The sequence below is a fragment of the Rutidosis leptorrhynchoides genome, chromosome 4 (assembly GCF_046630445.1).
Source record: "Rutidosis leptorrhynchoides isolate AG116_Rl617_1_P2 chromosome 4, CSIRO_AGI_Rlap_v1, whole genome shotgun sequence".
Lineage (NCBI taxonomy): Eukaryota > Viridiplantae > Streptophyta > Magnoliopsida > Asterales > Asteraceae > Rutidosis > Rutidosis leptorrhynchoides.
The window spans coordinates 36,931,639-37,003,727 of NC_092336.1; the positions used below are offsets into that span (position 1 = coordinate 36,931,639).

Sequence of the window (72,089 nt, forward strand, 5' to 3'; positions counted from 1 at the left end):
TGTTGGGCCGTTTGTTGTAGTTGCGATTGATGTTGCGATTGTTGGGATAATTGTTGCGATTATTGTTGTAATTGCTGTTGTTGTTGTATTGGTGATTCTTATCACCGTTTTCCTCCCACTTTCTTTTGACTTGCTTCACATTGGCCTCTTCAGCAGTCTGTTCTTTAATTCTTTCTTCAATCTGGTTCACTAGTTTGTGAGCCATTCTACATGCCTGTTGTATGGAGGCGGGCTCGTGTGAACTTATATCTTCTTGGATTCTTTCCGGTAATCCTTTCACAAACGCGTCGATCTTCTCTTCCTCATCTTCGAATGCTCCCGGACACAATAGGCACAATTCTGTGAATCGTCTTTCATACGTGGTAATATCAAATCCTTGGGTTCGTAACCCTCTAAGTTCTGTCTTGAGCTTATTGACCTCGGTTCTGGGACGGTACTTCTCGTTCATCAAGTGCTTGAATGCTGACCACGGTAGTGCGTACGCATCATCTTGTCCCACTTGCTCTAGATAGGTATTCCACCATGTTAACGCAGAACCTGTGAAGGTATGCGTAGCGTACTTCACTTTGTCCTCTTCAGTACACTTACTTATGGCAAACACCGATTCAACCTTCTCGGTCCACCGTTTCAATCCGATCGGTCCTTCGGTTCCATCAAATTCCAAAGGTTTGCAGGCAGTGAATTCTTTGTAGGTGCATCCTACACGATTTCCTGTACTGCTAGATCCAAGGTTATTGTTGGTATGTAGCGCAGCCTGTACTGCGGCTATGTTTGAAGCTAGAAAAGTACGGAATTCCTCTTCATTCATATTCACGGTGTGTCGAGTAGTCGGTGCCATTTCCTTCAAAATAGTTAAATGGAACAAGTTAATCATACAGAATATTAAGAGTAGTTAATAGTATTTCGTAGCATAATATGAACTCATTTATAAAAGCTTTTTCTTCATATTAGCATTTTATAAGTTTAAATTCGGGTAGTACCTACCCGTTAAGTTCATACTTAGTAGCTAATATACAATTCAACTACTACAATTCTATATGAAAAACTGATTATAATAATATTTCGCGTTCAAACTTTTATACAATATTTTACAAACTTACAATACCGCTTATTTTACATAAAGCATGAAATATAGCACACAATAACTTTGATACAAGATAGTTGTGAAGACAATTCTAGCTAGTACACAAGTCGTTCAGCAAAGGCAATAAAGACACGTAATTCATACGTCCAGAAACAAGTCATGCATTCTGGTTTTACTAGGACTACTTCCCATCCTTGGTCTTGTGCAACATAACCGTTATGGCCGTTGATAAGACAGCGTGTTGTAACGTCATCAAAGGGACGAGGGTTACGTAATGTCCAACAGTCCCGTAATAATCTAAAAACCTCATTTCTTACCCCAATTACCGACTCCGTCACTTGTGGAAACGTTTTGTTTAATAGTTGTAGCCCGATGTTCTTGTTCTCACTTTGGTGAGAAGCGAACATTACTAATCCGTAAGCATAACATGCTTCTTTATGTTGCATGTTAGCCGCTTTTTCTAAATCACGAAGTCCAATATTCGGATATATTGAGTCAAAATAATTTCTTAACCCGTTGCGTAAAATAGCATTTGGGTTCCCCGCAATATATGCGTCAAAGTAAACACATCGTAACTTATGGGTTTCCCAATGTGATATCCCCCATCTTTCAAACGAAAGTCTCTTATAAACCAAGACATTCTTGGAACGTTCTTCGAATGTCTTACAAACTGATCTCGCCTTAAATAGTTGTGCCGAAGAATTCTGGCCGACTCTAGACAAGATTTCATCAATCATGTCTCCGGGTAGGTCTCTTAAAATATTGGGTTGTCTATCCATTTTGTGTTTTTAAACTGTAAAATAGACAAGAGTTAGATTCATAAAAAAAATACTTATTAATACAAGCAATTTTTACATATATCATAAAGCATAAGAACACTATATTCCATATATTACACCACACGAATACAACTATCTTATTCTGACTCGCTCGTTTCTTCTTCTTCTTCGGTTTTGGTTCGTTTTGCCAAGTTTCTAGGGATATATGATGTTCCCCTAATACGAGCCGTCGTTGTCCACATTGGTTTAGAAAAACCTGGTGGTTTAGAGGTTCCCGGGTCATTGTTACAACTTAAGGACTTCGGGGGTTGACGATACATATAAAGTTCATCGGGGTTGGAATTAGATTTCTCTATTTTTATGCCCTTTCCCTTATTATTTTCTTTTGCCTTTTTAAATTCAGTTGGGGTAATTTCTATAACATCATCGGAATTCTCGTCGGAATCCGATTCATCGGAGAATTGGTAATCCTCCCAATATTTTGCTTCCTTGGCGGAAACACCATTGACCATAATTAACTTTGGTCGGTTGGTTGAGGATTTTCTTTTACTTAACCGTTTTATTATTTCCCCCACCGGTTCTATTTCTTCATCCGGTTCCGATTCTTCTTCCGGTTCCGATTCTTCTTCCGGTTCCGACTCTTCTTCCGGTTCCTCTTCGGGAACTTGTGAATCAGTCCACAAATCATTCCAATTTACATTTGACTCTTCATTATTATTAGGTGAGTCAATGGGACTTGTTCTAGAGGTAGACATCTATCACATAATATCAAACACGTTAAGAGATTAATATATCACATAATATTCATATGTTAAAAATATATAGTTTCCAACAAAAATGTTAAGCAATCATTTTTAAAGAAAACACGGTCGAAGTCCAGACTCACTAATGCATCCTAACAAACTCGATAAGACACACTAATGTAAATTTTCTGGTTCTCTAAGACCAACGCTCTGATACCAACTGAAATGTCCCGTTCTTATTGATTAAAAACGTTCCATATTAATTGATTTCGTTGCGAGGTTTTGACCTCTATATGAGACGTTTTTCAAAGACTGCATTCATTTTTAAAACAAACCATAACCTTTATTTCATAAATAAAGGTTTAAAAAGCTTTACGTAGATTATCAAATAATGATAATCTAAAATATCCTGTTTACACACGACCATTACATAATGGTTTACAATACAAATATGTTACATCGAAATCACTTTCTTGAATGCAGTTTTTACACAATATCATACAAACATGGACTCCAAATCTTGTCCTTATTTTAGTATGCAACAGCGGAAGCTCTTAATATTCACCTGAGAATAAACATGCTTTAAACGTCAACAAAAATGTTGGTGAGTTATAGGTTTAACCTATATATATCAAATCGTAACAATAGACCACAAGATTTCATATTTCAATACACATCCCATACATAGAGATAAAAATCATTCATATGGTGAACACCTGGTAACCGACAATAACAAGATGCATATATAAGAATATCCCCATCATTCCGGGACACCCTTCGGATATGATATAAATTTCGAAGTACTAAAGCATCCGGTACTTTGGATGGGGTTTGTTAGGCCCAATAGATCTATCTTTAGGATTCGCGTCAATTAGGGTGTCTGTTCCCTAATTCTTAGATTACCAGACTTAATAAAAAGGGGCATATTCGATTTCGATAATTCAACCATAGAATGTAGTTTCACGTACTTGTGTCTATTTTGTAAATCATTTATAAAACCTGCATGTATTCTCATCCCAAAAATATTAGATTTTAAAAGTGGGACTATAACTCACTTTCACAGATTTTTACTTCGTCGGGAAGTAAGACTTGGCCACTGTTGATTCACGAACCTATAACAATATATACATATATATTAAAGTATGTTCAAAATATATTTACAACACTTTTAATATATTTTGATGTTTTAAGTTTATTAAGTCAGCTGTCCTCGTTAGTAACCTATAACTAGTTGTCCACAGTTAGATGTACAGAAATAAATCGATAAATATTATCTTGAATCAATCCACGACCCAGTGTATACGTATCTCAGTATTGATCACAACTCAAACTATATATATTTTGGAATCAACCTCAACCCTGTATAGCTAACTCCAACATTCACATATAGAGTGTCTATGGTTGTTCCGAAATATATATAGATGTGTCGACATGATAGGTCGAAACATTGTATACGTGTCTATGGTATCTCAAGATTACATAATATACAATACAAGTTGATTAAGTTATGGTTGGAATAGATTTGTTACCAATTTTCACGTAGCTAAAATGAGAAAAATTATCCAATCTTGTTTTACCCATAACTTCTTCATTTTAAATCCGTTTTGAGTGAATCAAATTGCTATGATTTCATATTGAACTCTATTTTATGAATCTAAACAGAAAAAGTATAGGTTTATAGTCGGAAAAATAAGTTACAAGTCGTTTTTGTAAAGGTAGTCATTTCAGTCGAAAGAACGACGTCTAGATGACCATTTTAGAAAACATACTTCCACTTTGAGTTTAACCATAATTTTTGGATATAGTTTCATGTTCATAATAAAAATCATTTTCTCAGAATAACAACTTTTAAATCAAAGTTTATCATAGTTTTTAATTAACTAACCCAAAACAGCCCGCGGTGTTACTACGACGGCGTAAATCCGGTTTTACGGCGTTTTTCGTGTTTCCAGGTTTTAAATCATTAAGTTAGCATATCATATAGATATAGAACATGTGTTTAGTTGATTTTAAAAGTCAAGTTAGAAGGATTAACTTTTGTTTGCGAACAAGTTTAGAATTAACTAAACTATGTTCTAGTGATTACAAGTTTAAACCTTCGAATAAGATAGCTTTATATGTATGAATCGAATGATGTTATGAACATCATTACTACCTTAATTTCCTTGGATAAACCTACTGGAAAAGAGAAAAATGGATCTAGCTTTAATGGATCCTTGGATGGCTCGAAGTTCTTGAAGCAGAATCATGACACGAAAACAAGTTCAAGTAAGATCATCACTTGAAATAAGATTGTTATAGTTATAGAAATTGAACCAAAGTTTGAATATGATTATTACCTTGTATTATAATGATAACCTACTGTAAGAAACAAAGATTTCTTGAGGTTGGATGATCACCTTACAAGATTGGAAGTGAGCTAGCAAACTTGAAAGTATTCTTGATTTTATGAAACTAGAACTTTTGGAATTTATGAAGAACACTTAGAACTTGAAGATAGAACTTGAGAGAGATCAATTAGATGAAGAAAATTGAAGAATGAAAGTGTTTGTAGGTGTTTTTGGTCGTTGGTGTATGGATTAGATATAAAGGATATGTAATTTTGTTTTCATGTAAATAAGTCATGAATGATTACTCATATTTTTGTAATTTTATGAGATATTTCATGCTAGTTGCCAAATGATGGTTCTCACATGTGTTAGGTGACTCACATGGGCTGCTAAGAGCTGATCATTGGAGTGTATATACCAATAGTACATACATCTAAAAGCTGTGTATTGTACGAGTACGAATACGGGTGCATACGAGTAGAATTGTTGATGAAACTGAACGAGGATGTAATTGTAAGCATTTTTGTTAAGTAGAAGTATTTTGATAAGTGTATTGAAGTCTTTCAAAAGTGTATAAATACATATTAAAACAATACATGTATATACATTTTAACTGAGTCGTTAAGTCATCGTTAGTCGTTACATGTAAGTGTTGTTTTGAAACCTTTAGGTTAACGATCTTGTTAAATGTTGTTAACCCAATGTTTATAATATCAAATGAGATTTTAAATTATTATATTATCATGATATTATCATGTATGAATATCTCTTAATATGATATATATACATTAAATGTCTTTACAACGATAATCGTTACATATATGTCTCGTTTAAAAATCATTAAGTTAGTAGTCTTGTTTTTACATATGTAGTTCATTGTTAATATACTTTATGATATGTTTTCTTATCATAGTATCATGTTAACTATATATATATATATATATCCATATATATGTCATCATATAATTTTTACAAGTTTTAACGTTCATGAATCACCGATCAACTTGGGTGGTCAATTGTCTATATGAAACATATTTCAATTAATCAAGTCTTAACAAGTTTGATTGCTTAACATGTTGGAAACATTTAATCATGTAAATATCAATCTCAATTAATATATATAAACATGGAAAAGTTCGGGTCACTACACATCAAGTGCTTGAATGCTGACCACGGTAGTGCGTACGCATCGTCTTGTCCCACTTGCTCTAGATAGGTATTCCACCATGTTAACGCAGAACCTGTGAAGGTATGCGTAGCGTACTTCACTTTGTCCTCTTCAGTACACTTACTTATGGCAAACACCGATTCGACCTTCTCGGTCCACCGTTTCAATCCGATCGGTCCTTCGGTTCCATCAAATTCCAAAGGTTTGCAGGCAGTGAATTCTTTGTAGGTGCATCCTACACGACTTCCTGTACTGCTAGATCCAAGGTTACTGTTGGTATGTAGCGCAGCCTGTACTGCGGCTATGTTTGAAGCTAGAAAAGTACGGAATTCCTCTTCATTCATATTCACGGTGTGTCGAGTAGTCGGTGCCATTTCCTTCAAAATAGTCAAATGGAACAAGTTATTCATACAGAATATTAAGAGTAGTTAATAGTATTTCGTAGCATAATATGAACTCATTTATAAAAGCTTTTTCTTCATATTAGCGTTTTATAAGTTTAAATTCGGGTAGTACCTACCCGTTAAGTTCATACTTAGTAGCTAATATACAATTCAACTACTACAATTCTATATGAAAAACTGATTATAATAATATTTCGCGTTCAAACTTTTATACAATATTTTACAAACTTACAATACCGCTTATTTTACATAAATCATGAAATATAGCACACAATAACTTTGATACAAGATAGTTGTGAAGATAATTCTAGCTAGTACACAAGTCGTTCAGCAAAGGCAATAAAGACACGTAATTCATACGTCCAGAAACAAGTCATGCATTCTGGTTTTACTAGGACTACTTCCCATCCTTGGTCTTGTGCAACATAACCGTTATGGCCGTTGATAAGACAGCGTGTTGTAACGTCGTCAAAGGGACGAGGGTTACGTAATGTCCAACAGTCCCGTAATAATCTAAAAACCTCATTTCTTACCCCAATTACCGACTCCGTCACTTGTGGAAACGTTTTGTTTAATAGTTGTAGCCCGATGTTCTTGTTCTCACTTTGGTGAGAAGCGAACATTACTAATCCGTAAGCATAACATGCTTCTTTATGTTGCATGTTAGCCGCTTTTTCTAAATCACGAAGTCCAATATTCGGATATATTGAGTCAAAATAATTTCTTAACCCGTTGCGTAAAATAGCATTTGGGTTCCCCGCAATATATGCGTCAAAGTAAACACATCGTAACTTATGGGTTTCCCAATGTGATATCCCCCATCTTTCAAACGAAAGTCTCTTATAAACCAAGACATTCTTGGAACGTTCTTCGAATGTCTTACAAACTGATCTCGCCTTAAATAGTTGTGCCGAGGAATTCTGGCCGACTCTAGACAAGATTTCATCAATCATGTCTCCGGGTAGGTCTATTAAAATATTGGGTTGTCTATCCATTTTGTGTTTTTAACTGTAAAATAGACAAGAGTTAGATTCATAAAAAAATACTTATTAATACAAGCAATTTTTACATATATCATAAAGCATAAGAACACTATATTACATATATTACACCACACGAATACAACTATCTTATTCCGACTCGCTCGTTTCTTCTTCTTCGGTTTTGGTTCGTTTTGCCAAGTTTCTAGGGATATATGATGTTCCCCTAATACGAGCCGTCGTTGTCCACATTGGTTTAGAAAAACCTGGTGGTTTAGAGGTTCCCGGGTCATTGTTACAACTTAAGAACTTCGGGGGTTGTCGATACATATAAAGTTCATCGGGGTTGGAATTAGATTTCTCTATTTTTATGCCCTTTCCCTTATTATTTTCTTTTGCCTTTTTAAATTCAGTTGGGGTAATTTCTATAACATCATTGGAATTCTCGTCGGAATCCGATTCATCGGAGAATTGGTAATCCTCCCAATATTTTGCTTCCTTGGCGGAAACACCATTGACCATAATTAACCTTGGTCGGTTGGTTGAGGATTCTCTTTTACTTAATCGTTTTATTATTTCCCCCACCGGTTCCGATTCTTCTTCCGGTTCCGATTCTTCGTCCGGTTCCGATTCTTCTTCCGGTTCCTCTTCGGGAACTTGTGAATCAGTCCACGAATCATTCCAATTTACATTTGACTCTTCATTATTATTAGGTGAGTCAATGGGACTTGTTCTAGAGGTAGACATCTATCACATAATATCAAACACGTTAAGAGATTAATATATCACATAATATTCATATGTTAAAAATATATAGTTTCCAACAAAAATGTTAAGCAATCATTTTTAAAGAAAACACGGTCGAAGTCCAGAATCACTAATGCATCCTAACAAACTCGATAAGACACACTAATGCAAATTTTCTGGTTCTCTAAGACCAACGCTCGAATACCAACTGAAATGTCCCGTTCTTATTGATTAAAAACGTTCCATATTAATTGATTTCGTTGCGAGGTTTTGACCTCTATATGAGACGTTTTTCAAAGACTGCATTCATTTTTAAAACAAACCATAACCTTTATTTCATAAATAAAGGTTTAAAAAGCTTTACGTAGATTATCAAATAATGATAATCTAAAATATCCTGTTTACACACGACCATTACATAATGGTTTACAATACAAATATGTTACATCGAAATCAGTTTCTTGAATGCAGTTTTTACATAATATCATACAAATATGGACTCCAAATCTTGTCCTTATTTTAGTATGCAACAGCGGAAGCTCTTAATATTCACCTGAGAATAAACATGCTTTAAACGTCAACAAAAATGTTGGTGAGTTATAGGTTTAACCTATATATATCAAATCGTAACAATAGACCACAAGATTTCATATTTCAATACACATCCCATACATAGAGATAAAAATCATTCATATGGTGAACACCTGATAACCGACATTAACAAGATGCATATATAAGAATATCCCCATCATTCCGGGACACCCTTCGGATATGATATAAATTTCGAAGTACTAAAGAATCCGGTACTTTGGATGGGGTTTGTTAGGCCCAATAGATCTATCTTTAGGATTCGCGTCAATTAGGGTGTCTGTTCCCTAATTCTTAGATTACCAGACTTAATAAAAAGGGGCATATTCGATTTCGATAATTCAACCATAGAATGTAGTTTCACGCACTTGTGTCTATTTTGTAAATCATTTATAAAACCTGCATGTATTCTCATCCCAAAAATATTAGATTTTAAAAGTGGGACTATAACTCACTTTCACAGATTTTTACTTCGTCGGGAAGTAAGACTTGGCCACTGGTTGATTCACGAACCTATAACAATATATACATATATATCAAAGTATGTTCAAAATATATTTACAACACTTTTAATATATTTTGATGTTTTAAGTTTATTAAGTCAGCTGTCCTCGTTAGTAACCTACAACTAGTTGTCCACAGTTAGATGTACAGAAATAAATCGATAACTATTATCTTGAATCAATCCACGACCCAGTGTATACGTATCTCAGTATTGATCACAACTCAAACTATATATATTTTGGAATCAACCTCAACCCTGTATAGCTAACTCCAACATTCACATATAGAGTGTCTATGGTTGTTCCGAAATATATATAGATGTGTCGACATGATAGGTCGAAACATTGTATACGTGTCTATGGTATCTCAAGATTACATAATATACAATACAAGTTGATTAAGTTATGGTTGGAATAGATTTGTTACCAATTTTCACGTAGCTAAAATGAGAAAAATTATCCAATCTTGTTTTACCCATAACTTCTTCATTTTAAATCCGTTTTGAGTGAATCAAATTGCTATGGTTTCATATTGAACTCTATTTTATGAATCTAAACAGAAAAGTATAGGTTTATAGTCGGAAAAATAAGTTACAAGTCGTTTTTGTAAAGGTAGTCTTTTCAGTCGAAAGAACGACGTCTAGATGACCATTTTAGAAAACATACTTCCACTTTGAGTTTAATCATAATTTTTGGATATAGTTTCATGTTCATAATAAAAATCATTTTCTCAGAATAACAACTTTTAAATCAAAGTTTATCATAGTTTTTAATTAACTAACCCAAAACAGCCCGCGGTGTTACTACGACGGCGTAAATCCGGTTTTACGGTGTTTTTCGTGTTTCCAGGTTTTAAATCATTAAGTTAGCATATAATATAGATATAGAACATGTGTTTAGTTGATTTTAAAAGTCAAGTTAGAAGGATTAACTTTTGTTTGCGAACAAGTTTAGAATTAACTAAACTATGTTCTAGTGATTACAAGTTTAAACCTTCGAATAAGATAGCTTTATATGTATGAATCGAATGATGTTATGAACATCATTACTACCTTAAGTTCCTTGGATAAACCTACTGGAAAAGAGAAAAATGGATCTAGCTTCAACGGATCCTTGGATGGCTCGAAGTTCTTGAAGCAGAATCATGACACGAAAACAAGTTCAAGTAAGATCATCACTTGAAATAAGATTGTTATAGTTATAGAAATTGAACCAAAGTTTGAATATGATTATTACCTTGTATTAGAATGATAACCTACTGTAAGAAACAAAGATTTCTTGAGGTTGGATGATCACCTTACAAGATTGGAAGTGAGCTAGCAAACTTGAAAGTATTCTTGATTTTATGTAACTAGAACTTGTAAAATATATGAAGAACACTTAGAACTTGAAGATAGAACTTGAGAGAGATCAATTAGATGAAGAAAATTGAAGAATGAAAGTGTTTGTAGGTGTTTTTGGTCGTTGGTGTATGGATTAGATATAAAGGATATGTAATTTTGTTTTCATGTAAATAAGTCATGAATGATTACTCATATTTTTGTAATTTTATGAGATATTTCATGCTAGTTGCCAAATGATGGTTCCCACATGTGTTAGGTGACTCACATGGGCTGCTAAGAGCTGATCATTGGAGTGTATATACCAATAGTACATACATCTAAAAGCTGTGTATTGTACGAGTACGAATACGGGTGCATACGAGTAGAATTGTTGATGAAACTGAACGAGGATGTAATTGTAAGCATTTTTGTTAAGTAGAAGTATTTTTATAAGTGTCTTGAAGTCTTTCAAAAGTGTATGAATACATATTAAAACACTACATGTATATTCATTTTAACTGAGTCGTTAAGTCATCGTTAGTCGTTACATGTAAATGTTGTTTTGAAACCTTTAGGTTAACGATCTTGTTGAATGTTGTTAACCCATTGTTTATTATAACAAATGAGATGTTAAATTGTTATATTATCATGATATTATGATATATAATATATCTCAGTATGATGTATATACAGTTAAATGTCGTTACAACGATAATCGTTACATATATGTCTCGTTTCGAAATCATTAAGTTAGTAGTCTTATTTTTACATATGTATTTCATTGTTAATACACTTAATAATATATTTACTTATCATTTAACATAATTAACCAAGTGTATAAATATCTTAATATGATTCATATGTACCTAGTAAGACGTTGTTATAACGATAATCGTTATATATATCGTTTTCGAGTTTCTTAAATTAATAGTCTCATTTTTATGTATATAACTCATTGTTAAAATACCTAATGAGATACATACTTATAATAAAAACATGTTAACTATATATATAACCATATATATGTCATCGTATAGTTTTTACAAGTTTTAACGTTCGTGAATCACCGGTCAACTTGGGTGGTCAATTGTCTATATGAAACATATTTCAATTAATCAAGTCTTAACAAGTTTGATTGCTTAACATGTTGGAAACATTTAATCATGTAAATATCAATCTCAATTAATATATATAAATATGGAAAAGTTCGGGTCACTACACCGCCCTCGGAAGTACTCTTACTTTTCTTGTTCGAATGCATCGTAGTCTCGGACTTCCGCTTACTAACATCGGAACCACTCTTCTTTAGGACAAGCGTCTCAAAACCTTTCGCCATGTCAAACAACTCGTCAAAAGTTTTCACCACGTTTACGCTAATCTTCTCTTGATAACTATCGTTCAAGATTCGATAGAAGTCTTCCTTCAACATTTTGTCATTACCGACATACTCCGGGCAAAATTGGGTCTTTGATAAGAATACGGATTTGAGAGTGTTTAAATCCATTGACCCTTGCCTCAAAGCACGCAACTCGTCTTTAAGCTTAGAAAGATCGGCCGAAGTTCGGTACTCCTTGAAAAATTCCGCTTTGAACTCGTCCCAATTGAACTCCATACATTGTTCCTCACCATAGAGTTGAATTTTGGCATCCCACCACAACTTGGCGTCACCCCTTAGCATACTACTACCATACCTCGTCTTCTTATCGAGAGGGCACTCACTAGTACGAAAGGCCCCCTCCATATCGGAGATCCATCGAGCACTCTTAAGTGGATCTCGCTCACCCTCGAAAGTGGGAGGTTGAGCATCCTTGAAGTTTTTGTAGTAGAAGTCGCGCCTTACCATATTATCTTCGTGAAGAACAATCTTAACTTGTTCCTTGACTAGATTGACTACTTGCTCGTCAATCGTATCTAAGAACATCTTTTTAACGTCCTCTAGAAACCCCGCTTTGTGACGTTCAAAGATGGCCTCAACCTTAGCCGTGAACTCGGAGTCCTCGCCTTGATCACCATTATCATGTCCGTTCCTCGTCTTCATTCTAAGAAATGAACTCGGTTAGGAACGCAACACGAATAAATTATATACACCGTCGCGAACACTAATCACAATCAAGTAAATACGCCACCGTTCGCACATCCCATCTGGTTCAATACTTGTTATACATCACTTACTTGACTTGGCTTGCAACCGTAATAATGGTCGCGAAGCATTATTACGCTCACACGTCATGCCGAGCCCATGAATACAACAACTATCTCGCTAGACGTTCAACACAAAACAACATGATTAGTAACAACATAATCAATACATAGTTAGTTCACCTATTCTCTGAGGCACTAACTAAAACCCGAACCGACCCGTAATCCTACAAGTCCCGCATAATAGCACACACAAAAAGTCTAAGTCTAGGCGCCTATCTCAAGTCACCTAAATCCCTTAGACCATGCTCTGATACCACTTGAAACAACCCAACCCGTATTAAAACCGGCCCATAAAAATTTTTCCTTTTAATACGCGTTAAATAATACTTTAGGTCCCAATACACAATTTCCAAAACATATTTGTTACCGAAGTAAGTTCAACGAACTTAAAACATACATTAATAATTTAAACTCCTTAATACAATAATATGTTATTTAAAACATAACCCGAGCATGGTGATTTGGGACTATGCTACCCAAATCCTAATCGAGTCCAAAAGCAAGATCTTCTAAAGCAACCTAGCCAAGATCTCTAATCCCCAAGCTTACCCGAGCCGCCAAGCATGCGAACCTATAAAAATGTAAACAACGAGAGGGTAAGCTAATGCTTAGTGAATGCAATACTTATACGCATACATACATAATCCAATTACTTGCATACACCTACACAACAACACAATATCATTAGCATACCACAATAAACGAATAAACGAATACACGAATAATCATACGTACAATGCTAGTAGAACATACACAACCCAATATACACAATGTCGACATTCGACTCGATGGTGGCCGACGAAGAGCGGTAGGTCAAATACGTTAACCACTCACCACCCATCGCAACACGTACGTGGTCGACGAAGAGCGGTAGGTCAAATACGTTAACCACTCACCACTACGCACCATGAGGCCGACGAAAAGTGCAACCGAAACGTTAACACTTACCTCAATCACAAGGATGGTCGACGAAAAGCGAAACCGCTTACCATCCCACGATAAGTGGCCAACGAAGAGCGAATCCCTAAACGGATAACACTCACCACTTACCCATACACACATGTGGCCGACGAAGAGCGATAGGTCAAACGTTAATCACTCGCCACAAAACAAAATATACACATGTGACCGACGAAGAGTGATAGGTCAAACATTAACCACTCGTCACATATCCAAACGCACACATGTAGCCGACGAAGAGTGATAGATCAAACATTAATCACTCGCTACATAACCAATACTAACATGTAACCGACGAAGAGCGGTAGGTCAAACATTTATCACTCGTCACATGCCTCACCTCCATTTGTGGTCGACAAAGAGTCATTCCTTACGGAAATCACTCCCCACATTCCAAACACACACATACACACGTGGCCGACAAAGAGCGATAGGTCAAACATTTATCACTCGCCACATACACAAAACGAATATAGCCAACGAAGAGCTATCCACACGGATATCACTCACTCTATTTTCCCAACTCAAATGTGGTCCACGAAAAGTGAATCCTAACGGATGTCACTTACCACGTCGCACGCAAGCAACCAAATTATATACATAGGCGTATAAATATTCCACTCACTTCGATTACTTGAAAAGCAATCCCGCTTGAGCTCCAAATCGTCCAAATGCAAATCACCTAAGTAATTTACAAACAAATAAGCTAAACATTCTAGCTTATACCCAAAACACCAATAAGTGCAATATTAACCCATTTGCACTTACTTCCAATTTGACTAAGTCAAATCTCGCCCAAAACACCCATAATCACAATCAACTAGTGATTATGTTCTAACACCATATTTTACAAGTCTTACAAGCATAAACTTGCACACCAAACCCAAAACCCGACATTAACAACAATAAACCCGAATCTTGGTGTTAACCTTCATTTAACAACTAAATGGGTTTCACCTATGAATCATACAATCAAAAGCCCTAAACTTGAATGATGAACACGAAAATGAATTTCGGAGTTAGAGCTTACCACTAGTATCACCGTGTAGCTAAGAACGAGGAGAACACACTTGTCAACTACGTCAAAGATCAAAACCCACTTCTTCCTTTCCAAAATCCCACTTGAAACACTTGGGGTATTTGAGTTTCTTGAGAGAAAATGAAAGAAAAGGAAAAAGAAAATAAGAAATGAAATGGGTGGACCAGATTTTAGATCCCCATCTGGCTCAATCGTGAAATGACCAATTTGCCCTTGAACTTCATTTAAATTTACAAGAATCTGGTGCCAGTTCGCACCATTTGCGGCGCCGCGGCCTAATTCGTCGCGCCGCGACGATTGCCTTGAACTGGGATCACTTTTAAACGAACTTCTGGTCTGGATTTCTTCGAAACGCCGCGCCGCGGCCCTCTTTGTCGCGCCGCGACCTATAGCTGGGTCTGGGATCATTCTTTGTCGTACTTCTGATCTCAACTTTAGTTCATTGCCGCGCCGCGGCCTCCTTTGTCGCGCCGCGACACAAAGCTCGACCTGAGCCCTGCTCTCGCGTATAAGACTTTAACACCCGAACATGTCCCGAACCCTTCATACGCCTATCGTACATACACAATACACTTATAAATCATGTACGGGGAAAAACGGGGTGTTACACAGGCCCAATAGATCTATCTTTAGGATTCGCGCCTACCGTACATAGACAAGTAGTTTAATGTTACCAAGCTAAGGGTATATTTCTGGTTTAAACCCACGTAGAATTAGTTTTAGTACTTGTGCCTATTTCGTAAAACATTTATAAAAACCGCGCATGTATTCTCAGTCCCAAAAATATATATAAAAGGGAGTAAATGAAACTCACAATACTGTATTTCGTAGTAAAAATACATATAACGTCATTTAACAAGTGCAAGGTTGGCCTCGGATTCACGAACGTATCAATATTGAGATTCAATATTGCAGGAAAGTACGTAGACGCAACGGAGTTGATAAACACTAGATTGACCTCACGAGCATACCCATGAACCATACCCATCACCTCCATAGCTATAACCCATAATTTCCTTAGCTTCGAGTCATTCAAAAAAACTATTTTGAAATCACTCGGACAGCACTCCGTCGTAATATTTTATGTATACTAATAATATCTTGAAATAATACAGAGCAAATATATATATATATATATATATATATATATATATATATATATATATATATATATATATATATATATATATATATATATATATATATATATATAAATCGATTGAGAGAGTTTAGAGAAATATATTTTCAAGTTTTTATGAAATATTGAAACCTATTGAATTCTATTTATAATAGATTTTTGAATTATTAAAGTGAATTATTAAAGTATGAATTATTAAAGTGAATTATTAAAGTATGAATTATTAAAGTGAATTATTAAAGTATGAATTATTAAAGTGAATTGTTAAAGTGAATTATTAAAGTATGAATTATTAAAGTGAATTATTAAAGTTAAAGTAAAGTAAAAGTAAAGTAAAAGTAAAGTAAAGGTAAAGTTAAAGTATAGTAAAAGTATAAAAACTATGTATGTATAATACGCGTATAAATATATATGATATTAATTTAAATCGTTATATATATATATTTAATGAAATAAAATATAAATATCGTTATATTTATTATACTGGTTAAGTAATGAGTTGTCAAAAGTGATTCTAGATATTTATAAAAGTTATATATATTTTAATAATAAAGTTCTTTTTAAACTGAAAACGTTTTTGTACGTTTGAAAATAGTTTAATAGAATATTATGGAAACCAATTCTCCACTAGCTTTTGTCTAACTTTCGTAAATGACACTTTTTATTTTTATTTATAAATAGCTTTACAAATTATTCCGAATACCGTTAAGAGGAATAGATTTTCTCAAATCATAGTGGACCTCTCAACAGAGACTTGTAATCATAATTCAATGTTTCTGATAATTCAATCATTTAATATATATATATATTTTTTAATTTCGTCGATAATCATATTGAAACAAATACGTTCATATAAAGCGTTATACGTTTAAATACTTTGTTGACATTTTCAATTTATAACATATACACATATACATACATATTCATATATGTTCATTTAATGGTTCGTGAATCAATGGAATTTGGTCAAGGTTTAAATTAATGTATAAACATAGTTTAAAATCCTTGAGATTTAACTTAACAAACATTGCTTATCGTGTCAGAATAATATAAAGATAAAGTTTAAATTTAGTCAGAAATTTCCGGGTCGTCACAGTACCTACCCGTTAAAGAAATTTCGTCCCCGAAATTTGATAGAGGTTGTTATGGCTAACAATGAGAATGTTATTATGACGATTATGAAGTTTTATCATGTCTAAGAAGTATGAATAAAATAATTCGATTATTCAAAGCGTATGAGGGAAGTTATCTTAAATGAAGGAAATAAGATTATAGTGATTCGTCATATCTTTTCATGTCATCACAATTGATCTCCGAATTTAAAGAAAATCTTTGTAATCTATGTTGGATTTGATGCTTCGGTGATTAAGGAGATTATGATTCTCTTCGAATTAATACGATAATTCATCTTGATTTCTCTGCTGGGTATTTCACTATAAATCCACCTCCTTCATTTTCTTACAACTCACACCTTCTATTCTTTCTCCCTCAACTCATATTTTAAAGTATTTGTCAATATGCTTCATCCAGTACTGATTCTCGATATACTCCTCACTTTCATATATGTCGTTCTTCTTTTTCATATGCCTCCGGAAGAATCTATTTACTTCTAATATACTCTCGGTTTTATAGTGTTTTTAGTTCTCCCATGTCTTTATATTGCTATATGCATTGATATATACGGTTTGTGATTTCTGGGTTGTTGTTGGGTTTTATATCTTCCCTTATATTTCAAAGTCCTTGCTTCTTCTATAATCATTGTCATCCACAGTTAATGCTCTCTTCTATTTGCTATGATTTATACTCCAATTTCTATTTTGGAGTTTTGTCCTTTCGTTTCTTCTTCTTGCGATTAAGCAACATTTGTAATGGTCCAGTATTCGCAGATATGAATTTCAGAATGAACATAGTTAATGTTCTAAGAAGGAAATGGTAATGGCACGATCTTGATTTGTTAATTTACCAGAATACCCTGAAAAGACCGAATCATCAAGAAAATATATTCTTGATATTTTTAGAGATTAAATAGAATACAAGATTCGTGTAACATGGAACATGATGACGGCATGGTCTGTGAATCGTCATGTCCCATTAGAAACTCAGCATGACTTACTGTAATATAATCACGTTGATCAAGTGTCATTATATTATACTAACTCATGCTTCAGTTCCCAACACTACTTCAAAACATTCATAATTTAAACTCGAAAGTTTATAGAATATAGAAACTAATAGTTTCTTATATGATGTAACACTGATAGCGCAAAGAGATAAATGACTTCAGATAAGATTAGTTGTGAAAATATCTTCAGAAATATCGCGGATATTTATAATGAAAGATATGATAATATCTTAGAATTTCTAATATTGATGGATGATGATGAAGATTTGTCTGTAAAGGTTTAGAATAAAGAGTAAGGTATTCGTTAATGACTTTAGCAGGCACTGAATCATTTGGATTCTTTGAAGGCAGATTTAGTCTTTGTGATTTGTCCACAGCCTCCTTCATAGTCTGTTCAATCTGTTTTCCAGTTCCAAACCTTCTCTTTTTCTCAGCTTTACCACCTTACTATTCTTTGTCATTAAACTTTTTACTGTTAAGATCGTTTACAGTTTTTGATGCTTCGTCAGCATTTCAAGAACTAGTTTGCAGTTCAAAATATTTTTCAGAACTTCACATTCAAAGTATGTAAGTCCAGGAGATAGACGTTTTACGTACACATATAACTGTTGGCGTAGACATGCTGCGAGATTTCAAAATACTGGTTACTGTTTTTCGATGATTCGTATGACAATTCTCGTTACAAGATGCGAATGAGTAAATGATGTGATTTCAATAAATATAATGATTTTTCAAAAAGTCAAAGATAATTGAAGTTGTTGGTAAGTTTATTGCTAAGGTGGCGAGATATGAAAGGTCCCCAGTAATGATGACGAAAGGGCAACGTATCTATCGAGGTTATAATAAGACTAGTCCGACTGAAAAGTCGAAGTTGACTTGCTGGAGCTGTGACAAAACTGTCTACTTTGAAAAGGAATTGAAAAGTCATTTTAGCTAATAAATGCCAAAGGGTCTGACACGGATACGCGTCGAACTATGACTTTGGCTTCGAGAGCTTTTTAGGTACATAAATGTGGGTAATATGTGGTTGGATCATCATCTCGATTGTTCATTGTTTGAAGTGTCTTCGAAAACTTCAGAGAGTTTGAACACAGTTTGTAATCGTTAATATACATATGATGTTCTAACACGGTTTTGAAGTCAAAGTATAGCTTTGAAAGATGTAGGAATCTAAGAGTGATGTCTTCTGTTAAATCATGACTTGGATTTTGATTTGTCAAAATCAGAATGCGTAATCAAATTTGGGTGAGAATGGTTGTTTTGATTTCTATACAAGAATGTATATTGTTGTGAGATTTTGGGAGTATAGTTGATGATTTGCTTAATCAGATTCGAAAAATGTAATATATTAATTGTGAATTTATATATCTCTCGGGTATTACCTACCCGTTAAAAAAAATTTCACAATTAATATTTTGTACAACAGAATTTTATTACAGTCTTTATGAAAATATATATGTGCATATTTTCTTCAGATGTAATATAGATTTAATGAGTTAATATTAAATTAAACTCATTTGATTTATGGTTAAGGCTAGGATAGATAATTTCTAAACTTTAGAAATTACATAATCGCCGTAGAATGTTTCCCCAATGAAGTTATGAATCAATACTTAATCGTTGTGGTATTCCTTGGTATCTACATGGCGTACGACGTCGATGCTCGTGGGACAGATTGTGAAGTTGAGGTTTGCGATGCGGTTGTTGTTGGTGGTGGTAATGGTACTGTTGATGTTGTTGATGGTGGTACTGGTTATGCTGTCGGTGCTGCTGCTGGTATTTGTAACCTTTGCACCATATTCTCCAAAGCCACTACCCGAGCGCGAAGCTCGTTGACTTCTTCTATTACACCGGGGTGATTGTCGGTTCGGACGAGTGGATAAATAAAATCTAGAATTTGATGTAGTATATAATCGGGACGAGATACTCTGAAAATGAGAGAGAAAATGGTGTTTCGGACCGGTTCGCCGGTAAGTGTTTCAGGTTCATCGCCAAGAGGGCAATGTGGTGGATGGAAGGGATCACCTTCTTCTTGTCTCCAATTATTGAGGAGGCTACGAACCTATCCCCAATTCATTCATAATAGATGATGGCTAATTGGTTGATCCATTCCGGTCACACTGCTTTCGGAGCTTGAGTGGGATTCCATATCGGAATTCGAGGGACTTGAACTAATGACGAATTCCATTTCGTTCGATTGAATAAAGAATTTTTCGATATGAAATGATTTTTCGGCTATCGGGTGGTATTCTAATTACATAGAATATCTATATATATATAGCGCAAAAGATTTCGTAGATTACGGAGGAAATTACGGGATATGTCAGGCAAAGTTTACAGTAACAGATACGCTAAGATATGGATTAGCAGATACGCTAAGATATGAATTTTGTCTATACACTATTCATGCAATCAATGCAGTAAGACGTGTCTAGACTAAGAATGATAAGCAGGCAATTTCCGACAAAAATGATAAACAAAACTTTTGACATGCAGACACGGTCGAAGTCTAGGCTCATTAATGCATCCTAACGACTATCAGTTAGACACACTAATGCAGACCTGGTTCACTAAGACCACCGCTCTGATACCAACTGAAAGGACCTGTTCATATACATTATAAACGATTCACAATAGTTGATTACATCGCGAGGTATTTGACCTCTATATGATACATTTTACAAACATTGCATTCGTTTTTAAAAGACAAACTTTCTTTACAACGAAAGTTGACGGCATGCACACCATTTCATAATACATCCAACTATAATTGGCTTTATAATAATCTTGATGAACTCAATGACTTGAATGCAACGTCTTTCAAAATATGCCATGAATGACTTCAAGTAATATCCTTAAAATGAGCTAATGCACAGCGGAAGATTTCTTTAATACCTGAGAATAAACATGCTTTAAAGTGTCAACCAAAAGGTTGGTGAGTTCATAGGTTTATCATAACAATCATTTCAATATATTAATAGACCACAAGATTTCCGTTTATAAATATATGTACACTCGCAAGTGTATAAAAGTATTCTATAAGTTGTAGGCACCCGGTAACAAGCCTTAACGTTCATCTTTTACCCTCTGAAGTACACCAGATCAGGTGTGTTTAAAATAACCTCGAAGTACTAAAGCATCCCATAGTCAGGATGGGGTTTGTCAGGCCCAATAGATCTATCTTTAGGATTCGCGCCTACCGTACATAGACAAGTAGTTTAATGTTACCAAGCTAAGGGTATATTTCTGGTTTAAACCCACGTAGAATTAGTTTTAGTACTTGTGCCTATTTCGTAAAACATTTATAAAAACAGCACATGTATTCTCAGTCCCAAAAATATATATAAACGGGAGCAAATGAAACTCACAATACTGTATTTCGTAGTAAAAATACATATAACGTCATTTAACAAGTGCAAGGTTGGCCTCGGATTCACGAACGTATCAATATTGAGATTCAATATTGCAGGAAAGTACGTAGACGCAACGGAGATGATAAACACTAGATTGACCTCATGAGCATACCCATGAACCATACCCATCACCTCCATAGCTATAACCCATAATTTCCTTAGCTTCGAGTCATTCAAAAAAACTATTTTGAAATCACTCGGACAGCACTCCGTCGTAATATTTTATGTATACTAATAATATCTTGAAATAATACAGAGCAAATATATATATATATATATACATACATATATATATATATATATATATATATATATATATATATATATATATATATATATATATATATATATAAATCGATTGAGAGAGTTTAGAGAAATATATTTTCAAGTTTTTATGAAATATTGAAACCTATTGAATTCTATTTATAATAGATTTTTGAATTATTAAAGTGAATTATTAAAGTATGAATTATTAAAGTGAATTATTAAAGTATGAATTATTAAAGTGAATTATTAAAGTATGAATTATTAAAGTGAATTGTTAAAGTGAATTATTAAAGTATGAATTATTAAAGTGAATTATTAAAGTTAAAGTAAAGTAAAAGTAAAGTAAAAGTAAAGTTAAAGTATAGTAAAAGTATAAAAACTATGTATGTATAATACGCGTATAAATATATATAATATTAATTTAAATCGTTATATATATATTTAATGAAATAAAATATAAATATCGTTATATTTATTATACTGGTTAAGTAATGAGTTGTCAAAAGTGATTCTAGATATTTATAAAAGTTATATATATTTTAATAATAAAGTTCTTTTTAAACTGAAAACGTTTTTGTACGTTTGAAAATAGATTAATAGAATATTATGGAAACCAATTCTCCACTAGCTTTTGTCTAACTTTCGTAAATGACACTTTTTATTTTTATTTATAAATAGCTTTACAAATTATTCCGAATACCGTTAAGAGGAATAGTCATAGTGGACCTCTCAACAGAGACTTGTAATCATAATTCAATGTTTCTGATAATTCAATCATTTAATATATATTTTTTTAATTTCGTCGATAATCATATTGAAACAAATACGTTCATATAAAGCGTTATACGTTTAAATACTTTGTTGACATTTTCAATTTATAACATATACACATATACATACATATTCATATATGTTCATTTAATGGTTCGTGAATCAATGGAATTTGGTCAAGGTTTAAATGAATGTATAAACATAGTTTAAATTCCTTGAGATTTAACTTAACAAACATTGCTTATCGTGTCATAATAATATAAAGATAAAGTTTAAATTTAGTCAGAAATTTCCGGGTCGTCACATGCATGACTTGTTTCTGGACGTATGAATTACGTGTCTTTATTGCCTTTGCTGAACGACTTGTGTACTAGCTAGAATTATCTTCACAACCATCTTGTATCAAATTTATTGTGTGCTATATTTCATGCTATATGTAAAATAAGCGGTATTGTAAGTTTGTAAAATATTGTGTAAAAGTTTGAACGCGAAATATTATTATAATCAGTTTTTCATATAGAATTGTAGTAGTTGAATTGTATATTAGCTACTAAGTATGAACTTAACGGGTAGGTACTACCCGAATTTAAACTTATAAAACGCTAATATGAAGAAAAAGCTTTTATAAATGAGTTCATATTATGCTACGAAATACTATTAACTACTCTTAATATTCTGTATGATTAACTTGTTCCATTTGACTATTTTGAAGGAAATGGCACCGACTACTCGACACACCGTGAATATGAATGAAGAGGAATTCCGTACTTTTCTAGCTTCAAACATAGCCGCAGTACAGGCTGCGCTACATACCAACAATAATCTTGGATCTAGCAGTACAGGAAATCGTGTAGGATGCACCTACAAAGAATTCACTGCCTGCAAACCTTTGGAATTTTTTGGAACCGAAGGACCGATCGGATTGAAATGGTGGACCGAGAAGGTCGAATCGGTGTTTGCCATAAGTAAGTGTACTGAAGAGGACAAAGTGAAGTACGCTACGCATACCTTCACAGGTTCTGCGTTAACATGGTGGAATACCTATCTAGAGCAAGTGGGATAAGACGATGCGTACGCACTACCGTGGTCAGCATTCAAGCACTTGATGAACGAGAAGTACCGTCCCAGAACCGAGGTCAATAAGCTCAAGACAGAACTTAGAGGGTTACGAACCCAAGGATTTGATATTACCACGTACGAAAGACGATTCACAGAATTGTGCCTATTGTGTCCGGGAGCATTCGAAGATAAGGAAGAGAAGATCGACGCGTTTGTGAAAGGATTACCGGAAAGAATCCAAGAAGATATAAGTTCACACGAGCCCACCTCCATACAACAGGCATGTAGAATGGCTCACAAACTAGTGAACCAGATTGAAGAAAGAATTAAAGAACAGACTGCTGAAGAGGCCAATGTGAAGCAAGTCAAAAGAAAGTGGGAGGAAAACGGTGATAAGAATCACCAATACAACAACAACAGCAATTACAACAACAATCGCAACAATTATCCCAACAATCGCAACATCAATCGCAACTACAAAAAACGGCCCAACAACAACAACAACAACAACAACAACAGCAACTACAACAATCATCCCAACAACAATAATAACCGCAACAACAACAACAATCAGAAGCAGCTATGCCAAAGGTGTGAAAAGTATCACTCGGGGTTCTGCACCAAATTTTGCAACAAGTGTAAAAGAAATGGTCATAGCGCGGCGAAGTGTGAGGTCTACGGACCAGGGGTTAACAGAACGAAAGGAACAAATGGTGTCGGAACGAGTAATGGCGGAGCAAGTAGTGTCGGAGCAAGTTATGCCAATGTAGTTTGTTATAAATGTGGAAAATCGGGTCACATTATTAGAAATTGCCCGAACCAGGAGAACACGAATGGACAAGGCCGCGGAAGAGTTTTCAATATTAATGCGGCAGAGGCACAGGAATACCCGGAGCTTGTTACGGGTACGTTTCTTATTGACAATAAATCTGCTTACGTTTTATTTGATTCGGGTGCGGATAGAAGCTATATGAGTAGAGATTTTTGTGCTAAATTAAGTTGTCCATTGACGCCATTGGATAGTAAATTTTTACTCGAATTAGCAAACGGTAAATTAATTTCAGCAGATAATATATGCCGGAATCGAGAAATTAAACTGGGTAGCGAAATATTTAAGATTGATTTGATACCAGTAGAGTTAGGGAGTTTTGATGTAATAGTTGGCATGAACTAGCTGAAGAAGGTGAAAGCAGAGATCGTATGTTATAAAAATACAATTCGCATTGTACGAGAAGAAGGAGAACCCTTAATGGTGTACGGAGAAAAGGGCAACATGAAGCTACATCTTATTAGTAATTTGAAGGCACAAAAACTAATAAGAAAAGGTTGCTATGCTGTTCTAGCACACGTCAAGAAAGTACAAACTGAAGAAAAGAGCATCAATGATGTTCTCGTCGCAAAAGAATTTCCCGATGTATTTCCGAAAGAATTACCGGGACTACCTCCACATCGATCTGTTGAATTTCAAATAGATCTTATACCAGGAGCTTCACCAATAGCTCATGCTCCTTATAGACTCGCACCCATCGAGATGAAAGAACTGCAAAGGCAACTGTAAGAACTATTAGAACGTGGTTTCATTCGACCAAGCACATCACCATGGGGAGCTCCTGTTTTGTTTGTCAAGAAGAAGGATGGTACATTTAGGTTGTTTATTGACTACAGAGAGTTGAACAAACTTACCATCAAAAACCGTTATCCACTGCCGAGAATTGACGACTTATTTGATCAACTACAAGGCTCGTCGGTTTATTCGAAGATCGATTTACGTTCCGAGTATCATCAAATGCGGGTGAAAGAAGATGATATTCCAAAGACTGCTTTCAGAACACGTTACGGTCATTACAAGTTTATGGTCATGCCGTTTGGTTTAACTAATGCACCAGCTGTGTTCATGGACCTTATGAACCGAGTGTGTGGACCATACCTTGACAAGTTTGTCATTGTTTTCATTGATGACATACTTATTTACTCAAAGAATGACCAAGAACACGGTGAACATTTGAGAAAGGTGTTAGAAGTATTGAGGAAGGAAGAATTGTACGCTAAGTTTTCAAAGTGTGCATTTTGGTTGGAAGAAGTTCAATTCCTCGGTCACATAGTAAACAAAGAAGGTATTAAGGTGGATCCGGCAAAGATAGAAACTGTTGAAAAGTGGGAAACCCCGAAAACTCCGAAACACATACGCCAGTTTTTAGGACTAGCTGGTTACTACAGAAGGTTCATCCAAGACTTTTCCAGAATAGCAAAACCCTTGACTGCATTAACGCATAAAGGGAAGAAATTTGAATGGAATGATGAACAAGAGAAAGCGTTTCAGTTATTGAAAAAAAAGCTAACTACGGCACCTATATTGTCATTGCCTGAAGGGAATAATGATTTTGTGATTTATTGTGACGCATCAAAGCCAGGTCTCGGTTGTGTATTAATGCAACGAACGAAGGTGATTGCTTATGCGTCTAGACAACTGAAGATTCACGAACAAAATTATACGACGCATGATTTGGAATTAGGCGCGGTTGTTTTTGCATTAAAGACTTGGAGGCACTACTTATATGGGGTCAAAAGTATTATATATACCGACCACAAAAGTCTTCAACACATATTTAATCAGAAACAACTGAATATGAGGCAGCGTAGGTGGATTGAATTATTGAATGATTACGACTTTGAGATTCGTTACCACCCGGGGAAGGCAAATGTGGTAGCCGATGCCTTGAGCAGAAAGGACAGAGAACCCATTCGAGTAAAATCTATGAATATAATGATTCATAATAACCTTACTACTCAAATAAAGGAGGCGCAACAAGGAGTTTTAAAAGAGGGAAATTTAAAGGATGAAATACCCAAAGGATCGGAGAAGCATCTTAATATTCGGGAAGACGGAACCCGGTATAGAGCTGAAAGAATTTGGGTACCAAAATTTGGAGATATGAGAGAAATGGTACTTAGAGAAGCTCATAAAACCAGATACTCAATACATCCTGGAACGGGGAAGATGTACAAGGATCTTAAGAAACATTTTTGGTGACGAGGTATGAAAGTCGATATTGCTAAATATGTAGGAGAATGTTTGACGTGTTATAAGGTCAAAGCTGAACATCAGAAACCATCAGGTCTACTACAACAACCTGAAATCCCGGAATGGAAATGGGAAAACATTACCATGGATTTCATTACTAAATTGCCAAGGACTGCAAGTGGTTATGATACTATTTGGGTAATAGTTGATCGTCTCACCAAATCAGCACACTTCCTGCCAATAAGAGAAGATGACAAGATGGAGAAGTTAGCACGCTGTATTTGAAGGAAGTCATCTCCAGACATGGAATACCAATCTCTATTATCTCTGATAGGGATGGCAGATTTATTTCAAGATTCTGGCAGACATTACAGCAAGCATTAGGAACTCGTCTAGACATGAGTACTGCCTATCATCCACAAACTGATGGGCAGAGCGAAAGGACGATACAAACGCTTGAAGACATGCTACGAGCATGTGTTATTGATTTCAGAAACAGTTGGGATCGACATCTACCGTTAGCAGAATTTTCCTACAACAACAACTACCATTCAAGCATTGAGATGGCGCCGTTTGAAGCACTTTATGGTAGAAAGTGCAGGTCTCCGATTTGTTGGAGTGAAGCGGGGGATAGACAGATTACGGGTCCGGAGATTATACAAGAAACTATCGAGAAGATCATCCAAATTCAACAACGGTTGAAAACCGCCCAAAGTCGACAAAAGAGCTACGCTGACATTAAAAGAAAAGATATAGAATTTGAAATTGGAGAGATGGTCATGCTTAAGGTTTCACCTTGGAAAGGCGTTGTTCGATTTGGTAAACGGGGGAAACTAAATCCAAGGTACATGGACCATTCAAGATTATAGATCATGTCGGACCAGTAGCTTACCAACTGGAGCTACCTCAACAACTCGCGGCTGTACATAACACTTTCCACGTCTCAAATTTGAAGAAATGTTTTGCTAAAGAAGATCTCACTATTTCGTTGGACGAAATCCAAATCAATGAAAAACTTCAATTCATTGAAGAACCCGTCGAAATAATGGATCGTGAGGTTAAGAGACTTAAACAAAACAAGATACCGATTGTTAAGGTTCAATGGAATGCTCGTAGAGGACCCGAGTTCACCTGGGAGCGTGAAGATCAGATGAAGAAGAAATACCCGCATTTATTTCCAGAAGATACGTCAACACCTCCAACTGCTTAAAATTTCGGGACGAAATTTATTTAACGGGTAGGTACTGTAGTGACCCGAACTTTTCCATGTTTATATATATATTAAATGAAATTTTTATTTACATGATTAAGTGTTTCCAACATATTAAGCAATCAAACTTGTTAAGACTTGATTAATTGAAATAGGTTTCATATAGACAATTGACCACCCAAGTTGACCGGTGATTCACGAACGTTAAAACTTGTAAAAACTATACGATGACATATATATGGTTATATATATAGTTAACATGATTTTATTATAAGTATGTATCTCATTAGGTATTTTAACAATGAGTTATATACATAAAAATGAGACTATTAATTTAAGAAACTCGAAAACGATATATATAACGATTATCGTTATAACAACGTCTTACTAGGTACATATGAATCATATTAAGATATTGATACACTTGGTTAATTATGTTAAATGATAAGTAAATATATTATTAAGTGTATTAACAATGAAATACATATGTAAAAATAAGACTACTAACTTAATGATTTCGAGACGAGACATATATGTAACGATTATCGTTGTAACGACATTTAACTGTATATATATATCATACTAAGATATATTATATATCATAATATCATGATAATATAACAATTTAACATCTCATTTGTTATAATAAACAATGGGTTAACAACATTCAACAAGATCGTTAACCTAAAGGTTTCAAAACAACATTTACATGTAACGACTAACGATGACTTAACGACTCAGTTAAAATGTATATACATGTAGTGTTTTAATATGTATTCATACACTTTTGAAAGACTTCAAGACACTTATCAAAATACTTCAACTTAACAAAAATGCTTGCAATTACATCCTCGTTCAGTTTCATCAACAATTCTACTCGTATGCACCCGTATTCGTACTCGTACAATACACAGCTTTTAGATGTATGTACTATTGGTATATACACTCCAATGATCAGCTCTTAGCAGCCTATGTGAGTCACCTAACACATGTGGGAACCATCATTTGGCAACTAGCATGAAATATCTCATAAAATTACAAAAATATGAGTAATCATTCATGACTTATTTACATGAAAACAAAATTACATATCCTTTATATCTAATCCATACACCAACGACCAAAAACACCTACAAACACTTTCATTATTTAATTTTCTTCATCTAATTGATCTCTCTCAAGTTCTATCTTCATGTTCTAAGTGTTCTTCATAAATTCCAAAAGTTCTAGTTTCATAAAATCAAGAATACTTCCAAGATTGCAAGTTTACTTCCAAGTTTTCTAAATCCATTCCAAGTAATAATCCAAGATCAAGAAACCTTTGTTACTTACAGTAGGTTATCTTTCTAATACAAGGTAATAATCATATTCAAACTTTAATTCAATTTCTATAACTATAACAAACTTATTTCGAGTGGAAATCTTACTTGAAATTGTTTTCGTGTCATGATTCTGCTTCAAGAACTTTCAAGCCATCCAAGGATCCTTTGAAGCTAGATCTATTTTTCTCATATCCAGTAGGTTTATCCAAGGAACTTGAGGTAGTAATGATGTTCATAACATCATTCGATTCATACACATAAAGCTATCTTATTCGAAGGTTTAAACTTGTAATCACTAGAACATAGTTTAGTTAATTCTAAACTTGTTCGCAAATAAAAGTTAATCCTTCTAACTTGACTTTTAAAATCAACTAAACACATGTTCTATATCTATATGATATGCTAACTTAATGATTTAAAACCTGGAAACACGAAAAACACCGTAAAACCGGATTTACGCCGTCGTAGTAACACCGCGGGCTGTTTTGGGTTAGTTAATTAAAAACTATGATAAACTTTGATTTAAAAGTTGTTATTCTGGGAAAATGATTTTTATTATGAACATGAAACTATATCCAAAAATTATGGTTAAACTCAAAGTGGAAGTATGTTTTCTAAAATGGTCATCTAGACGTCGTTCTTTCGACTGAAATGACTACCTTTACAAAAACGACTTGTAACTTATTTTTCCGACTATAAACCTATACTTTTTCTGTTTAGATTCATAAAATAGAGTTCAATATGAAACCATAGCAATTTGATTCACTCAAAACGGATTTAAAATGAAGAAGTTATGGGTAAAACAAGATTGGATAATTTTTCTCCTTTTAGCTACGCGAAAATTGGTAACAAATCTATTCCAACCATAACTTAATCAATTGTATTGTATATTATGTAATCTTGAGATACCATAGACACGTATACAATGTTTCGACCTATCATGTCGACACATCTATATATATTTCGGAACAACCAAAGACACTCTATATGTGAATGTTGGAGTTAGCTATACAGGGTTGAGGTTGATTCCAAAATATATATAGTTTGAGTTGTGATCAATACTGAGATACGTATACACTGGGTCGTGGATTGATTCAAGATAATATTTATCGATTTATTTCTGTACATCTAACTGTGGACAACTAGTTGTAGGTTACTAACGAGGACAACTGACTTAATAAACTTAAAACATCAAAATATATTAAAAGTGTTGTAAATATATTTTGAACATACTTTGATATATATGTACATATTGTTATAGGTTCGTGAATCAACCAGTGGCCAAGTCTTACTTCCCGACGAAGTAAAAATCTGTGAAAGTGAGTTATAGTCCCACTTTTAAAATCTAATATTTTTGGGATGAGAATACATGCAGGTTTTATAAATGATTTACAAAATAGACACAAGTACGTGAAACTACATTCTATGGTTGAATTATCGAAATCGAATATGCCCCTTTTTATTAAGTCTGATAATCTAAGAATTAGGGAACAGACACCCTAATTGACGCGAATTCTAAAGATAGATCTATTGGGCCTAATAAACCCCATCCAAAGTACCGGATGCTTTAGTACTTCGAAATTTATATCATATCCGAAGGGTGTCCCGGAATGATGGGGATATTCTTATATATGCATCTTGTTAATGTCGGTTACCAGGTGTTCACCATATGAATGATTTTTATCTCTATGTATGGGATGTGTATTGAAATATGAAATCTTGTGGTCTATTGTTACGATTTGATATATATAGATTAAACCTATAACTCACCAACATTTTTGTTGACGTTTAAAGCATGTTTATTCTCAGGTGAATACTAAGAGCTTCCGCTGTTGCATACTAAAATAAGGACAAGATTTGGAGTCCATGTTTGTATGATATTATGTAAAAACTGCATTCAAGAAACTGATTTCGATGTAACATATTTGTATTGTAAACCATTATGTAATGGTCGTGTGTAAACAGGATATTTTAGATTATCATTATTTGATAATCTACGTAAAGCTTTTTAAACCTTTATTTATGAAATAAAGGTTATGGTTTGTTTTAAAATGAATCCAGTCTTTGAAAAACGTCTCATATAGAGGTCAAAACCTCGCAACGAAATCAATTAATATGGAACGTTTTTAATCAATAAGAATGGGACATTTCAGATGCGGCGCATCGCCTCTCTGTCAACAATTTGGCAAGTTGCAACCTTTACATCCGAGCATGCTTTGGCCTCCTTTCACTTTAGGTGCAAAGTTAATCACTTTACACCTAAAATTAGGGCTGTGATCATGCCATTACAAGGTGGAAAGCATGGCTAGTTGGTAAACACGATGATTACTTGTCATGATGAAGATTCCTAGCTAGTTGTCATGGTGTTCTTGTTTTCTCCTATATGTAGAACTCATTGTATGCAATTGTAACACACCAAATATAGATTCTTAGTAATAAACACTCTCTAGTTGGTCCGTGGACTAAAGCAATCACACCGATTGCATATAACCACGTTATATCTTGTGTCGTTCTTACATTTTTGCATTTATTATCTTTCGTTCATTAAGTGGGTTTGAGTGATCTTGATAGAATCACTACTCGGCTAGTAGTCTTGTAGAATTACTAGTGTTGTTTGGGTCCTAATATCCTAACAACTGGTATCTAGAGCACAAGGTTTCGTTAAGGGAACGATGGCGGAAGATGGGAAGTTTAGAATCGACCAATTCGATGGAAGAGACTTTGGCTTTTGGAAGATGCAAATTGAAGATTACTTGTATCAAAAGAAGCTACACCAACCCTTGTTAGAGACCAAGCCCGAAAGCATGGACGATGCCGATTGGACGCTTTTGGATCGTCAAGCTTTGGGTGCTATTCGTCTTTCACTTGCTAAGAACGTTGCATACAACGTTGTGAATGAGAAGACGACGTTTGCTTGCTTGAAAGCACTCTATAACATGTATGAGAAACCTACAGCTGCAAATAAGGTATTTCTCATGCGTCAATTGTTTAATACTAAGATGAAGGAAGGTACGAGTGCAACGGATCATATCAATGAATTTAATAATATCGTTTCAAGACTTGAATCGGTAGAGATTAAGTTTGATGATGAACTAAAAGCACTTATCTTGCTTTCATCATTACCGGAAAGTTGGTCGGGTACGGTTACCGCGGTTAGTAGCTCTACGGGAACTACTAAGCTAGCGTTTGAAGCTATAAGGGATTTGATTCTTGGTGAAGATACTCGTAGAAGAAACTCGGGAGAATCGACATCCGGTTCTTTGTTAAGTACCGACAACCGTGGTAGAAAATTTGAACGCGGTGAGAAGAAGGGTAGGAAGAAGTCTAAGAAGAGGCATCCATCGAAAGATAGAAGTGAAGTTACTTGTTGGGGTTGCAATCAAAAAGGGCACTTTCAAAGGAATTGCAAAAATGGTTCCACGAAAGGGGTAAACTTTGCCGAAGGGGAAAGTGATGATGCACTTTTGTGTAGGGCTGTAATCATGCCATTACAAGGTGGAAAGCATGGCTAGTTGGTAAACAAGATGATTACTTATCATGATGAAGATTTCTAGCTAGTTGTCATGGTGTTCTTGTTTTCTCCTATATGTAGAACTTATTGTATGCAATTGTAACACACCAAATACAGATTCTCAGTAATAAACACTCTCTAGTTGGTCCGTGGACTAAAGCAATCACACCGATTGCATATAACCACGTTATATCTTGTGTCATTCTTACATTTTCGCATTTATTATCTTTCGTTCATTAAGTGGGTTTGAGTGATCTTGATAGAATCACTACTCGGCTAGTAGTCTTGTAGAATTACTAGTGTTGTTTGGGTCCTAATATCCTAACACGGGCGCCCCCTGCCCCCCTCTAAATTCGCCCCTGATCCTATGTTACCTAAATCATGGTATACTCTTGCTAGGAGACGATTACAAGTCTTCATTGGTTTCATTTATCAACGTGTGAGAAACCGGTTTATATATAATTTCATTTACGATATTTTCAATGATCGGATTTTCAATGAATCCATCATCTTTCGAGTATAAAAGGTTTACCACATTGCACATCTTCCATATTGCATCTTTGCAAGCTCTTGGAATACTGTTGCTTTTTTCTTTCGAAACTAAATTCAATAACTTTCTCTCATGATTGTTGATCAACATCCTAATCACCTCTATCACCTCTTCTTTCTTGATCCCACTTACTTTATGATTGTTGTACAATGACACAACATTCAATCTTCCTGCCTCCATGTCTCTCTGCATTAACAACACAAAATGTTAATTAGAAACATGTTTTGAATATATATGGTTAAGTCACTTGTTATCTGTTCTTATTGTATGCAGTTTTTTTTATATTGATTGGCCGGCATGTGCATTCTTACAAGTTGTGAAGAAGTCATGAAAATACATATAAAAAGTTTCTTACACAAAATGTACATCTGCATAGTGTATACAATACTAATACTAATGTAAGATTTTAGTTAATTGAATTTTAAGCACTTAAACCTTTAAATATATGGAAGCTCGCGTTAAGTGAAAAATATATATAAGCTTGTGTTGTAACTCATGTGGTAGTGGTCTGCTTCTCTTAGCGAAAGGTCAGGAGTTCGACTCCTGTAGGGTGCAACATTGCACACAATGTTGCCCCTTTACCATTGAATTCCACCCAAGGGTGCCTTTCGCACATTGCGTTGTGGGGGCAGTGGGGGAGGAAGGGTTTTACTGCCCATGTCCTCGGATTGTGCCGGGTTTCCTCTTGGGCAGCAGTTGAGGGCGGTTTTGATGGGAAAATGGTCACAACGGGCAAACTACAAAGCGGAAACAAACCCGTTTGACAAGCATTTCCCGACCCGTATGAACCCGTGAGGAAACTAACAATAAGGTATACCACAATCACCACAAATCAGCCCCAATTCTGTCCCAAAGCAGCAAATACGAAATAACAAAGCACACACAATACACACGAGACTTTTTACGTGGAAAACCCCTCAAAATCGAGAGTAAAAACTACGGGACTCGTAAGCCACTTAAATTCCACTATCATCAACAAGGAGAGCAATACAATAATCCTTCTCTAGATCAACTAGAGGTATACAACATCATCATACTCTTGAACAACAATAATCAACAAGTATATGAAGAAATTAAAGACAAAAGAGTAATAACATCACCCAAAATTCTGCTACTGTTCGACCTGCTGTAACTTGAGTTACAGACCTCTTTAGACGAATTCAACGGTTGAAAATCTTGGCACTGATGTCAGCAAGACACAGCCCAAATTTGATGAAGATCCAACGGTTAGATCTCCGGGGATCGTCTCTTTTCTGTCCTATTGTCACTGTAGACGGAAATGGAGTTTTTTTCACTCTTTTTCTTGATCTCAATCTGATCTCTCTCTCTCTCTCGTATCAATTGAATATAGCTGGACACAATTCAAAATAATGCCCTCAAATGTTTGACCAAGTCAACAAACCATTTGGGCCTAAATTGTTGGGCTTTAGACTTTGGGTTAAAGCTTCATCATATTGGAAACCCACTAATAAACCCAACAAATCTCCCCCTTTCCAATTATGAGGAAAAGTTCGCCATCCCAGCGATCGAGCAACATACCTTGAGCTTCTCACTTGCTAAAGCCTTTGTAAACATGTCGGAACCATTATCATCGGTGTGAACTTTATCAAGTTCAAACAAACCATCTTCAAGACGTTCTCTAATCCAATGATACCGCACATCTATATGTTTTGTCCGCTTATGATACATAGAATTTCTAGCCAAATGAATCGCACTCTCATTATCACAAAGAACCACATATCGTGATTGCTTAAACCCAAGGTCTTGTAGAAATATTTTCATCCACAGTAGTTCTTTGCACGCTTCTGTTGCTGCCATATACTCAGCCTCGGTTGTAGACAATGCAACACACTTTTGTAACCTTGATTGCCATGAAACTGCTCCCCCTGCGAAAGTCATCAAATATCCAGAAGTGGATTTCATGTTATCTTTGTTTCCTGCCATATCTGAGTCTGTCTAACCAACAAGCATCGGCTTTCCATTTCCAAATGTGATACCCAGCTTTGAAGTACCTCGTAAGTATCTCATAATCCATTTAACTGCTTCCCAATGCTTCTTACCCGGATTTAACATAAACTGACTAACAACACCTACCACATGAGCTATATCAGGCCTAGTACACACCATATCATACATCAAGCTACCAACCGCTGAAGCATATAGAACTTTATCCATCTCCTCAACATCCTCCTTTGAAGTAGGGCAATCTCTATCTGTTAGCTTAAAGTTGTTAGTAAGAGGAGAACTAACCACTTTAGCATTCCCCATGTTGAATCTACTAAGCACCTTTTCAATGTATTGCTCTTGTGATATATGTAACGTCTTAGCACCTCTATCTCTAAAAATCCGAATGCCAAGAATCTGTTTTGCTGGTCCTAAGTCTTTCATAGCAAAAGACTTGCTCAATTCTCGCTTCAACTGCGCAATTCTTTTCATATTTTTACCAACAATCAACATATCATCAACGTATAACAACAATATAATGAAATCATCATCACCAAACCTCTGAAAGAAAACACAATGATCTGAAGTTGTCTTTCGGTAGCCTTGCTTTCCTATAACCGACTCAAACTTCTTATACCACTGTCTCGGTGCTTGCTTCAACCCATATAGACTTTTCTGAAGTCTATAAACATAATTTTCTTTACCTTTAACCCGAAAACCTTCAGGTTGCATCATGTAGATTTCCTTATCCAAATCACCGTGAAGAAAAGCAGTCTTGACATCCATCTGTTCAACCTCAAGATCAAGACTAGCAGCTAACCCAAGAACCACTCGAATAGATCCCATCTTCACGACCGGAGAGAAAATCTCATCAAAATCAATACCTCTTTTCTCGCTAAATCCTTTAACAACTAACCTAGCTTTGTACCTTGGTTGTGAAGTAAGCTCATCAGTCTTCACTTTGAATACCCATTTGTTTCTCAAAGCTCTCTTGCCTTTAGGTAACTTCACCAGCTCATAAGTATTGTTCTCATGCAAAGAATTCATCTCATCTTGCATAGCTTCACCCCACTCTTTCTTATGCTCATCTTTCATTGCTTCTGAATAACATTCTGGCTCTCCCCCATCAGTAACTAATACATACTCATCAGCAGAATATCTAACAGAAGGATGACGGTCTCGGGTAGACCGCCTAAGTGGGACAAATGGGGGCACATCTGGTACTGGAATCTCTACCTGCTCCGGAGCATCACCAACATCAGTACCATGTTCATCATTCTGAACATCATCTCCAACATGTTGTGGAGTAACTGGATCCAAATCAACAAGATCAGTACTAGGTTGAGGAACTGAATCTGTCTTCTCAACATCTTTTAACATCTGATCTTCTGTAAAAACAACATCTCGACTTCGTACAAGTTTCTTCTGAACTGGATCATATAACCTGTACCCAAAATCATCTTCACCATAGCCGAGGAATACACATGGCTTAGTCTTCATATCAAGCTTTGACCTCTTATCTTTGGGAACATGAACAAAAGCTTTACATCCAAAAACTCGTAAATGACGGTAAGAAACATCTTTGCCGCTCCAAACCCTGTTAGGAACATCAAAATGCAAAGGAACACAAGGGGTTAGATTAATAATATGAACTGCCGTATTTAAAGCCTCACCCCAAAAGGAATCGGACAACCCTGCATGTGAAAGCAAACCTCTAACTCTCTCAACCAAAGTTCTGTTCATCCTCTCTGCTAAGCCATTCAACTGAGGTGTCTTTGGTGGAGTCTTTTGATGTCGAATACCATTCTCCTTACAATAAGCATCAAATCTGCCAATGTATTCACCGCCATTATCAGTCCGAATACACTTGAGTTTCTTCCCTGTTTGCCTTTCAACTAGTGTATGAAATTCCTTAAACTTTTCAAATACTTGATCCTTTGACTTTAAGGTATAAACCCACACCTTCCCGGAATGATCATCGATGAATGTAACAAAGTAGGAACATCCACCAAGTGTCCTAGTCTTCATAGGCCCACAAGCATCCGAATGAACTAGATCAAGTATGTTCTCCATTCGAAAAGGAGAATGACTCTTAAACGCAACTCTGGTCTGTTTCCCTGCCAAACAGTGAGAACACTTACTCAAATTAATATCACTAACACCCGACAACACATTCTTCTTAAACAAGATAGACATCCCCTTTTCACTCATGTGGCCAAGTCTTTTATGCCACAACTCAGTAGAATCAACATTGTCCACTGCGTTAACAATGTTCTGGATGATCTTCGGACGCGTGATGTATAATCTTGAGTCTTTCTTGCCTCTTCCCACTATCATAGAACCAAGAGTTAGTTTCCAAATACCATTACCAAAACCGTTATAATAACCATCATCATCAAGAATGCCTGTTGAAATAACATTAAGTCTCATATCCGGAACATGTTTTACATTATGCAAAACTAACTCCATTCCCGTGTCAAATTTCAAACAAACATCTCCAATACCAACGATCTTTGATAACCCGGCATTACCCATCCTAGCAAATCCATAGTCACCTGGAGTGTAAGATGAGAAGTGATCTCTACAAATTGCAACATGACATGTAGCACCACTATCAACAATCCAACTCGTGTCATCATGAGTAAGATTGATCATATCATAATCAATACAAACAAAGAACTCATCTGTGATAGCGTTAACTTCAACCTTATAATCATCACCACCATCACTTTTCTTTTGTTTATTCTTGTCATATGCCTTTTTCTTCTCATTCTTCAACTTTGGACAATACCACTTTGTGTGCCCCTTTTCATGACAATTATAACACTTAACATTAGCAAATTTGCCTTTGCGTGAGCTGCTACGATGATTGCCTCTTTTACCCTGACCTCTACTATGACTTCTCCCCCGTGTTTCTGTGACCAAGATATCTGACTGTGAAGAGGAACCTTGTGACTTTCTTCTCATCTCTTCATTCAAAATACTACCCTTAGCCAATTTCATGGTGATAGTACCATTCGGTGCAGAGTTGGACAAAGATGTTCTAAAAGTCTCCCAAGAGTCCGGTAATGTACCAAGTAACCAGAGACCCTGAATCTCATCCTCAAACTTGATACCCATACCTGCAAGCTGATTTATAATACCCTGATATGCATTTAGGTGATCTGTAATAGGAGTCCCATCATGGTACTTCAAAGCCATCATCTGCTTAATTAAGAACAACTTGTTATTTCCAGTCTTTCGTTCATATAACTGCTCAAGCTTTTTCCATAAGGCTTTAGCATCAGTCTCCCCAATAATATGGTTCACTACATTATCATCAACCCACTGCCGAATATACCCACATACCTGTCTATGTAAAATTTTCCATTGAGCATCAGATTTTTCCTCAGGTTTATCCTCAGTAAAAACAGGCAAATAATAATCTTTCACATAAAGAAGATCCTCCATTTTACCTTTCCAAACATGATAATTTGAACCATTTAAACTAATCATCTTACTTGTATTAGCTTCCATCTTTCACACAAGTCAAATCAAATAACCTAGCTCTAGATACCAATTTGATGGGAAAATGGTCACAACGGGCAAACTACAAAGCGGAAACAAACCCGTTTGACAAGCATTTCCCGACCCGTATGAACCCGTGAGGAAACTAACAAATAAGGTATACCACAATCACCACAAATCAGCCCCAATTCTGTCCCAAATCAGCAAATACGAAATAACAAAGCACACACAATACACACGAGACTTTTTACGTGGAAAACCCCTCAAAATCGAGAGTAAAAACTACGGGACTCGTAAGCCACTTAAATTCCACTATCATCAACAAGGAGAGCAATACAATAATCCTTCTCTAGATCAACTAGAGGTATACAACATCATCATACTCTTGAACAACAATAATCAACAAGTATATGAAGAAATTAAAGACAAAAGAGTAATAACATCACCCAAAATTCTGCTACTGTTCGACCTGCTGTAACTTGAGCTACAGACCTCTTTAGACGAATTCAACGGTTGAAAACCTTGGCACTGATGTCAGGAAGACACAGCCCAAATTTGATGAAGATCCAACGATTAGATCTCCGGGGATCGTTTCTTTTCTGTCCTGCTGTCACTGTAGACGAAAATGGAGTTTTTTTCACTCTTTTTCTTGATCTCAATCTGATCTCTCTCTCTCGTATCAATTGAAGATAGCTGGACACAATTCAAAATAATGCCCTCAAATGTTTGACCAAGTCAACAAACTATTTGGGCCTAAATTGTTGGGCTTTAGACTTTGGGTTAAAGCTTCATCATATTGGAAACCCACTAATAAACCCAACAGGTTTATGCAACTGTGAGAGATGAACGCGTGGGTGGTTAAGTCCCCTGGGTGATCCGTACTGCTGTTAAAAAAAAATAAGTGAAAAATATATATACCTTAAAACTTCTAATATCATTTATAAGTCGACCATGAGTAGGGATGGCAAAAATACCCATACCCGATGGGGAAACCCGAGACCCGACATTAGTGGGCCGGGTTTAGTCTGCGTCCGCGGGTCTTGAGCCGGGTATGGTTATGATTTTAATTTTTTTCCCGGGTTCAGGTCCGGGGATGGGTTTAGCTAAAAACCCGCTTACCCGACCCGAATACCCGGCCCGATGGGTATTTTTGTAATATTAAAATTCAATAAATTATTATAATTAATATTAATAACAAGACTATGTTACACTTGTACAAGTCAGTAAGCTACTTGTTCAATTTTCATTTGAATATATTTACATATATTTATTTGTGGTAATCGCAACTTTAATATTTTGTAGTTTTGTACCTACAACAAGTATATTTCAAGAATAGAATAGGTGAAAATCTTTACTGATAGATAGTTCAATATATTAGGAACGACTAAATTAGTTACAATAAAAATGTGGCAACTATAGGAAGTCTAGATGTTAGTTCAAGTAAAATAAATTGTTAGTGACAAATTGTTCAAGAAATACTACCTACAATAAGCCTAGTTCATCAAATGGGATATTTTATACCCGCGGGAAAACCTGTCACCTCGATTGTTAGTAAGTAAGCGGGATCCCCGTTTACCCATGGGGAAACCCGAAACCCGATAGTTAGTTAGTAAATAGGGACCCGGTGGGTTTTGGGCCGGGTTTGGGACATAGTTTCTTAATCGGGTTCGGGTTTGGGATTACCTAAACCCGGCCCAAACCCGGCCCGATGCCATCCCTAACCATGAGTGCTTAATAGCTCATATAATTTGTGATAATCAGCACTTTGAACAGCCTCCTCTGACAACTTTGGCCCGATTAAGTAAAGAGCATGGAGTAAAGATGGACCCGCTGCGAATGATACATAACCATTTTCCATGTATTCTTGCATTGTAGGCACCAAACTATCACGTGCCCATATAGTTTCCGTTAACATACTCTTCACCATATCACACCACTAGTATTATTAAAAAAGAACATAAAATGAATACCATTATATTTTATATTGTAATGTCATGTCATTCTTCATATGAGAGTGAAATAAGGACCATATATAAAACTGAAAGCTGAATAAAAGGCTCACAGTTTTAATAACATGACTTGTAACATCTCTTTGTTGCCATTTATAAGCCATGTCTCCAATTCCATTGACAATGTCTTTAATTGCTAAAAATATAATCCGAACTTCCTCTGAACAACAATAAGTGTCAACATCCACATTCCATCTACAGTTAATAAAAACACAAACATGAGCACCCTTATACAAATACGAGCGTGAGAGTATGAGCTAGGCTCCTTCGAAACAAAATTAAGCAAAACATAATTACGGATAATATATATATATATATACTTTTGAACGGCACGAGTTAGATTCACCAATTCATCCGTTGATCCTTGATGTACATCGAAAAAGTCATCGACCACTCCAATGAGAGTGCTACTTTTGGCAAATGAAATACGAGCATCCGATAATTCGGGAGAGGAGAAAGTTAAAGCAGCAAGGAAGTAACAATTGATTGCATACTGCCTTGCAAAATCAAGCTTGTTCAAACTATTTTCTTCCACCCACCTATCGAGATAGCGTGATATATAACTTAAAATCAGAACATAAATCTATTGAGTAAATCTCGAAAACATCAACAATTACATGCTTGAAGAAAGAAAAAAAAAGTTGTTTACTAACATACCTTTCAACACCTTTAAGTTCTTCACGATAAATAGATTGACATGCATTATAATCTTCCACTGCTAACCTTAGGAAATCCTCATTGCTAATGTTTGATGAACTAGTATTAATAGAGTAAATTCATCATAATTATGTAGTTGTCAAATGTAACATTATAATTTTTCAGAAATTTTTTTAATTTAAACCTCACCGATATGTAGTTTTCAAAGTTCTTGTATCGTCTACAATATATTGTTTTATATTACTTCTTGTGGAAATGCGTTCCAAATCGGAATGGAAGGAGAACCTATAAGGGTTTTCCACCTGCTTGATATTTTAATAATTCAATATAATTTTTCATTACATTAGGGATGAGATTAGTGATCCAATAATAATATGAATATATATACTTAAACACGAGACAATTGCAAGTGATAACCTCTTCGCGAATAAATTCACTGAGGTTGTTAGAAGCAGTGTATAATTTCCTTGTAAGAAATTCAATCGACGCCAAGTTTTCATTTCGTAAAGAAGAATCTTGTTGATAATTGATCTGTGATGCCTTGTACCCTTCCAAAGATTCATCTCCTTCTTCTGTGACGTCATTCAAGTTATCTACACCATAATCCTTAAATTTTTAACTCTCTTTATTAGACTTGATTAGCGAAAATGACATACATTAAATTTCGGAACATACCTAAGGATACTTCATAACCATTAGTCCTTAATACTTTACATGCTAGAGCACAAGTGCCAACGTCCATGAATATATTTTCGTCACGCTGTAGCCAGTATCTAATTATGTGGCAATGTTAATTTCTTAAGTAACAAAGTTGTATAGTTTTCAATGCAACACTACTGTGAGTTTGTAAAGCAAATGAGTTGTGTTACACAAATTTTTCGGTTATATATCTGACTAAACCATAATGAACATTAATTACCTGTACATTTCGTCTAAAACATTTTGAATTTCCACCCTGAAATGTCGTGTGACGCCCAATCTTTCAAGTGTGTCAACCATGAAAAGCCGGATATATAGTTCTAGAGGGTAAGCTGTCGGAACTAAACAGAGTGGCACATTTTTAATTTGGTAATTAGTAGTAACATATTAGGACGTACATAATGTGTATACAAAAATTTAATGGATGAATGTAAACAGAATAAGTACCAGCATTTCCAAACTTGTCCAAAACTGAAGTTAAATAATTAAGACAACCAGCATCTTGATGATGAATAAGAGCTGCCGCTGTTGCCGATGGCGAGTTTAAAATAGAACCATTTTTCATCTTATATTTATTTATCATGCTCCAATCATAAGACTTATTGAGTCCTTCTGAAATATATGCTAAATAAACTTCCCTCTGTTCTAAATCACATCTAAGTAATGATTACAAAGAAAGATTTAAGATTAATTAAGTACCCTTTAGCATTACATTTATCTAATAGTTTAGGCTTCATTGTTCCAGAAGTATCCAAATTAAGACCAAAACTTTATTGTGTGAATGTATGCATATTGGTTTTTGTAATTTATATTGATGACATGTAATTTATTATGTGAATTGTAGTTTTTTGTAATTTATAATTGTTGTAATGTTCTTTTAACACAAAACTTATATAAATAGAAAGTAATGTAATAATTAAGGATATAGTGAATAAAACTACTATATATATACCTGTTTAACTCCGAGTCTCTCACATGTAGCAGAAGATTCACTTGTTCTTGTTTGAAAGGGAGATTTAAGTTCAAAAGTTTCGCGTACTCAAGCATACCAGGAAATATGATATCAAAACCAACTGGAGATGGTTGATTGTAATCGGTAGCAAAATCACTATTTAACTGTATAAAACGTAAACCTGTAAAATAAAAAAAAATATCAAACAACTAGTAGGATATTGAAAGCTCAAAATTAACATCCATGTACATACCCTTGTTGATTTGATCTTCCCCAACGTTCCACCGTTTTAACGCAACAACACTTGCTAATGTCGAAGATAGTGCATCTTTAACAAGTATTGGTGAATTACTTTGAACTAGACCCCATGAACCATCATCAAGCTGATTATCCTTTAACCAATTTAGGCACTCAGGGAAACAAGGGGACTTGGGTGCGTTTGGAGAAGGGACCATGGCTACCCAGGCTGTGTCATATGATGAAACAGAGAGCTCCACATTGTTGAACAATTTCCTTATTCGTTCTTTCGTCATTTGAAGGTTCTACAAAAAAAAATATAAGTTTAAATTTTAATAAAGTCAATATATTATTTGAATGAACACAAAGAATGTTCATAAAGAGTAATACCAGAAAACTGAGATTTGCTTGTCTAGACTGTGAAGAAGCTGAATAAATGTGAACACATAAGAACAAGTGATGCTATATCTTGGTATTCATTCATATTCATATATACATAATTTTAAACATATCTTACATTTGATGCAAAATCTTCGAACGACGAAATTTGCTTTACCAGCGTGAAAGGTTGACGAGTTGTGTCGCTCTATGCAACAACTAACTACCAACGACGACTGGCGTGTTGTTAATGACAAAGGTACTCCCATAACAGATGATGTGCTATATGCCATTATCATTGACCTTACTTACTACTTGGTTACTTTTATGTGTGTTGGACAAGAATGCTTATATCTGAGCATTTCACTCATATAGATTGAAAACATTATTTATTAATCAGAAGCTGACTGTTCCACCAGAAAAAAATAAAAAATAAAAAAAAATAACTGTGCAATATACTATTAATAATTGAAAAATCAACATTTAAAGGTCATACTAACAAATTTTGATATAACACGATTACATGATGACACATATTTTATATCACATTCCTTATTATAGTAGTCTCAGATCTCTATAATACTTGAAGTGAGGACTTTACATCTTACCAGTCAACTAAGAAACGTACTCCTTACAACACATATTATATATCTTTCCGTAATATATTAATATTAATTTCTATTTCTGTAATTGAAGATAAGTATAAGCTAATTCGGTGAGCGTTTGACTGCCTCGACCATTCAGTATTGAATCAAGTGCATTTGTTTTTTTTAAAATGACAATTGTGGCATCGAACCCTCTCATTTGCCACTCACACACCCGTTAGGAAGAAATTCTTCGAATCCATCGCGCAAAGCGTACCCGGAATGCTTTAGCTTAACTGTTTGGCCCGCACAGAGTGAAGGATACCAGAGGCACAACCTTAGAGAAATTAACCACAATCAAATTCAGATTTTAAACTATTTATCACTTAATCATTATGTTTTATCATTCGCTCCCAAACTATATCGTCTAAAAATAACTGCAGTCCTATAAAATCATACAGCAAAATAACCAAAAATAAGAACAAAAATCAATATTCAATATCTCACTTATACATTAAAAACACTCGATGATTCTTAACCAACAAATATAGTCAATTCACCTAAAGCAAGTACCAAGATGATACAAATCGATCTGGATCAAACCACTAGACGATTTTGTTAGGAAGAGGGGATCGCCTGGACGTTGGGAGATACAAATTTGAGAGAAAAACAACTCTATTACTCACAAGAATAGATTTACAGAGTATTACAAAACTCTTACAAAAAAAACTCTCAAACTCACACACACTCTCTAGGTTGTGATTACACTTCTCTGAGTGATTTAGGATGATTTACAATTGAGGTTTGCACCTCTATTTATAGTAAAAATTCTATGGCGGTGGAAGGGTGTGAACGGAGATGGTGGGCGGCCGTCATCGTGTTCATCTTTGCTTCTTCTACATGGTGTTCAAAGAGGCTACTTTGAACATCTAGAAGGTGAGCTTCTAGATTGTAGGCTGGAAACTTTCAATTCTCCCCCTCCAGCCGAATCCACGAACATTCCAGTTATGTCTCTGCATAACTCCAACTTCTCTCGAGTCACCACCTTTGTTAACATATCCGCAGGATTCTCCTTTGTATGGATCTTCACTAGTCTCAACAGTTGTCGATTAATTACCTCGTGTATCCAATGATAGCGAATATCAATATGTTTTGTACGGGAATGGTACATGGAGTTCTTGCTCAAATCTAGAGCACTCTGACTGTCACAATGTACCTTGTACTCCTTTTGCTTGATTCCAAATTCTTGGAGATAACGCTTTAACCACAACATTTCTTTTCCAGCTTCTGCGGCAGCAATATACTCTGCTTCAGTTGTGGATAATGCAACACACCTCTGTAGTCTTGACTGCCATGAAACAGCTCCCCCTGCAAAAGTGTAAATGAATCCTGAAGTAGATTTCCTACTATCAGGATCTCCGGCCATATCCGCATCTGTATAGCCTTCCAAGATTGGATCAGCTCCCCCGTAACAAAGACATAGATTCTTTGTACCTTTAAGATATATGAGAATCCATTTTACTGCATCCCAATGCTCTTTCCCGGGGTTCGAGAGAAAACGACTCACCGTTCCCACTGCATGAGCAATATCGGGCCTTGTACACACCATCGCATACATCAAACTTCCAACTGCTGAGGAATATGGTACTGACGACATCTCCCCGATCTCTTCCTTGGATGAGGGACAAGAACTCTTGCTTAACTTGAAATGGTTAGCTAATGGAATGCTAACAGGTTTGGCATTGTTCATATTGAAACGTGAAAGCACTCGTTCAATATACTTCTCCTGAGATAGCCATAACCTTTTATTCTTCCTGTCTCGGGTTATCTGCATTTCCAAAATCTGTTGAGCCTGTCCTAAGTCTTTCATGTCAAAAGACTTAGAGAGTTCCTTCTTCAGCTGGTTGATCTTCGTTACGTCTTTTCCTACGATCAAAATATCGTCTACATAAAGTAGAAGAGCAACGAAATCTCCTTCAGAAAACTTCTGAATGTAGACACACTCATCTGCTGCAGTTTTCTTGTACCCGTGACTCACCATGCACGAGTCAAACTTCTTGTACCACTGCCTAAGTGCCTGCTTTAAACCGTACAAACTTTTCTTCAGCTTGCTTACGAGATTATCTCCTGAAACCTCAAAACCTTCTGGCTGCTCCATGTAAATTTCTTCATGTAAATCTCCATGAAGAAAAGCTGTCTTTACATCCATCTGTTCAAGCTCCAAGTTCATACTTGCGACCAATCCAAGTATGACTCTAATTGAAGTCATCTTGACTACTGGTGAAAATATCTCGTCAAAATCAATCCCTTTCTTCTGTTGGAATCCTTTGACTACAAGTCGTGCTTTGTATTTCACCACTTTTCCACTACCATCCTTTTTCAGCTTGAACACCCATTTATTTTTCAGTGCCTTCTTCCCGCGTGGAAGTTCTACAATCTCATAAGTTTGATTTTTCTGCAGAGAATCCATCTCATCCTGCATTGCGAGCAACCATTTTTCTTTATCCTTATGAGTTACTGCTTCATGAAAACTCTCCGGTTCTCCATCTTCAGTAAGTAGAAGGTACTCGGATTCTGGATATCTACTCGATGGAATCCGACCTCGTTCAGATCTACGAACTTCTGGAATATTCTGAGGAGATCCACCATCATCTTGACCTTGTGATGGTGCTGGAACGTCTGGCAGATGGGGTTGTGGCTCCCCCTGCTCAGCACCGTCATTTTCCTCATTATCTTCTACTTCTGGCATTTCTTCTTGCACTGAAAATTCATTTCTCATGAATGATTTCGTTGTTGCCTCTGGCACCTGAGCAGCAACATTTGACTTCTGAGATATTGTGGGTTTTTCAATATCTTATATTGTCTGGCTTTCATGGAACACCACGTCCCTACTTCTAATCACCTTTTTCTCCTTTGGATCCCATAATCTGTATCCAAATTCTTCATCTCCATAGCCTATGAATATACATGGAGTGGTCCTTGCATCCAGCTTCTGCCTAAGCTCCTTGGATACATGTGCGTACGCCAAACATCCAAATACTCTTAAGTGAGAGTATGATGGATCCTTTCCAGACCAAAGTTTCTCCGGAACTTCAAAATTCAGTGGTACTGATGGAGATCGGTTGATCAAATAACAAGCGGCTCTGACTGCTTCTCCCCAGAATGGCTTTGGCAGCTTAGCCATACTGAGCATGCTCCGAACACATTCCATGATTGTTCGGTTCATTCTTTCTGCTATACCATTATGTTGAGGGGTACGTGGGACCGTCTTCTCATGTCGGATGCCATATGATCTGCAATAGGCATCGAACTGTCTGGAAGAGTATTCACCGCCGTTGTCGGATCGAAGACACTTTAACTTCTTTCCTGTCTCACGTTCTACCATGACATGGAACTGTTTGAAGTAATCGAACACCTGGTCCTTCGTCCGTAAGAAATATACCCACACCTTTCGAGAAGTATCATCGATAAACGTCAGAAAGTATCGATTGCCGCCAATTGATTCAACCTCCAAGGGACCGCAAACATCAGAGTGTACCAGACTGAGTAACTCTGATTTTTTCGTTGAAGAGGAATTAAACGAGACTCTATGCTGCTTACCAAATAGACAATGATTGCAAGGATCTAGTGCAGCATCCTTGTCTACATTGATAAGCTCCTTCTTTATTAGGGTAGACAACCCTTTCTCACTCATGTGACCGAGTCTCTGGTGCCATAAATTTTGTGAAGCCTCCTTTTCTGCAACATTAATACTGTCTGTGCAGATCTTCACATGAGTCTTGTACAGTGTGCCACAAATGTGTCCTCGAGCGACTATCATAGCGCCTCTTGACAATTTCCATGTGCCTTTACTGAAATGACTATCATAGCCCTGTTTGTCGAGAGCTATCCCAGAAAGTAAATTCAGCCGAAGATCTGGCACATGGCGGACATCCTTCAGAGTGATTGTGCTCCCAGAACTTGTCTTTATCCTGACATCTCCAATTCCGACAATCTCAGCGGAACTGGAATTTCCCATCTTCACAACTCCAAAGTCACCAGCTTTGTATGTTGTGAAGTATTCCTTTTATGGAGTCACGTGGTAGGAAGCTGCAGTATCTACCACCCATTCTGTTTCTTCTCGTGAGACGTGAAGGCATGTCTCATCATGGGTTGAACAATAAGCTACATCACCAGAGATAGTCACTAATGTTTCTCCACCCTTATTCTTCGGCTGTGAACTGCTTTGACCTTGTTCCTCTTTCAATCTATAGCAGTTCTTCTTCATATGTCCCTCTAATCCACAATGATGACATTTATATGTTGGTTTTCTGCCATCAGCTGACCTGCCCCTGCTCTTGCTTCTGCCTCTCCATTTATTTTTGCTACTCATTCGCTGTCTCCCCCGATTCTCTGTGACAAAGGCATGGGTCTGATCTGTGCCCATGTCTTTTCTCCTTGCCTCTTCACTGAATAGTGTAGTGACCCGAACTTTTCCATGTTTATATATATTAATTGAGATTGATATTTACATGATTAAATGTTTCCAACATGTTAAGCAATCAAACTTGTTAAGACTTGATTAATTGAAATATGTTTCATATAGACAATTGACCACCCAAGTTGACCGGTGATTCACGAACGTTAAAACTTGTAAAAACTATATGATGACATATATATGGATATATATATATATATAGTTAACATGATACTATGATAAGTAAACATATCATTAAGTATATTAACAATGAACTACATATGTAAAAACAAGACTACTAACTTAATGATTTTTAAACGAGACATATATGTAACGATTATCGTTGTAAAGACAATTAATGTATATATATCATATTAAGAGATATTCATACATGATAATATCATGATAATATAATAATTTAAAATCTCATTTGATATTATAAACATTGGGTTAACAACATTTAACAAGATCGTTAACCTAAAGGTTTCAAAACAACACTTACATGTAACGACTAACGATGACTTAACGACTCAGTTAAAATGTATATACATGTAGTGTTTTAATATGTATTTATACACTTTTGAAAGACTTCAATACACTTATCAAAATACTTCTACTTAACAAAAATGCTTACAATTACATCCTCGTTCAGTTTCATCAACAATTCTACTCGTATGCACCCGTATTCGTACTCGTACAATACACAGCTTTTAGATGTATGTACTATTGGTATATACACTCCAATGATCAGCTCTTAGCAGCCCATGTGAGTCACCTAACACATGTGGGAACCATCATTTGGCAACTAGCATGAAATATCTCATAAAATTACAAAAATATGAGTAATCATTCATGACTTATTTACATGAAAACAAAATTACATATCCTTTATATCTAATCCATACACCAATGACCAAAAACACCTAAAAACACTTTCATTCTTCAATTTTCTTCATCTAATTGATCTCTCTCAAGTTCTATCTTCAAGTTCTAAGTGTTCTTCATATATTCTACAAGTTCTAGTTACATAAAATCAAGAATACTTTCAAGTTTGCTAGCTCACTTCCAATCTTGTAAGGTGATCATCCAACCTCAAGAAATCTTTGTTTCTTACAGTAGGTTATCATTCTAATACAAGGTAATAATCATATTCAAACTTTGGTTCAATTTCTATAACTATAACAATCTTATTTCAAGTGATGATCTTACTTGAACTTGTTTTCGTGTCATGATTCTGCTTCAAGAACTTCGAGCCATCCAAGGATCCGTTGAAGTTAGATCCATTTTTCTCTTTTCCAGTAGGTTTATCCAAGGAACTTAAGGTAGTAATGATGTTCATAACATCATTCGATTCATACATATAAAGCTATCTTATTCGAAGGTTTAAACTTGTAATCACTAGAACATAGTTTAGTTAATTCTAAACTTGTTCGCAAAAAAAAAGTTAATCCTTCTAACTTGACTTTTAAAATCAACTAAACACATGTTCTATATCTATATGATATGCTAACTTAATGATTTAAAACCTAGAAACACGAAAAACACCGTAAAACCGGATTTACGCCGTCGTAGTAACACCGCGGGCTGTTTTGGGTTAGTTAATTAAAAACTATGATAAACTTTGATTTAAAAGTTGTTATTCTGAGAAAATGATTTTTATTATGAACATGAAACTATATCCAAAAATTATGGTTAAACTCAAAGTGGAAGTATGTTTTCTAAAATGGTCATCTAGACATCGTTCTTTCGACTGAAATGACTACCTTTACAAAAACGACTTGTAACTTATTTTTCCGCCTATAAACCTATACTTTTTCTGTTTAGATTCATAAAATAGAGTTCAATATGAAACCATAGCAATTTGATTCACTCAAAACGGATTTAAAATGAAGAAGTTATGGGAAAAACAAGATTGGATAATTTTTCTCATTTTAGCTACTTGAAAATTGGTAACAAATCTATTCCAACCATAAATTAATCAACTTGTATTGTATATTATGTAATCTTGAGATACCATAGACACGTATACAATGTTTCGACCTATCATGTCGACACATCTATATATATTTCGGAACAACCATAGACACTCTATATGTGAATGTTGGAGTTAGCTATACAGGGTTGAGGTTGATTCCAAAATATATATAGTTTGAGTTGTGATCAATACTGAGATATGTATACACTGGGTCATGGATTGATTCAAGATAATATTTATCGATTTATTTCTGTTCATCTAACTGTGGACAACTAGTTGTAGGTTACTAACGAGGACATCTGACTTAATAAACTTAAAACATCAAAATGTATTAAAAGTGTTGTAAATATATTTTGAACATACTTTGATATATATGTACATATTTGTTATAGGTTCGTGAATCGACCAGTGGCCAAGTCTTACTTCCCGACGAAGTAAAAAAAAATCTGTAAAAGTGAGTTATAGTCCCACTTTTAAAATCTAATATTTTTGGGATGAGAATACATGCAGGTTTTATAAATGATTTACAAAATAGACACAAGTACGTGAAACTACATTGTATGGTTGAATTATCGAAATCGAATATGCCCCTTTTTATTAAGTCTGGTAATCTAAGAATTAGGGAACAGACACCCTAATTGACGCGAATCCTAAAGATAGATCTATTGGGCCTAACAAACCCCATCCAAAGTACCGGATGCTTTAGTACTTCGAAATTTATATCATATCCGAAGGGTGTCCCGGAATGATGGGGATATTCTTATATATGCATCTTGTTAATGTCGGTTACCAGGTGTTCACCATATGAATGATTTTTATCTCTATGTATGGGATGTGTATTGAAATATGAAATCTTGTGGTCTATTATTATGATTTGATATATATAGGTTAAACCTATAACTCACCAACATTTTTGTTGACGTTTTAAGCATGTTTATTCTCAGGTGATTATTAAGAGCTTCCGCTGTCGCATACTTAAATAAGGACGAGATTTGAAGTCCATGCTTGTATGATATTGTGTAAAAACTGCATTCAAGAAACTTATTTTGTTGTAACATATTTGTATTGTAAACCATTATGTAATGGTCGTGTGTAAACAGGATATTTTAGATTATCATTATTTGATAATCTACGTAAAGCTTTTTAAACCTTTATTTATGAAATAAAGGTTATGGTTTGTTTTAAAAATGAATGCAGTCTTTGAAAAACGTCTCATATAGAGGTCAAAACCTCGCAACGAAATCAATTAATATGGAACGTTTTTAATCAATAAGAACGGGACATTTCAGTTGGTATCAGAGCGTTGGTCTTAGAGAACCAGAATTTTGCATTAGTGTGTCTTATCGAGTTTGTTAGGATGCATTAGTGAGTCTGGACTTCGACCGTGTTTACTTGAAAAATGATTGCTTAACAAATTTTATTGGAAACTATATATTTTTAACATGTGAATATTATGTGATATATTAATCTCTTAACACGTTTGATATTATGTGATAGATGTCTACCTCTAGAACAAGTCCCATTGACTCACCTAATAATAATGAAGAGTCAAATGTAAATTGAAATGATTCGTGGACTGATTCACAAGTTCCCGAAGAGGAACCGGAAGAAGAGTCGGAACCGGAAGAAGAGTCGGAACCGGAAGAAGAATCGGAACCGGATGAAGAAATAGAACCGGTGGGGGAAATAATAAAACGGTTAAGTAAAAGAAAATCCTCAACCAACCGACCAAGGTTAATTATGGTCAATGGTGTTTCCGCCAAAGAAGCAAAATATTGGGAGGATTACCAATTCTCCGATGAATCGGATTCCGATGAGAATTCCGATGATGTTATAAAAATTACCCCAACTGAATTTAAAAAGGCAAAAGAAAATAATAAGGGAAAGGGCATAAAAATAGAGAAATCTAATTCCAACCCCGATAAACTTTATATGTATCGTCAACCCCCGAAGTCCTTAAGTTGTAACAATGACCCGGGAACCTCTAAACCACCAGGTTTTTCTAAACCAATGTGGAAAACGACAGCTCGTATTAGGGGAACATCATATATCCCTAGAAACTTGGCAAAACGAACCGAAACCGAAGAAGAAGAAACAAGCGAGTCGGAATAAGATAGTTGTATTCGTGTGGTGTAATATATGTAATATAGTGTGCTTATGCTTTATGATATATGTAAAAATTGCTTGTATTAATAAGTATTTTTTTTTATGAATCTAACTCTTGTCTATTTTACAGTATAAAAACACAAAATGGATAGACAACCCAATATTTTAAGAGACCTACCCGGAGACATGATTGATGAAATCTTGTCTAGAGTCGGTCAGAATTCTTCGGCACAACTATTTAAGGCGAGATCAGTTTGTAAGACATTCGAAGAACGTTCCAAGAATGCCTTAGTTTATAAAAGGCTTTCGTTCGAAAGATGGGGGATATCACATTGGGAAATCCATAAGTTACAATGTGTTTACTTTGACGCATATAATGCGGGGAACCCAAATGCTATTTTACGCAATGGGTTAAGAAATTATTTTGACTCAATATATCCGAATATTGGACTTCGTGATTTAGAAAAAGGGGCTAACATGCAACATAAAGAAGCATGTTATGCTTACGGATTAGTAATGTTCGCTTCTCACCAAAGTGAGAACAAGAACATCGGGCTACAACTATTAAACAAAACGTTTCCACAAGTGACGGAGTCTGTAATTGGGGTAAGAAATGAGGTTTTTAGATTGTTACAGGACTGTTGGACATTACGTAACCCTCGTCCCTTTGACGACGTTACAACATGCTATCTTATCAACGGCCATAACGGTTATGTTCCACAAGACCAAGGATGGGAAGTAATCCTAGTAAAACCAGAATGCATGACTTGTTTCTGGACGTATGAATTACGTGTCTTTATTGCCTTTGCTGAACGACTTGTGTACTAGCTAGAATTATCTTCACAACCATCTTGTATCAAATTTATTGTGTGCTATATTTCATGCTATATGTAAAATAAGCGGTATTGTAAGTTTGTAAAATATTGTGTAAAAGTTTGAACGCGAAATATTATTATAATCTGTTTTTCATATAGAATTGTAGTAGTTGAATTGTATATTAGCTACTAAGTATGAACTTAACGGGTAGGTACTACCCGAATTTAAACTTATAAAACGCTAATATGAAGAAAAAGCTTTTATAAATGAGTTCATATTATGCTACGAAATACTATTAACTACTCTTAATATTCTGTATGATTAACTTGTTCCATTTGATTATTTTGAAGGAAATGGCACCGACTACTCGACACACCGTGAATATGAATGAAGAGGAATTCCGTACTTTTCTAGCTTCAAACATAGCCGCAGTACAGGCTGCGCTACATACCAACAATAACCTTGGATCTAGCAGTACAGGAAATCGTGTAGGATGCACCTACAAAGAATTCACTGCCTGCAAACCTTTGGAATTTGATGGAACCGAAGGACCGATCGGATTGAAACGGTGGACCGAGAAGGTCGAATCGGTGTTTGCCATAAGTAAGTGTACTGAAGAGGACAAAGTGAAGTACACTACGCATATCTTCACAGGTTCTGCGTTAACATGGTGGAATACCTATCTAGAGCAACTGGGACAAGACGATGCGTACGCACTACCGTGGTCAGCATTCAAGCACTTGATGAACGAGAAGTACCGTCCCAGAACCGAGGTCAATAAGCTCAAGATAGAACTTAGAGGGTTACGAACCCAAGGATTTGATATTACCACGTACGAAAGATGATTCACAGAATTGTGCCTATTGTGTTCAGGAGCATTCGAAGATGAGGAAGAGAAGATCGACGCGTTTGTGAAAGGATTACCGGAAAGAATCCAAGAAGATATAAGTTCACACGAGCCCGCCTCCATACAAAAGGCATGTAGAATGGCTCACAAACTAGTGAACCAGATTGAAGAAAGAATTAAAGAACAGACTGCTGAAGAGGCCAATGTGAAGCAAGTCAAAAGAAAGTGGGAGGAAAATGGTGATAAGAATCACCAATATAACAACAACAGCAATTACAACAATAATCGCAACAATTATCCCAACAATCGCAACATCAATCCCAACAACAACAAACGGCCCAACAACAACAACAACAACAACAACAACAACAATAACAACAACAACAACAACAACAACAACAACAACAACAACAACAACAACAACAACAACAACAACAACAACAACAACAACTACACCAATCATCCCAACAACAATAATAACCGCAACAACAACAACAATCAGAAGCAGCTATGCCAAAGGTGTGAAAAGTATCACTCGGGGTTCTGCACCAAATTTTGCAACAAGTGTAAAAGAAATGGTCATAGCGCGGCGAAGTGTGAGGTCTACGGACCAGGGGTTAATAGAACGAAAGGAACAAATGGTGTCGGAACGAGTAATGGCGGAGAAAGTAGTGTCGGAGCAAGTTATGCCAATGTAGTTTGTTATAAATGTGGAAAACCGGGCCACATTATTAGAAATTTCCCGAACCAGGAGAACACGAATGGACAAGGCCACGGAAGAGTTTTCAATATTAATGCGGCAGAGGCACAGGAAGACCCGGAGCTTGTTACGGGTACGTTTCTTATTGACAATAAATCTGCTTACGTTTTATTTGATTCGGGTGCGGATAGAAGCTATATGAGTAGAGATTTTTGTGCTAAATTAAGTTGTCCATTGACGCCTTTGTCCATTGACGCCTTTGGATAGTAAATTTTTACTCGAATTAGCAAATGGTAAATTAATTTCAGCAGATAATATATGTCGGAATCGAGAAATTAAACTGGTTAGCGAAACATTTAAGATTGATTTGATACCAGTAGAGTTAGGGAGTTTTGATGTGATAATCGGTATGGACTGGTTGAAAGAAGTGAAAGCAGAGATCGTTTGTTACAAAAATGCAATTCGCATTATACGAGAAAAAGGAAAACCCTTAATGGTGTACGGAGAAAAGGGCAACACGAAGCTACATCTTATTAGTAATTTGAAGGCACAAAAACTAATAAGAAAAGGTTGCTATGCTGTTCTAGCACACGTCGAGAAAGTACAAACTGAAGAAAAGAGCATCAATGATGTTCCCATTGCAAAAGAATTTCCCGATGTATTTCCGAAAGAATTACCGGGATTACCCCCACATCGATCCGTTGAATTTCAAATAGATCTTGTACCAGGAGCTGCACCAATAGCTCGTGCTCCTTACAGACTCGCACCCAGCGAGATGAAAGAACTGCAAAGTAAATTACAAGAACTTTTAGAGCGTGGTTTCATTCGACCAAGCACATCACCGTGGGGAGCTCCTGTTTTGTTTGTCAAGAAGAAAGATGGTACATTCAGGTTGTGTATCGACTACCGAGAGTTGAACAAACTTACCATCAAGAACCGCTACCCACTACCGAGAATCGACGACTTATTTGATCAACTACAAGGCTCGTCTGTTTATTCAAAGATTGACTTACGTTCCGGGTATCATCAAATGCGGGTGAAAGAAGATGATATTCCAAAGACTGCTTTCAGAACACGTTACGGTCATTACGAGTTTATGGTCATGCCGTTTGGTTTAACTAATGCACCAGCTGTGTTCATGGACCTTATGAACTGAGTGTGTGGACCATACCTTGACGAGTTTGTCATTGTTTTCATTGATGACATACTTATTTACTCAAAGAATGACCAAGAACACGGTGAACATTTGAGAAAGGTGTTAGAAGTATTGAGGAAGGAAGAATTGTACGCTAAGTTTTCAAAGTGTGCATTTTGGTTGGAAGAAGTTCAATTCCTCGGTCACATAGTGAACAAAGAAGGTATTAAGGTGGATCCGGCAAAGATAGAAACTGTTGAAAAGTGGGAAACCCCAAAAACTCCGAAACACATACGCCAGTTTTTAGGACTAGCTGGTTACTACAGAAGGTTCATCCAAGACTTTTCCAGAATAGCAAAACCCTTGACTGCATTAACGCATAAAGGGAAGAAATTTGAATGGAATGATGAACAAGAGAAAGCGTTTCAGTTATTGAAGAAAAAGCTAACTACGGCACCTATATTGTCATTGCCTGTAGGGAATGATGATTTTGTAATTTATTGTGACGCATCAAAGCAAGGTCTCAGTTGTGTATTAATGCAACGAATGAAGGTGATTGCTTATGCGTCTAGACAATTAAAGATTCACGAACAAAATTATACAACGCATGATTTGGAATTAGGAGCGGTTGTTTTTGCATTAAAGACTTGGAGGCACTACTTATATGGGGTCAAAAGTATTATATATACCGACCACAAAAGTCTTCAACACATATTTAATCAGAAACAACTGAATATGAGGCAGCGTAGGTGGATTGAATTATTGAATGATTACGACTTTGATATTCGTTACCACCCGGGGAAGGCAAATGTGGTAGCCGATGCCTTGAGCAGGAAGGACAGAGAACCCATTCGAGTAAAATCTATGAATATGATGATTCATAATAACCTTACTACTCAAATAAAGGAGACGCAACAAGGAGTTTTAAAAGAGGGAAATTTAAAGGATGAAATACCCAAAGGATCGGAGAAGCATCTTAATATTCGGGAAGACGGAACCCGGTATAGGGCTGAAAGGATTTGGGTACCAAAATTTGGAGATATGAGAGAAATGGTACTTAGAGAAGCTCATAAAACCAGACACTCAATACATCCTGGAACGGGGAAGATGTACAAGGATCTCAAGAAACATTTTTGGTGGCCGGGTATGAAAGCCGATGTTGCTAAATACGTAGGAGAATGTTTGACGTGTTCTAAGGTCAAAGCTGAGCATCAGAAACCATCAGGTCTACTTCAACAACCCGAAATCCCGGAATGGAAATGGGAAAACATTACCATGGATTTCATCACTAAATTGCCAAGGACTGCAAGTGGTTTTGATACTATTTGGGTAATAGTTGATCGTCTCACCAAATCAGCATACTTCCTGCCAATAAGAGAAGATGACAAGATGGAGAAGTTAGCACGACTGTATTTGAAGGAAGTCATCTCCAGACATGGAATACCAATCTCTATTATCTCTGATAGGGATGGCAGATTTATTTCAAGATTCTGGCAGACATTACAGCAAACATTAGGAACTCGTCTAGACATGAGTACTGCCTATCATCCACAAACTGATGGGCAGAGCGAAAGGACGATACAAACGCATGAAGACATGCTACGAGCATGTGTTATTGATTTCGGAAACAGTTGGGATCGACATCTACCGTTAGCAGAATTTTCCTACAACAACAGCTACCATTCAAGCATTGATATGGCGCCGTTTGAAGCACTTTATGGTAGAAAGTGCAGGTCTCCGATTTGTTGGAGTGAAGTGGGGGATAGACAGATTACGGGTCCGGAGATTATACAAGAAACTACCGAGAAGATCATCCAAATTCAACAACGGTTGAAAACCGCCCAAAGTCGACAAAAGAGCTACGCTGACATTAAAAGAAAAGATATAGAATTTGAAATTGGAGAGATGGTCATGCTTAAAGTTGCACCTTGGAAAGGCGTTGTTCGATTTGGTAAACGAGGGAAATTAAATCCAAGGTATATTGGACCATTCAAGATTATTGATCGTGTCGGACCAGTAGCTTACCGACTTGAGTTACCTCAATAACTCGCGGCTGTACATAACACTTTCCACGTCTCGAATTTGAAGAAATGTTTTGCTAAAGAAGATCTCACTATTCCGTTAGATGAAATCCAAATCAACGAAAAACTTCAATTCATCGAAGAACCCGTCGAAATAATGGATCGTGAGGTTAAAAGACTTAAGCAAAACAAGATACCAATTGTTAAGGTTCGATGGAATGCTCGTAGAGGACCCGAGTTCACCTGGGAGCATGAAGATCAGATGAAGAAGAAATACCCGCATCTATTTCCAGAAGATTCGTCAACACCTTCAACAGCTTAAAATTTCGGGACGGAATTTATTTAACGAGTAGGTACTGTAGTGACCCGAACTTTTCCATGTTTATATATATTAATTGAGATTGATATTTACATGATTAAATGTTTCCAACATGTTAAGCAATCAAACTTGTTAAGACTTGATTAATTGAAATATGTTTCATATAGACAATTGACCACCCAAGTTGACCGGTGATTCACGAACGTTAAAACTTGTAAAAACTATATGATGACATATATATGGATATATATATATAGTTAACATGATACTATGATAAGTAAACATATCATTAAGTATATTAACAATGAACTACATATGTAAAAACAAGACTACTAACTTAATGATTTTTAAACGAGACATATATGTAACGATTATCGTTGTAAAGACAATTAATGTATATATATCATATTAAGAGATATTCATATATGATAATAACATGATAATATAATAATTTAAAATCTCATTTGATATTATAAACATTGGGTTAACAACATTTAACAGGATCGTTAACCTAAAGGTTTCAAAACAACACTTACATGTAACGACTAACGATGACTTAACGACTCAGTTAAAATGTATATACATGTAGTGTTTTAATATGTATTTATACACTTTTGAAAGACTTCAATACACTTATCAAAATACTTCTACTTAACAAAAATGCTTACAATTACATCCTCGTTCAGTTTCATCAACAATTCTACTCGTATGCACCCGTATTCGTACTCGTACAATACACAGCTTTTAGATGTATGTACTATTGGTATATACACTCCAATGATCAGCTCTTAGCAGCCCATGTGAGTCACCTAACACATGTGGGAACCATCATTTGGCAACTAGCATGAAATATCTCATAAAATTACAAAAATATGAGTAATCATTCATGACTTATTTACATGAAAACAAAATTACATATCCTTTATATCTAATCCATACACCAATGACCAAAAACACCTAAAAACACTTTCATTCTTCAATTTTCTTCATCTAATTGATCTCTCTCAAGTTCTATCTTCAAGTTCTAAGTGTTCTTCATATATTCTACAAGTTCTAGTTACATAAAATCAAGAATACTTTCAAGTTTGCTAGCTCACTTCCAATCTTGTAAGGTGATCATCCAACCTCAAGAAATCTTTGTTTCTTACAGTAGGTTATCATTCTAATACAAGGTAATAATCATATTCAAACTTTGGTTCAATTTCTATAACTATAACAATCTTATTTCAAGTGATGATCTTACTTGAACTTGTTTTCGTGTCATGATTCTGCTTCAAGAACTTCGAGCCATCCAAGGATCCGTTGAAGCTAGATCCATTTTTCTCTTTTCCAGTAGGTTTATCCAAGGAACTTAAGGTAGTAATGATGTTCATAACATCATTCGATTCATACATATAAAGCTATCTTATTCGAAGGTTTAAACTTGTAATCACTAGAACATAGTTTAGTTAATTCTAAACTTGTTCGCAAAAAAAAAGTTAATCCTTCTAACTTGACTTTTAAAATCAACTAAACACATGTTCTATATCTATATGATATGCTAACTTAATGATTTAAAACCTGGAAACACGAAAAACACCGTAAAACCGGATTTACGCCGTCGTAGTAACACCGCGGGCTGTTTTGGGTTAGTTAATTAAAAACTATGATAAACTTTTATTTAAAAGTTGTTATTCTGAGAAAATGATTTTTATTATGAACATGAAACTATATCCAAAAATTATGTTTAAACTCAAAGTGGAAGTATGTTTTCTAAAATGGTCATCTAGACATCGTTCTTTCGACTGAAATGACTACCTTTACAAAAACGACTTGTAACTTATTTTTCCGACTATAAACCTATACTTTTTCTGTTTATATTCATAAAATAGAGTTCAATATGAAACCATAGCAATTTGATTCACTCAAAACGGATTTAAAATGAAGAAGTTATGGGAAAAACAAGATTGGATAATTTTTCTCATTTTAGCTACGTGAAAATTGGTAACAAATCTATTCCAACCATAAATTAATCAACTTGTATTGTATATTATGTAATCTTTAGATACCATAGACACGTATACAATGTTTCGACCTATCATGTCGACACATCTATATATATTTCGGAACAACCATAGACACTCTATATGTGAATGTTGGAGTTAGCTATACAGGGTTGAGGTTGATTCCAAAATATATATAGTTTGAGTTGTGATCAATACTGAGATATGTATACACTGGGTCGTGGATTGATTCAAGATAATATTTATCGATTTATTTCTGTACATCTAACTGTGGACAACTAGTTGTAGGTTACTAACGAGGACAGCTGACTTAATAAACTTAAAACATCAAAATGTATTAAAAGTGTTGTAAATATATTTTGAACATACTTTGATATATATGTACATATTTGTTATAGGTTCGTGAATCGACCAGTGGCCAAGTCTTACTTCCCGACGAAGTAAAAAAAAATCTGTAAAAGTGAGTTATAGTCCCACTTTTAAAATCTAATATTTTTGGGATGAGAATACATGCAGGTTTTATAAATGATTTACAAAATAGACACAAGTACGTGAAACTACATTCTATGGTTGAATTATCGAAATCGAATATGCCCCTTTTTATTAAGTCTGGTAATCTAAGAATTAGGGAACAGACACCCTAATTGACGCGAATCCTAAAGATAGATCTATTGGGCCTAACAAACCCCATCCAAAGTACCGGATGCTTTAGTACTTCAAAATTTATATCATATCCGAAGGGTGTCCCGGAATGATGGGGATATTCTTATATATGCATCTTGTTAATGTCGGTTACCAGGTGTTCACCATATGAATGATTTTTATCTCTATGTATGGGATGTGTATTGAAATATGAAATCTTATGGTCTATTATTATGATTTGATATATATAGGTTAAACCTATAACTCACCAACATTTTTGTTGACGTTTTAAGCATGTTTATTCTCAGGTGATTATTAAGAGCTTCCGCTGTCGCATACTTAAATAAGGACGAGATTTGAAGTCCATGCTTGTATGATATTGTGTAAAAACTGCATTCAAGAAACTTATTTTGTTGTAACATATTTGTATTGTAAACCATTATGTAATGGTCGTGTGTAAACAGGATATTTTAGATTATCATTATTTGATAATCTACGTAAAGCTTTTTAAACCTTTATTTATGAAATAAAGGTTATGGTTTGTTTTAAAAATGAATGCAGTCTTTGAAAAACGTCTCATATAGAGGTCAAAACCTCGCAACGAAATCAATTAATATGGAACGTTTTTAATCAATAAGAACGGGACATTTCAAATAGGGCATCCTTGACCATTGACATGGTAAGTTTGCCATTCGGGGCTGAGTTGCTGAGTGTTACTACCAGCATTTTCCAACTATCGGGAAGGGAACTAAGTAGCAGTAGCGCCTGAACTTCATCGCCAAGCGGCATCTCTACAGACGATAACTGGTTGACCAAGCTCTGGAACTCACTGTATGCTCGGCAACTGAAGTTCCACTTTTGAGCTTCATGTTGACTAAACGCCTCATCAGCAGGGCTTTATTCCGAGCAGTCTTGGCCTGGTACATGTCCTCCAACTTTTTTCAGAGGACATATGCGTCTGTCTCTTGTGCAACATGGTGGAAGACACTATGATCAATCCATTGACGGATCTGACCAATAGTTTTTCGGTTTGATTTCTTCCACTCTTTCTCTTTGGCAGAATCAGGGTTTATACCCTTCAATTCAATAGGATCGAACAAATCCTTACAGCTGAGGAGATCTTCCATTCGAGGTTTCCACAGCGTGTAGTTTGTTGCTGTGAGCATAATCATAGCTCCGGAAGATGATGTTGACTCTTCTGTGGACATTATCACCTTAAAAATAATTTTTCAACATAAACGGGGTTGAATTGTAGAAAACAGAGATCACCGTTACGTTCGAAACGGTTGAAAATGGTGGAATAGACACTTCGCGGCTTAAATTCCACTTACGGGGCAAAATTATAATTTTCTAAACTTTCAGGGACCAAAAATGAAATTCTGAAAATTTTAGGGACCAAATTGTAAAATTTCAGAATTGCTACAGTACTGCTACAGTACCGATACAGTGACTTGCTACAGTGACGCCAGCTGCTACAGTGAATCGCTACAGTGATCGTCTTCTCCGGCGAACATTCCGGCGCCGGTCGTCTTCTCCGGCGAGATTCCGGCGAGTTGACCAAATTTTGACCGCGTTTTCTGGGCTCGTTATAACTCCGTTTAAGTCGTCGTTTTTTGCGTTGGACTCGGTTCGACGAGACGAATCCAATGGTACACTCAAAATTGAATTTTGAGAAAACTTCAGAAAACCCAAAAACTCAACCAACGTCTCTAACCAAGCTCTTGATACCACTTGTTAGGAAGAGGGGATCGCCTGGACGTTGGGAGATACAAATTTGAGAGAAAAACAACTCTATTACCTACAAGAATAGATTTACAGAGTATTACAAAACTCTTACAAAAAAAACTCTCAAACTCACACACACTCTCTAGGTTGTGATTACACTTCTCTGAGTGATTTAGGATGATTTACAATTGAGGTTTGCACCTCTATTTATAGTAAAAATTCTATGGCGGTGGAAGGGTGTGAACGGAGATGGTGGGCGGCCGTCATCGTGTTCATCTTTGCTTCTTCTACATGGTGTTCAAAGAAGGCTACTTTGAACATCTAGAAGGTGAGCTTCTAGATTGTAGGCTGGAAACTTTCAGATTTATAGTAAATAGAGCGTTTCTCCAACAATATCAACATAAAAAAATAAAAATAAAAAATAATGATGAATAATTAATTAATAGAGAAGAATAGAAATAAAACGCTTATTTTATATATTTGCAAGACAATAATGATTGCAGAACACTCCGTGGTACCAACCTTCACAAATAGACCACAAATTTATAGAAACTCAGAAACTTCTTTTGAACACATAAGAAACCAACTTTATACTTTGGACACCAACCTTAAACTTCACACTGTAGGGGTGTTCATCAGTTCGATTTTAGATTTGTTCGGTTTTTCAACTTCTGAAATCAAAACCAAAAACCGAACCGAAAACCGAATCTTAATTCGGTTCGGTTCCGGTTTGGTTTTGACTTTTCAATTCGGTTTTCGGTTCGGTCTCGGTTAAAACCATATATCAAACAAAATTAGAATTTCATTACAAACACCATGAAAATTAGAATTTCATTACAAACACCATGAAACATACAAAGTTACAAAATATGTATGATTATACGATACACAATACATAAATATAATCATTATTAAGTGTTACTTATTAACTAAATTTAAGTTCACATATCATGAAAATATTAATGTATGTGAATTTTAAATTCCAAACAATATCTTTATATTTCACTATAGCATTATAGCTAAACTTTTAAATATTCAAAACACTAAATTCAGAACTACAGTAGTTTAATTGCGACGTTACTGATATCTTAGTTATCCACAACCTAAAACAATGACGTGCCATTAAATTATCAAGAATTCAATGATTTATTAATATTTACAGCTTAATTGCTTAATTGTGACGTTTACTGCTTCCGTTATTAAGAAGGAAAAAAAACATAATAATTCGAGTAACATAATTATAATGTGCGCTAATAAATCGTCATATGAATTTCATATATAACATACTTAGATGATTGGATCATATTATATTAAAACATAAAAATACAAATTAAAAATATTAAAAATATTTGAATCCGATTTTGAATTCGGTTTTCGGTTTAACCGAATTTAAAATTTTTAAAAACGAAAACCGAATTCAAATTCTGTTTGGTTTTTTTAGGTTTTGTTTCAGTTTGATTTTCGAGTTATACGGTTTTAAACCAAACACTGACCACCACAAAAAATTAACCAAACACTTAAAGTCAATCTTATTTTAGCACATGTATTTTTTATTTTAATTATAAACCCATTTTGACAATAATACTTAATACTTAATTATTTTAATTTTCTAAACGGAAAACACACATACACACCCATTTTTGTTTACGACGAGACTCAAACTCATAAACTTAAAGTGAATATACCGCTAGCTAGGCCATAATACTTAACTATGTGAGTATTTCACTAAGGCTGACATTTGATAAAACTGAATAATTTAGCGTTAAATAGTTCATAATTTGAATAAGTCAAAGTCTCTAAATAAAATTGATTCTGAATGAAAATAGATTTTTTGATAACTATTTTGAATGAACAACATGAATTAGATATTTGTTTGTTAATATATTACATGAATAAAAAATTCAATATAGTTGTTTGTTAAGTGTTATGGATATGATTTGAGGAGAATATCACAGAAAATTTAGATGCTTAATGATAAAGGGAGTGTTTCAGCTCTGGATGATTCAACACTGAATGTTGAACTATTCAACATCACATGTCATTTAGAGGTTAGAAACAAACGTGTTAAATGTTGAATGGTTCAATATTTAACACCGAATCATTCAATTAAGAGGTAAACAAAAACACCCTAAAAAATTGTCCTCATAAACCATAAACCTAAACCATACTTATTAATCAACAATAACAATAAGACCTAATCTCACATAAGTGAGGTATGGAGGATGTAAGATGTAAACAATCGTTTTCCTATCCTAAAATAAATAGAAGTCATTTCTCCGGTCAGAGTTAAATATCCTAAGAGTAAAGAAAGTCTTCCATACTTATTCATCATCAAAAGCCCAAATCATTCTTACCACAAAATACATATACAATAGTTCAATATTTTATTAAATGAAAAGTCAATACGTATCTTCCTGCTAAAACTCATGTACCTCCGGTCGTAAGGAATGGATCATATTAGATATACAATAAATAATACGGAGTATATATAGTAATAAATAAATAAATACTTCATTTGAAAGTCTTACTTACAAAAGTTGATATAAAGACCGCAAAACTTAAATTATGAAGAATCTAACGACTAGATGAGTATCTAACCGTTTGGTTGTAAGAATGTTTTTTAGAAGGAAAAAGTCATAAAATAATTAGAATATGAAGGAAATAGAATTGATAAATTTCATCGTATGTGAAAAACTAGGAACTAAAACCGAAAGCCGACCCCGCGAATCGATACGTGGATCGAAAACGAGAATTCAAAGCGCGAATCATAAACACGAACCGAAAACGAGAATTTTAAACGAGAACCGAAACACGAAACGAAACAAGAACCGAAAACGCGAAACGAAAACACGAATTGAAAACGTGAATCGAAAAAGCGAATGCAAAACGCGAACCGAAAACACGAAACGTTAAAGCAAAACGTAAACGCAAAACGTAAATGCAAACGTAAGCGCGAAATGTTAGCGCGAAAGATAGTCGTAAAATTTCATCACTTACGCAAAACGTGAATGCGTAATGTAAAATTCATTTTTGAATGTTGAAGATAGGAATGAATTAAATTCACATTTGTGAAGGAATGACAATTCCTTAGAATGGTGGAAAAACGGAATCTAGTTCCTTTGTATTTTGTAAACCAAACACATTATACAATGAAATTCAATTCCAATTCCATCAACCAAACAAACCCTAGTCATCTAGGGTCACTCCCCGGTGTGTTTGGTCTCTACGAGAATTTTTTTTATGACTTAATCCATAAGAAAGTTAACTTTTTACTTAGGAGGCTCATTCTCTCATACAACTAACATTTAGTATTAACTAGTAGCGGAGCCTTCGCTTCGCGCCGGGGGCTCCGTTTTGAATGCGAGTTAAAAAAAAAGGTCTTGATCTATTTTGTAAAAAAAAAAAAAAAAAAAAATTTCGACATCTAACATTGAAGGGTTGTTCATTTTGTGAAAGTTGCTTCTTTTAGCGTTAATGTTAGTTGATCTATTTTGTAATAAAGAATTTTTTTCGACATCTTTTGGTAGCATTGAAGGGTTTTTCCTTTTAAGAAAGTTGCTTCTTTTATCGTTGGAAACAAAAAAAAATAGCACAGTAGTAGCCTATGTGGGTCCTACTGTTTGAGTGCAGTGTACAAGTCGGTAAAGCGTAGTGGGTGTTATTATTTAGTATTTTTGGTGTTAGTGATGGGATAAATAATAATTTAGAATATAGGTATAAAGTGGGGGGTTCGATTTGTATTTTAATAGAAGTTATGGGGTTTGGTTTGTGAAAAGTGAAAAACTAAATAGTACTATTCATAACAAATAAGACAAATTTTGTCTATTAGTTATATTGGTAATGGTAATATAGTTTAATCAGTTGACAGAAGAGTCTGGATTAACAAGATAAGAAAAATACCAAAAAATTACAGCGCCGGGCCTGTGCACTGAAATGCCGCTAGGAATGCCATTTAGGAATGGCGCCCGCCGTCATAATGATGCCACTTCGCATACTCTAATAAAGGTCAAGATGTTTAAAAAAGAATCACCCATTTTGACCCTTAAGAACACGCGAGTAAAAAGCTCAATTTTGGCTATATTCATCTCTAGCACCTTGAACTAATGTGAATGTTTCTCTACAAACGTCTTGACGTCATCAACAGGTTTTCTAAACCTTCAAGATAGGCAATTTACTTCACTCAAGGTGTCATAATGAGTTTGCCCGACTACTTTTTTAGACCGTTTGACGTATCATCAAACAAACCACAACTTGAAATGTTATCATACTAATGTTTCAAAACAGATAAATCTACTTTCATCCTTGTTAAGAAACAGGAAAAAATTCTGTGTGCCAAAGGTTTATTAAAAAGACTAACCAAGACAAAACGAATTTATACGCCATGTTGTTGTACGCAACATTGTCCCATTATTATATTGTGGCAAGTATCGATATGGGTACATGGATTTCAAATTTACAAGAAATGTAAAACAATGAGTTCAATATATGCCTCATATTACAATAGAGGCAGATGAACAAATACAAAATAGAGGTGGCAACGTTTGGCTAACCCAGTCACCCTTGGCTCAGGTTGAAATATTTCAGTCAGGGTTGTTGACCCATAAAAACTTATTTGTCCATTCTGTAAAACTTTGTTAATAGTTAAAGAGTTAGTTATGATTACAAAAACAACGTTATAAAGTAGTACGGAGCAATACAATAAAGGAAGTGAAATATATTAAAGAACCTTTGAGTAATTAATTCCAACCCATTTGACATGTTCATCCTTTTATATAAATTTTCACATTCAGATTTACCTTTACCTGGTTAAAGATCAAACAGCGCCAACATCAACCCATTCACTTATGAATGGGTGTAAACTGTCACCTATAATATAAAACTTATTAGAATAGAATATCATTGTCAGCATTGTTGTATCACTAATATAGGGAGGTAAATTCACCTAAATATAAACCATATAAAAGATAACTGATAACTAATAAGTATGATCATGACTCTTTCATGTAAACATGCCTTCTTGAAACTAAGCATAGATTGAGTAATATGTTGAATACAGTTGGATTGGACATGAAATAAAAGAACTTACCCAACAAAAAAATCACCTTATTTTATTATCCATCCCTCTAAAATCCATATTTTATTATTGACCCGCTTAAGACAAAACATAACCTAAGTCGACCCATTCATATGTAAATGGGTCATGATATTCCACCAAGGTAGCCCAAGTGGTTGGGGCCCTGTCATCTTTGCAAGAGGTCTTAGGGTCGAATCTTGGGTTGACCAAGGAAGGGTTGGAAACAGTTAAGGAATATTCCTGATGGACTGTGTATACTAGAGATTACTCGCCCTTCCCGGGTAACCAGAATAGAGAAAACCTTACAACATATAGTAATAATAAATTAAAAACCATAGATAAATGTGATTAGATAAAACCCGTGTCAAGTGCTAAGATAAACTTACGGTGCATAATATTCACAAAAAGATGAGACTGCTGCTGTAACTTCATTGTGATTTTCAGCTGATTGAGGTGCAAATATGAAATCACTTCAACCACCACCTACAGCACAAATTAAAATGCGACTATCTTTAAAATTTAGTCTTTTTTTCTAATTATAAACTCGAATACAAAAATTTTAAAATGTGTTCACGTGATAGTAAAACCGCCAAACTCGAACTATAAATTTATACCTTCTTTTTGGTAGTCCAAGTGGACATACACACTAAAAACCTCTTCAGCAAAATCTTCACCTTCAAATTTCAGTCTTGTTTCTTTGCCATAACATGGTGACAACATGAGGCCCTCTAATCTACATGTAAATCTGTTATAACAAAATACAGTTATCAGATAAAATTACATAACAGTATGAAAACGTGTTTAAGAGATTAGATTAAAACACATAACTAAAACGAATATTATGTGTTTAAGAAAATTAATAGCATGATAAACAAACGTTACAAGCCCTTTTACCCTTAAATTCCACCCAAGGGTGCCTTCCGCATATCGCGTTGCGGGGCAATGTGGGAGGGGGGGTTTTACCGCCCATGCCCTCGGATTGGGCCGGGTTTCCTCCTAGGCAGTAGTTGAGAGCGGGTTATGCAACTACGGGAGATGAACACGTGGGTGGTACAGTCCCCTGATCCCGTACTGTTGTTCAGAAAAAAAACAACAACACAACTAAGCCTTCCAATGTGGCAAAGAGCCAAAGATATTCATAAGATAGACCTGTTGTAAATGACCTAGTCTCATCAAGCGAAGTGTGGATAAAACTCACATTAACTGTGAAGAAATCTACAAAGTCACCCTAATTGTAAAAAGTAAACAAAAACAAAAGTACCCGTATACAATCGGTTACAAAACCTAAACCTATATAGAAGTAAACAAGACAATAAAGATCAAATCAAAATTTAACATTTGGATTTTAAGAATTCAGAACGAAAGGATCACCTACATTCAAGTGTCGATTATGGAGATCATAAGCAACCTGCGTAATTACATTCTAAAAAAATGATAAGTATTTTATTATATAAACTTTGTTAATATTTTATTTTATAGTTAACGGAAAAATGTTAACCTACAAATACAGTTCAAGAAATCAAAAGGGAAACATGGAATAAAAAAGAGATGGGGAAAGTCGAAAGTGGGCTTTTGAAATAAATAAAAGCCCAATTTGAGAGGCCCAATTTAACAAACCATTTGCAGGTTGGGCTAAAGATGTAGAATATATTATAGCCAAAATCCCCATTCCCAGCAAGTTTTTTGCGCTGGAGCCCCAAAAAAAAAAAAAAATTGCCAGGTTGCCCTCGCAAGACGCAAGGTGCCTTGCGAGTTGCCCTCGCAAGGCGCAAGCTTGCGTCCTTGCGTCTTGCGAACTTGCGACCTTATCTGATCAGATGTTGGCTTTTCAGATAAGATTTAGTAAGATTTCTTAGATTTTTGTCGGATAAGATTTTACCCTATTTATAGTATGACCCTGGAACTTTGATTTCACAGTCTCATAAAAATTCCATCCTTGTGCAATTCATTGATTAAAGGCACTTTAAGGTACTAATTTAAGCATTTTTCTTCACTAATTATAGTATTTATTATTTGTTTGTATGATGATTATTTTTAATTAGTTTGTTATTTATAGTTAATCTCAGTTAATATCCATGGACAGAAGAGCTAGAGCTTCACACCGACCATCACAAGGAGAGTCATCACAAGAAGTTGCTGAAAGACGACGACTATTAGCCGACCGTCCCATTCTTCCTGGTATTAACGTTGTTGCTCAAGGTGGTTTTTCCGCGTACTGGCGGGGAATAGATGCTGGAGCTTTTCTATATCGTCAAGTTAATGAGTACTATCCCAGACTTGTTAGGGAATTCTATGCTAACTATGTGTTTGATCCACGTAAACTGAAATGTGTTCACGTGAACATGTTTGGTTATTCCTTCGATTGGACGTTGGAGGAGTTTGGTGAGATTCTGGATATTCCAGATGGAGATTTCAAGTTTTTCAGTCTTAGCAAGGATGTGAAAAAGGCCCCGAGGAGGTCAGCTACAGGAAATTCATTCTCAGCTTCTGGGTTTGTTTCGGGACTATGTAAACCTGGTTTTTACATGCCAAACAGTGGTCCTGTCATTATCAGGGAGGAAGATATTCACGACCAGTATCAACAGATGATGAATGTCATCAAGAAGAATGTCATGTTTCGAGATGATGCTGATGTGGAGCTATCTGTAACTGAAGTTTTGATTTTGATGTGTTTGCTCGAACAAATACCAATTAATCTGGCATATGTGGTTGCTAATCGGATGGCAGGATTGCCTGCAGCTGGTGGGAGTGGATTGCCGTATGGCATGTTGTTGAACAACTTCTTTGCTGATGAAGACGAGTTGGTGTATCCTTCTGATCGAGAAGTGTTGAATGCTCAGATTATGTATGCTGCTCCAATTTAATTAATCTTGTTTGATCATGTAATAAAGTAGGTCGTAGGGCCTTTTGTACTACTGGTTAATGAAATGGTATTTTAATTTTAGCCTATCTGTTTTATTGGTCATTTTAATTTTCAGTACAAGTTCAAGGACGACGGGAGTAATTTGGTCAATAACTTTTATAAACTTACACTTAAGCACTAGATAAATATTTGTAAACATAGATGGACATATACATTAACAGTAGTTAAACAAATAAAAAAAAAAAAACTCAAACAGCAGCAACATAAAATAGTAATCATAGCATACGCAAAGACGCAAAACAAGCCTTGCGAGACGCAAGACGCAAAGTTTGTGGATCTTGCGTGCTTGCGTCTTTGCGTCTTGCGTTTTTTATTATTAGGTTATAAACCTAATAATAACATTCACTTGACACACACACACTTCGCAAATACGCACAGACGCAGAGAAGCAAATTACGTGAAACCTAGCCAAACGCAAATACGCAAAGATCCATCATCTTCTCTCTCGTTCAAACAGTAGATCGAAACCACCATCACCACCTGCACTACCACCAGTTCATCCATCGTATTCACCACCACCACGTACCAGCGTCTACGTCACCAACTACGTCACCATCGTCTTCGTCTGCTCCATTTTAACTACGAAATAAATCAAGATATCAACCTAATAACAATGGCAAATCCGCAGGTTAGTTATTCCTTCACTATATATGTTAGTTATTTAGGAGGTGTATATCAATTTCATATGTTCATATATAAATCTGAAAATGTGCACACCAACTGTTCGATGAAATGTCTCTGTGATAATCATCATTATTAAACCGTATTCTTGCTTCTTTTTTTTTAATAATGGGGTATATTATGTCTTGTTTTGTATAGTGTTTTGGTGAAACAACAATTTGTTGCTGGTCAAATTAATTTGACTGTCCAGGCAAAATGGTCGTTTTGCGTCCTTGCGTTCCGGACACAATCAAGTCGCAAGACCATATTTGCGACCTTGCGTACCTGTAGTTTAGGACGCAAGACCAATTTTGCATATTTGCGTATCATATGCTGATGTTGTTATTGTTAATTTTACAGGGATGGGTTGAAGGTAAACTGACGATGAAGAATAAAATAAGTATTATAGGTGATTTGAAGAAAGTAATGACCGAAAATCAAATAAAAATATTTAAACAAACGTGTTTTGGTGTATGGTTAGATCTT

General features: G+C 35.4%; 1 protein-coding gene across 1 annotated transcript; it reads right to left on the reverse strand.

Annotated features, from left to right (window-relative positions):
* Positions 1-33,090: 33,090 nt before the first annotated feature.
* LOC139840560 (ent-kaurene synthase 1, chloroplastic-like) lies at positions 33,091-43,910 on the reverse strand. Its single transcript, XM_071830823.1, has 15 exons — positions 43,757-43,910; positions 43,630-43,667; positions 43,256-43,544; positions 43,003-43,183; positions 42,498-42,706; positions 42,271-42,391; positions 42,027-42,124; positions 41,769-41,944; positions 41,541-41,653; positions 41,352-41,450; positions 41,015-41,233; positions 40,748-40,889; positions 40,416-40,621; positions 39,604-39,643; positions 33,091-33,420 (listed from the first exon to the last, which is right to left on the reverse strand). The coding sequence occupies exons 1-15, from the start codon at positions 43,908-43,910 to the stop codon at positions 33,091-33,093; spliced, it is 2,415 nt and encodes an 804-aa protein (XP_071686924.1).
* Between the last annotated feature and the right edge of the window lie 28,179 nt (positions 43,911-72,089).

Bases quoted from the DNA above. Each gene is read 5' to 3' on its own strand.
- LOC139840560 (XM_071830823.1), bottom strand. From the start codon at position 43,910: ATGGCATATAGCACATCATCTGTTATGGGAGTACCTTTGTCATTAACA. The intron at 41,945-42,026 runs GTATGTTCCGAA...ATTATGGTGTAG, and splicing joins TGGTTATGAAGTATCCTTAG to ATAACTTGAATGACGTCACA. The intron at 39,644-40,415 runs CACTCATGGTTA...TTTTGCCATCCC, and splicing joins AAATTATATGAGCTATTAAG to TACTCATGGTCGACTTATAA.